Below are 72,089 nucleotides of genomic sequence, written 5' to 3'. Positions count from 1 at the left end.
TTTTCTTGTGTTTGAAAAATCAAACAACGTTACAGTTGAATGATTCTTAATTTTGATTGGGTTTGTTTGTTTTGGATGTGTTGTGCGCAGCGTTTCTCTTGAAGATGAGACGAGGAAACTACAGTGGTGTGAGTCCAGAACAAGTTTCAGAGAATGAGGAGGATAATAGCACAGGTACTGTTATAATAGCCTCCACGTTGCTGTTGAATTGATGGCACAACATGTTTAGCTGTTAATTATCGTGACATGTTATCTGTTTGCTAAGTATCTATCAATTTTGCTTGTTTTATATTGTTTAACATCTTTCACTTTCAGATATAGAACTTCCTTTTCATTTTGTTAAAATTATCCTTTTTCATGGTAGCTTGGGAATTGTGATTGCTCAATCTGCCAGATTTAGTTGCATGTATGAAATTTGGGAAGAAATTGGCAGATGTTATTCTATATTGTGAATCTGGAATTCTGTTTGTTGGTCATTGAATGTAGCTTTATGTGAATTCTCTTGAACTTTTGTTGTACTATTGTTTAGTTTTGTGACTGAATACATATTTGTTTTCAGGAAGTGAATATGGTAAGACAAAGCATCTCGGGAAGTCAAGTTCATCAAAATCTAAAGATTTCTCTTTTATGAAACCAACAGCAAGTCATTTGGCCAAGCAGAAGAGCTCTTCAGAATTTCAGACCCCTGCACCCTCAAGGTATCTATTTTTATTCTTTATAGTTTAATTTTGATACCCTGTGATCACAAAAAAATTCTACATTGTTAACAAAAAATTGGGACTAAGGGCAATAACTTATTGTACACATGACATAACAAGAAAAAAACACTTATAACCACGTGTAAAAAAAAATTGACGTTGCTAGTTTCAATTGGATACAAACAATCATATTGTGTCATTTTTAAAAATTAAGAGGCGAAATTGAACCTTTAATGATAGAGACTTAATTGAATTAATTAGATAAAATTGTTTTATCCATTTCACTCCTTTTGGGTTTGATTCTGAATATTACCTTCCTTTATTGTGCTCTCCTCTGTCATCTAAACATTGCAGGATTCAGAGACAGAATTCTTCTTCAACAGATGGCCAATTAACCAAAAGGCAGAAGGTTGAAGCTGGTTACTTGAGGAAGGTGTGCTAAAGTTATATAAGCTTTCATTCTAAAATTTTGAATTCTTAACTTTAATTAGCTTAATATAATTTTGCTATATTCATCACAGGTTGCTCGTTTGAAGCATCGCATTCATTTTTCACATAAAAAGTCTAAGGAGGTAGCCATCCTAATCTTTTTGTGGAATATTATTTGTTTGAGAATATAATTTCATACATGAGGAAATCATATCTAATATGACCCTTTGTACTTTGTTTGTGCATATAATATTTATTTTAAAAATTATTACATAAATAATATAACTTATTTTGAATTGTGATGCAGGCTGGTGGTACCGATGTCAATTTAGCATCTAAACAAAACGTTACCATTGCTAAAGAACCTAATTTGGTGACAGCACTCAGGGCACAAAGGCCAAAGTATATGAACTACTTAAGTTATAGTAGTTGCCATGGTTTTAATCCTTTTTCAATAACCATATCCAACATCATAAATTGTGTTTTGTGCATTTTTTTAATAGGTCTAGAACCAATGCTGAATCAGGTGGACCTACACAATCAAGTCCTCAGGTGCCTAAAGCACGATCCTTAAATAAAAAAGTAAGTACTTTTTTTCAGTTTGTACAATTGGAAGAAATTAATCAGTACTTAATCATACACCATGTAAATGCATAATTTTTATAATGTATAATTGATAAAGTTTTTGACGTGGCAGATTTTGGAGGGTCCGGCAAAAATCTTCTCTAAGATGAAAACACCACCACGACCAACAGAATGTCAAGTAATAATATTTAACTGTCACAACTAACAGAGTAACAAATTTTAATGTAATGGTGAATTACTTATTATGTTTTTTGACTCTTATTTTTCAGGTATTCCACTTGAGAACATCAGAGAGGGCAATGCAAAACACGTCTAATAACAATGTTAGTTACCTAAAATTTGATTTAGTTGTTGTATCTCAACCATTATTTGCTTCTCTACTAATTATAACTTAATAAAATTTTTGTTTTACTCTTAAAAATAATAATTTTTTAAATTTGTATTCAGACAAATTCATATTCATTTTTCACAATACTTCCTTTAGCGGCTGATATGTTTTCCATTGCAGGCTGGAAGTAGTTCGAATCGCAATTCTAATTCAAATAGAGAAACGCGGGATATCAAAATGTATGAAAATCTATATTCCTTTCGCTTATTTTCATTTTAATTCCTACAATTTTAAATTTTGGTCTTTTAAATTTTTTATTATAAATTTAATTTTTAATTTTTAAAATTAAACAATATTGATTCATTAGTAACATTTTTTTTTCTTTTCATGAATAATACTACTTATTAGTTAGTCATAAAAAAATAGTAATATTAAAACTTAAAAGTAAAATTGTTTTAATAAATTATAAATTTTAATTAAAATTAAAAAAAACAAAATATCTTTAATAAAAAAACAATATTCCTTGTATGAAAGTGAGTTTGACCAAGTAACCGTTAATTATTGTCACTCATAAACACATCAAAATATCTTATTTAATTTTTATGATATGTTAATAATGGACCAATGTTTAATTTTAAAATTTAAAAGAACTAAATTTACAATAAAAATTTGGAGACCAAAATTAAGTATTTACCAAATTATAAGTAGATTTAAGCTTATTTCTTTTAATAGAGATTTGATTTTCTTTATTTTTTTTACTTTTTTAAAAGTGGTTCTGGAATATGATTTTTAATTTTTTTTTTCCTACTGAGATACTTTTCTGCGGGTTTTTTTTTCTCAGAAAGTTTACATATTATAATTTTTTAAACATATCTTTTTAATTAAGAAATATTTTTTGTAATGAAAAACTCAAATTACATTCCTTATATAATTATATGATTTTATTAATCATCATCTTAAAATTAATCACAGGAAAATTAATAAATAGTTTTTATTAAATACCACATAAATGTACTTACAATACTAATAATGTCTTAATAAATATTTTTATTTTTTAATTGTTATCCCAAAGAAAATGGTTAACAAAAATGGTACAACGTGTACTATATCCTTTTCTTTTTAATGATTGCACAAATGATAAGTGTGATCATTACTAGTTTTTTTTGAGAAAAAATATATATATACATGTTGTCAAGGTTTGATTTTATATCATGTAAAAAAATTATTGGGACAATATATTATGGTAATCTCTTTTGGTCAAGAAAAATTAGTTTTTGATTACAAATAGGAGGATATTTTTAGTGGAAAAAAAATTAATTAATAGTGTTTGAGTGCTAAATAAGATTTTTTTTTTCTCTCTAATTTGGTTCGAGTGTTCTATTCCCCCACAGGAGAAATTCAAGTGTTGGCTCAAGGCAGGAGAAATGTAAAACGAATAACAAACTTCGAGGTAGCTCTAATGATAAGGTAAGCAATATTGATAAATGTTTTTTCTCTCTATTTTTATTAATAAAAAGGCATTGATTATATTATATTTGTCGTGCTTGCATAAGCAGCTCTCAAGTAAAAGAGAAAGAGTGGTCTTCCGAAATATCAAAGTATATCCATTGGTAAATATCAAAGTTAATCTACCATGTTCATGATTTGAACTTCCTTGTAATTGCATTTTAATTTTTTTATTTTCATTTATTCATAGGATCCAAACAACAAGGGAACTCTAAATGAACCACCCTCAGAGTTATTTAGCAAGGTACTAAGTGCATGCTTGATTTCTATTTGTATTGATGCAAATGGGTTCATTATCTTATGATCTTTCCTAATTTTTCAAGTAATTATTTCCAAGGTTGACATTTAATATATGTTTGCATGAATACACAATTAGTTCTTATTTATTTTTAAATTCTATTCTGCATTATTTAATCTTTGTCCTGATCAATTTGCAGCTCTCCCTGGCTTCTGATGTCAAACAAAGTAGAAAATCACCATCAAAGGAGCAGCAGCCAATTTCTAAGGTTTATTTCTCTTAGCATTCTCATGGCAAACTAAGATTCTTTTGTGTGCACAGCATCCCCACTAAAGCATGGATATTCCTATTATTCTATTGAAGGAATTGAAGGAGAATAGACCTAGATCCTTGCCTAAGGAGAATGAGGTATGTTAAAAGCATTATTTTATTTGGAATACACCAATTGTTAATAGTTTTTTACAATGTAAATCATTCTTAAATTGTCATATTATTTAAAATAGATGACTTTTATAATAATTATGTTGATTGATATATGAATTTCTATTTAAAATTAAGATTTATAATATTTAGATAATTAAGATCAAAATCAAATTATTCAAATCCAATTTGATTTTATTCTTCTTTATTCTAGAATATTTAGCTAAGATCAATATCAAGTTATTTAAATCTAACATGATTCGCTTTCATTTTTTACTTTTATTTCCTAATAAATATTATTAGGATTTCTTATAGCCATTTGTGGCTATATATCATGTAATTTTGATCATTCTCTTATTATTTTACTTCAATTTATTCTATAAATCTTAACTATAATATTATTTAATTAGTTGACACTTGACACTAAAAAAGTCTTATTTTTGACTCAACATTGAACTTGTAGAAAATGAAATTGATCAAAGAAAGGCTTCAAGGAGCATGTGGGAAGCAGTATCATTGTGTGAATGAAATGGGGTCCCTCGTATCAAAGCAGATCTGCATGCTGGCAAGTAGAACCAATTCCAAATACAATTTACTTCTGAGTTTCTTTATGATGTCATCATTCTGGGAACTTAACAACTACCTAAATTACACCAAACTCTTGTTTTTGACACAGGAAATTGGACATTAGCTGAAAATAGAGTGGTGGTTCATATTGGTGCTTGCTAGTCTAGATACATTTGCTTAAAATTCCACAAAAAAGTTCATCTCAATAAATGAAAGTTCAACCGTAAGATTCATTGGAAAAACCATCGCAAAGGGGCTTATGTGCTAATCTGTGGAAACAAAGGATCATACTAAAAATATTGTTTAGGGAGGAAGTTCTGAGTAAAGCCTAATGCATGTACTCTAGAACAAAGCATTAGACATTTTGGAATTTCTTGACTCTTTCCACTTACCAGTTAACTCTGTATAAAGAAACAACGTAATGTGGTACAATGAGGCTTAAAAATACTATACTTGTAAAATTGTTGCTTGTTTCCATTTAAGTTAGCTGGTATTTGTAACTACATAGCAACTTGAGAATTTTATTTTTTTTCTTAATCATTTTGTTTGACATGCTTCTACCATTAGGCATTCTAGTCTACCCTCTATCAGTACAAGCACTCTATTGATGACATACTAACTATATTTAATCATTAAATCAAAGTAAAATTGTTAGGCCACAATATTCTGTGAAATTTGGCATGTCCACAATCAATGGAAGAGTATCAGAGGATTTAACTAGTAGCTATTTTGGTTACACATCGGTTCAAGTCAAACGGGAATTGACTTTCCACGTCTAGGCAAAAAAAGCATTCTAGTTATAATCATTCGTGCTTTTTAATTCTTGTGTCAACATGCATTTTCTTTCTCAAGTAAATTTCAACAACTAGATATCACATTGATAACTAGACACATTTTAGTTGAGTTTTATTGAGAATTTGGCCAAGTTTTTTTAATGAAAAAAAACTAGATATTAGTTATTTCAAATAATTTATCTTGTCATATTTTAATTCTCAACATAGACATGTTTTATTCGTAAGATAACAGCGTCACGCTATTCGTAAGATAAACATTTAAAACATTACATTAAATCATATAACATCTATGCAATTTATTATGGACTCAAGTTGCAAAAGAGAGAGACTATTTAACCCTCACATTTATCTATCTCACTTGGACTCATTTTCCTGCAATTGAGATTTATCATCTATATGCTAGCATTTGTTACTGCCATACATTCCTCCATGCAATTTACTTAGGACCTTACCTTTCAACAGATACAAGATAATTAGGTCACAATGATAGGCCAACGAGGTAGCTATTTCTGTTGGTCCTTTTTGCTTTTAGAAATGAGCCCACTGACTCTCAGACTTTCTATTCTAGAAGATGACAAGATGTTATGGGTACCTTCATTATACTTCAATTCTTTTCCTCTATATTGTTTTCTTTAGGTTTCATACTAATAATAATAAAATAAATAAATAAATAACTTTTAATAGTTGTTATCCTGCACATAAAGTTCAGAATAAACTTAATATGATAAGAATTTTAGTAATCTAATTTAAGGTGGGAGAGCTCTACTTGACATGCTTCTCTTGATGTAGTAAAATTTAGGTGTATGCAATGTGCAGAAACCATTCCACTGACTATTACTACATACTACCTGCTTCTAAAGAGCAATGCCAGTACAGAATACAGTGGAAACTTTCTATGAACTCTATTCTCTTTACTTTTTACTATCAGTCTAGAAGACTTGGTCTCAAAAAGTGTAACAATCCAATGGTTCCAATGGAAAACTACCAATACTTTTGAATAAAATTGGAGTTCTTTCTCCACCCTCTTCACTCCAACCTTTGGCTTTGGTATGAATCATGGATACATGGAAAATGAAGCGCCTAGAGGCTGTTATTTGATACAACATCCTCAAAGCGAACAAACCATTGATCATTTGAGTACTTCTGCTGAGGTTGTGGCGTGTTCATTTGAGGGTGGTTTCCCTTTTGTATCATAAATTGTGCATAATCAATGGTCTTTGAAGGAGGGGCAAAGATGTTGGTGGGAGATGCTGGGAGTAGTGATGCCAAAACCCTGGCAACCTCATGCATGGTAGGCCTCTCAGAAGGATTTGTTTTTGTGCAAAGAAGAGCAAGCTGAAAGGTCTTCTTAACATGAGCCAGATCCATGCAGGTAATGGACACCTCAGGATCCACTGTCTCCATTATAGTGTTGTTATCTGCCTTGGACAATATCTGCAAGCCATGTTGCACACATAATCAGGAAAGGACTTCGTATCAGTCATGTGGAGGTTTATGCATTTGCATTAAGGCATAATAAATGTGTTTGTTTTAACTCATTTTGCTGAAATAATCATCTATTTTTACCAGCTTCATGAGTGAGATTCTGAAAAATAAGTGATTATTCCCTATATTTAAGTGTTAACAAACATGTACTAAGCCACTGAAACAAGAGTTACAACTGATCTGGCTCAATTATAGATCAAGTATATTACCAAGAAATAAAAAATCCAAAAAGTACTTACCAAGTAATGCAAGTTACAATCATTATCCACTGCTTTCTTCCCAGTTAGTAGCTCAAGTAGAACAATGCCAAAGCTATACACATCGGATTTTTCATTCAGCCTAGATGTCCGGGCGTACTCAGGGTCAATGTAGCCTATTGTTCCAAGAACAAAGGTTGATGCATGTGTTCTTGTAGTTGACAGACATTTGGCAATGCCAAAATCAGAGAGACGAGCCTCAAAGTTCTCATCTAGCAGAATATTTGATGACTTGATATCCCTATGAATGATTCGAGGATCGCAATCATGATGGAGGTAAGCAAGTCCTTCAGCAGCTCCCACAGCAATCCTCAAGCGTGTCTCCCAATCAAGTTTTACCTTTTTCAAGGGACCTGAGACAAGACAGTTATGTCATAAGAACAATCTTAAGCTACGTTTACTGATTTGCCTTGAAAAAAAGAAACGAGTATATTATCAAGTTTAAGATCAAGGGTTTGGTTGGATAAACTTCTTTAAAAATACTTCTAAAAGAGAAAAAAAAAATGAAATAAGCTTCATTATAAACTAAAACTAGTTTCTGCATAAGTTGAAAATTAAATTTTAAAAAAACTAATAGAAGAGCTTTAACCAATTAGCTTATGCATAAGCTAATTTTAGTTTATGGAGAAGCTCATTACATTTTTCCTTCTTATTTTTCTCTCCTAAAACTTTATCCAAACAAGCCCTAAGACATCATTAGTCTTAGGAAGATTCCAATAATGTCTATGCACCTCATACAAGATTTTATTAAAGATGATTTCAGATCAAGGTGAAAAATTCTAAGGAGTTGTTTCAAGGTTAAGTAAATATACCATGAAGAAGATCCCACAAAGAGCCATTCTCCATATAGTCATAGAAAAGAAGATTTCCATTAGGAGTTAGAGCATAACCATGCAAAGTGACAAGATTCCTGTGTCTGATACTGCCAATAGTTTCAAGTTCTGTCTCAAACTCCCTTGAGTTGTGAGCATGCTGGTTGTATAGTCGTTTAATAGCAATTGGCCGGGAATTCTTCAAAACACACTTGTATACAGTGCTTGAGGCACCATACCCTATGATATACTTCTCATTGAGATTTTCAGTCACTCTCATAATATCATCAAGGGTGTGAATGGCCAAACCCATATGAAGAACTACAAGCTTGGGCGGCCCTGAAGAGAATGAAGCAAAAAGACGAAACAGGTGAGAATTCAGGCTCGCATAATAACAATACTAGGCATAAACAGTGCATATGCAACATACCGCTGCCATTTCCACTAGATCCTTTAATCAATTGCATTGATTGGCTTGATCTGTAGATAGCAATAATTACCATGGCCAATAATGTGATGCTACCAACAACGAGACAAACAACTGCAGCCTTTGAAAAAACCACTGAACATAAAAGTAAAAAATAAGGCTCATTAATACATTACATTTAAATAAACATTTCCTCCAAAACAAATGCTATATCATTATCATAATTGTAGCTATTAAGTCATAAGTCATTTCAGATGGATGTCACACACCTCTGGATTTTGGCAGGTAAGGATCACATATTGATCCTAACCAATTCCCACATAATAATGGATTTCCAATGAAGCTGCAATATATCACATTAAAAAGTCATTGATAAATGAAAGTAAAAACCAAGAAATTCCTACGTTTTCTCACAATACCTGTCAGAAGAAAACCGTGAGAAGTTCTTCATAGGAGGAATGACACCAGATAAGTTATTGTACGAGACATTCCTAACACATGAAACAAAGCATTCAGACATGAGACACATTTCAGGCACAAGTCACAACACTGAATAAAATGATCAGAATGAAGGGTGGCTAGCTGTTAGGAAAACACACAGGGAGTTAAGACTTAAGCAGTTGGCAAGCTGATCTGGAATCTTCCCATGCAAATCATTGTTGTTCAAGATCCTATCATACGGTTCCAGCAACAGAAAGAAATCATGAATATGTTCTTCTGAATTTTGAGAAGTAGAGAAAACATCAAACAGGAGATGCATCATTGCTTAACTTACAGAGACACAAGATTCTGCAGCTGACCAATGTCTGGGGGTATGCTACCAGACAGATAGTTGAATGACATATCACTAGAGGCATAAACAAATTATTATGTATCCTTAACACTACAATGACACAGTTTAATAGGAGTCAAATGAAATTTAACTTATAAAAACCAACAAAACTCACATAGTCTGTATGCTTTTAAGGTTCCCAAATTCAGCAGGCAAGGGCCCCTGAAAACTATTATGGCTCAGGTTCCTGCATACAATGTGGAAATACCACATAAGTTCAGCAACAAGTGAAAATCAAAAGAATAAGGTAGTTCAAAATCAAATGAGGTTTAATAGCGGCTTTTATCTTACAAGGTCAGAAGATGCTCAAGATAACCAACAGATCCTGGAACATGCCCTGAAAAGTTATTGCTAGACAGATCCCTAAAACATAACAAAAAAAACCAATTCAGCATATGGAGCAATATAGATAAGTTGGATTAATTTTGATAAACTTACAGTGTATCAAGATTTATTATATGGCCCAATTCAGCAGGTATACTCCCTTTGAAGTTGTTTGCAGAAAGATTTCTGGTAGTCCAACAAAACTTTCTTATCAAATAAATAAATAAATAGGGAAGAAATCTAGTTCAAAAAGAATGAAACAAGTCTATATATAGTTAGATGAAACATACAAGAAAGTCAAGCTCTCAAGGCTGCGAAAGCTCAAAGGAATTGAACCACTTAAATGATTACCATGCACATTACTGCAAAAGTAAACAAATGATTGGACAATACTCCAAGCTAAAGTATTGAAAACTACAGAATGTTCAATAACATTCCACATACTCGGACTAGAGTTCAAAAATCTTACAACTTATTCAAGGCAGTACAGGAGCTAAGGTTAAGTGGAATAGATCCTTCAAGATGATTATTGGCAAGATTCCTGGACAACAGTAAGGGAAGCAACATGACACCACTGAAACTGAGAAATGCAATGACCACAAGATAGAATGACCAAACTCACAATTCAAACAAATTTTCAAGCTTCCCGAGTTCATCTGGAATTTTGCCAACTAACTGATTGTCATTCAATTGCCTGTAAAAACAAATTTGCTTAGAAACTTCATGAAGCAAACAGGAGATAATATGTACACTAAATTAGAGACCAACTCACAGGTAGCTTAGTCTTGACATATTACCAAGTTCCGGGGGTATTGGTCCAGTAATCATGTTTCCATGAAGGTACCTAAATGATAGAAAAATTAAGACAAGTAATGATTAAGAAGAGTTATTGTCGTTATGTGATATTACACTTACAGCTTGCCAGTAAAAGTCAAATTGCCTAGTATGGGAGGGATAGGTCCTACCAGCTCATTCTCACTCAAATCCCTGCCAATGTGATAATATAAATCATTTATGATTCATCAGTGATCTAAATTCCAAAATTCATTCCAGAAATGTAAATTCAAACAATGTGTTCATGGTTAGTATACTTACAAAATGGCAAGGGCTTGCATTAAACCAATGACTTCCGGAATTTTCCCTGTTAGTCTGTTTCCTTGAAGTGACCTAAACAGAAAAGCCATCGATTACTACATTATTGCATTCTATACAATTCAATGATTATTGAAGAAAAGCCAATGATTACAAGATGGAGATCACAAAAAGAAAATATCTACCAGATGGTGATAAAAGATTTAAAGATTATCTAATGCCAGCAGCAAAACATTATAGTAACGGGTTCACAGGCAAAAGTACTCACAAAGTAGCTACTTGGAGAAACCCAATATTATAGGGAATTTCCCCAGAAATCTGATTATATGATAGATCCCTGAAACTCATTCAAAATATACCGTTACAATTTGAACAAAAAACAACAATAATGCACCCAGTGTATGCACCAGCACCAGTGAAGTAACATACAAGATTTCAAAATTTGTACAGTTTCCAATGCTATCAGGTATGGTGCCAGTCAGATTATTGCCCCTCACATCACTGAGAAAGTCATGTAAAACAGAACAAAATATCAAATGTTAAAATTAGAGTATGATTAAAAGGAAATTTAAAGAGGTCTCATGGAAATGGTTGAAATACTCACAAATACCACAAACCGGTTAATTGACAGATATCAGGGGACAGAGTTCCACTCAACATGTTCCCTCGCAACCCACTATCACATGATTATTTAAGCAACATAAAAACAGGTAAGATTTCAACCAAATAATAATTAAAAAAAACAGTTGCATAATATAGCAAGATAAACATGTAATAAGCATAAATGTAAATGATGCAAACAAATGATTAAGGAACCTACAGGTACTGCAGAACTTCATTCCAATAGAGTAGTCTTGGAATCTCACCTGCGAGTCTATTTCGTGCAAGATCACTAAAAACATAAATATACAATTATTAGAACTTTGCAAAAAAACCCACACCCCTAGTAACAACTATGTGGCGTAGCAACCCACAAATCATCACATGACTTGCATTGGATAACTTGTTTTCTATACCGCATTAATGACAAAATGAGAACTTACAGAGTCTTCAAGTTTGGAAGTTGGGTTAAAATTGAGGGGATAGGACCAGTCAACTGATTACTTTTTAAATTCCTGCATTCACCAGCTCAACTCAGGACTTGTAGTAGCATGAAGAACAAAATAACACATTGAATGACACATTCCAATTTCCAACTTACAAAAACACAAGCTGCTTTAGCTTTGATATGGAGAAAGGTATATCACCGTATAGCTGATTATCAGACAAATCCCTTCCAAATCAAATGATGAAATGAAGAAACAAAATGTGATCAGCATTTGTAACACAAGAAAATTCACAAAAGTATGAATAGAACAACACACAAATAAGTAAACAGAAACAAGACCATAGCAAGATTCATACAGATGAACAAGAGCAGCACAGTTCCCAATTTCATCTGGAATTTGACCAGTTAGTTTATTACCCTGCAGGTCTCTATCATTGGCAAAAGTGCACAATTCAGATTAAAATGTAACGGTAAAAGGTAATAAGAGAAAGAGTATAATCAAATAAACTTAAGATAGTTATGTACATGGATTGCAAGTTTACTAAGTCACCGATGGCAGGCGATATCTCCCCACCAAGGTTCAAGCTGGACAAATTCCTATAGAAACAATGGAAGCATTATAACTTAATCTTAAAATAAAAAGTAGCTAATCAGAGAGATTGAAAACGTACAGAGAAAGCACTGTAAGGCTGACATTGCCACACAAGACTCCGTGCCAAGAACAGAAATCATCATTCTGCAAATCATCCCAATCATGCAGAACATCTGCTACATCGCTGAATGAAGCCTTAATCTTCATCAATGCTTGTCCTATATTTTTAAGTGCAAGAAAAGTCAAGCACTTCATAAACCTCATAGATGTACAAGATATATGAATTGTGTCATTTGATTATCAAAAATTCGACACCCTATATAACACAGTATACAATTATCGTTTTGAGAAATGCTAGCAATACTTCCCAACACATTCCTTCTTACACGCTACTTTTGTTATAAATCACAAAATAGTGCAAGTCTCACTCCTAATGATTCCCATTTATAGTTTTTGTAGATTTCAAACAATTTTAACAAATAGGAGAAATGTATTGGAAAAAGTGTGTTGCCAACGCTCCTTTTATCTTTATTTGTCATGTACTCTTTTTTTTTTATCATTATCATATATGTGCCTCTCGTTTCTCAAAAATACACCTCAAAATCAAAGGTACAACTTTTGGTTGTCCCACTATGATGTTAAAAAAAAATATATATATTTTCCTTAATCTGTATATATTCTATACATTATAAAATGACTTACCATCTACTCTTCATCAACATAATGTTCAAGTCTTATTTTGATTTATTCATTGGATAAAATTAATGAAATATATATATATATATATAACATTATCGTAATTTTTTTAAAGACAACGGTCGTTACCTTCATCTATGCAACTGGAAAATAAAAACGTGAAAGAGAACTCCATCTTTTTTGCAGTTCCGTTAAAGCTAAATAACAAGATAATATATATATATATATATATATATATATATATGTATGTATACATATATTTATGTGTGTAAGAGAAGAAATTAATATTTTAAAAACCAGTTCACGACCCTTAAATACAACAATCTAGATGCATAAAAATATACGCTTGTACTAGTTTATACACAATTTCTATAGATTTTAACCTCAAACTTAAAAAAAAATAAAAATAAAATAAAAACTCCTTTTGCTCAAAAGGCACGGCTTTAATATATGAAGGGGGGAAAAACATGGTTTTGACACATTTGATTAATTACAAAGCACATGGAGATTCAATCATAGATGAAATCACAAAAGGACGAATTAAAAGAAAAAATAACACTTACACTCATTACAAACAAAATATGCACCTGAAATGTTTCAACTTGCAACTTTCAACAAACAAAACAGGAGTTCAGCTTACCAATGAAACAGATGCCGTTCATAAAGCACAGTAAACACAAACAGTAGGGATAAAAAGGACAAAATCCGTCAAAGCAAATATTTTCTTTCAGCACCAAATGAAAAATAACGCCTTTAGTATGCCATTTTACAAAATATTAAAAAATTAAGGACTTCTTGACAATTACAAAAATGACATTTTTTTATGTTCCTCTCTTTCTTTTTTCTACATTTCGCAAAAGAAATACTAAAACCAAGATTTCATTTTTTTTTGCCGTTTCTGTCTTACAAACTCTTCAAAATACGAACCATGTTAAATAAAATAACAAAAATATATCTCAGCTCACTACACTCATTCCCTTTCTGTGGGAAACCCCATGAAGGCAAGCAAGCAAGCTTGCATTTTGAATCCTCCAACACAACCAAACGTGATCCTGAGACACACCCACATGCAGGAATCCAAGAGAAAGCACAATGAACAAAAAGGGGTGTCTCAAACTCAAAGTGAGAGTGCATACACACACACACACCTTCATCACTGAGAGGCAAAGCAAAAGAAGAGAGAAGCAGCAGGAGCTCCATTGGCAGAACAAGGAACAGAAAGAGGTTTCTCTGCACACCCTCTTCCATTGCGTAGAGAAGAACAAAAGTTGAAGAGACGATAACAAGTAGTAGTAAATAGGAAGAATGGTTTTTGAGTGAGTGAGTGAGAGAGTGCAGGCGTTTGGCGTGAAGTGAAGGGAAAAAAATAAATGGGGTGTTATGAAGAGAGAGAGAGAGAGAGAGAGAGAAGAAACATAAATGGTATGGTAGTAGCCGTCATTCTAGTCTATAGGACTATGCCATACACACAAACCAATGCCAATGCTAATGCGAATGTGTTTCTCGTATCAGGTAAGGTAGCTATGTCCCACGCGCTTCCATTACACGCTCTCAAACATGCCTTTTCCACACTTTATCATCAATTATTAGTTTCTATAAAAAAATTAATAATTATTTTTAGTAAAAGAAATTAATTTATTTTTTTTTTATACTCAAGAAAAATGAGTATATTACCACTTGGACATTTTGTTGCCTTTTCCGGAGTTTAAACCCCATTTGTGGGTGTTCATTTATTCATTGGTATTCATCTCTTGATTGTCACACTATAGTGCTAGATATGTAAAGATATTAATATTTCCTAAAATAGAATGTACTTTATATACTTAAAAATAATAATACTGGGAATAGAGGGAACTCAATTTTTTTTTCATCCTCGTTTTGTTTTACAATATTTATACAGGACGAAATACAAATAATTTTATCAGACTTAAATATAAGAAGAATCTTGTAAATGATAGATTAAAATATAATAAGTTTTAACTAACTTTCCTTAGTAAACTATTACATTTATCAATTAATTACTTATTATTTTTAATTTTATTTTAAAAATAAGAAGAGTGCTAATATACATGTTGACTTTTTTTTCTTAATATATATCCTCAAAATTACTTTTATATCTTTAAAGGATAGTACTTCAAAGAGAGTAGCTTATTTGGAGGTACTCTCTTTTTAAAAGTATTTTCTTTTTAAAGATATAAAAGTAATTTTGAGAATTATAATATATATATATATATTAAAAAATAAACATATATTTTGTTTTTGAAATTACAAACTTTTAAAATAAGCCGTTGAAATTGTAATTGATAACTATATTAGTTCAAAACTTAAAAACAAAGTGATGATATTGATATACATCCAAAAACTAAAGTGATAGTAAGAAGATTAATTTAATAAATCATTTGATAAAGGGCTTATTTGATATTTTTTTAGTTTTAGGAATTAATATAAAGGTATATTATAAATTTAGGGACAAAAGTGGGTGTTTAGTCTATTTTGAATTCTTAAAAAACGAGAAGTAAAAAAATTGTTGTTTTGAAACATGCGGATCTTAGTAATTGTGATTATGGATGACAAAATGTCCCTACACACTACATTTGTTGGTAAAAAAAATCCTGAATGAAGAAGGTAAAAATTTGCATAATAGAGATGGAGTGCATGACCATAATTCACCCACAAATATCTATATATGACGATATTAATATATAATATGTATTATATATATATATATATATATATATATATATAACAACACATATATTTATAATATTTATATTTAATATATATAATTGTTAATAATAAAATTAAAACAAAACTAATTAAATTTAAAATTTTAAAATTGTTATTATTATATGAGTGTAAAGCTAATGTTGCAAATTCACTGAACTTTTTACATTGATAAATTTATATTAGCTTGTATTTTGTATTTTCCAGTTATAGAGCTATAGTCATTTTAATTAGTAATTGAAAATTTTTAAATTTTTGTCTATATATTTTTGGTATTTATGATTTCTATTAGTAAATTTGAAAATTTAAATTTATAGATAAGACTAATATTTTTTAATATAATAGTTTTTTTTTAATATTGTTACCATTGGTCTTTATTTACAAACAAAAAATTAATTTAAACTATAATTTGGTTTGATGGGAAGAAGTTCGAGTAGTATATCAAAGATTTTAGGTTAGTGCAATCATTGTATGCAAGAAAAAAAAAACACACAATTCAAATGATGAATAAGGCTTTTTTACCTACTTAAACCTATAAATTTGTTTATAAGTCTTGTATAAAACAAGTTAGATAAATAGTCTTTTAAGTTAGACAAATTTTGAACAGGTTAAGTTAAATTAAAAAAAATCATAAATAAAATAAATAAATTAGATTCAGATGTGTCGAGATTTAACCTAATTTACCTTTTTTCACTCCTATTAATGATAATATTAAATGATTAGGATTTTATATTTCTAATTTTATTTGATTGTGACTTATATTTCAATGATTCAAATTTGAATAGTTTAGAAGTGAATTTTTAATTCATATTTTTTAATTAATTTTTCACTTAAGTGAAGTGTAGATAGGGAATGCGAATATAAATGAATATATAAGTATTCATTGATGGAATTTTTTACGTAAACAATATTTTTTTTTTAAAATTACAAAAGTAACATCTGTGCAACTTTATTTACTCAACTAGAACTAATCATTGTTCATGCTCAGAATTCGGTTCCCCTCAGAATTCGGTTCCCGGGGAACCGAATTCTGAGCTTCAATATTTTTTTTCCTTTTTTTTTTGTGCTCAGAATTCGGTTCCCCGGGAACCAAATTCTGAGTTGTTTTAATTTTTTTTTTTTTTTTGCGTTTGAGACCCAGTTTGGGCGAATATGGGAAGTGGAACGGGTCGTTCCGTAAGCAGAACGACCTGTTCTGCTTAAACACATAGAGTGTTATTTTTGAAATTGAAACGGGTGCAGAACGGGCCGTTTCAATTTCAAAAATAACACTCTATTTGTTTAAGCAGAACGGGTCGTTCTACTTTCGAAACGACCCGTTCCACTTCCCAGAAACGAAAAAAATTAAAAATAACTCAGAATTCGGTTCCCTGGAAACCGAATTCTGAGCACAAAAAAAATAAAATTTAAAGCTCAGAATTCGGTTCCCCGAGAACCGAATTCTGAGCATGAGCAGTGATTGGTTCTAGTTGAGTAAATAATGTTGTACAGATGTTACTTTTGTAATTTTTTTTAAAAAAAATATTATTTATGTAAAAAATTCTTCATTGATGATAATTTAAGTTATTTTCCGTGTGGATATAAAAGCGAATACAATTTTTGTTTTTTTCAAACACCATTACGAGATCGAGTTCTATAATACACACATGATACCCATCGTCATTCTTGTGATTGAATTCTTGGTTAAGTGGCTAACAAATTAAATTTTTTTTCATTTATTACAGGTAAATGATTAATTAATAAGATGGCTTGTGTCATTGAAACTTTAAAATGGAATATATATTTGGATGGGGTAATATTATCAATTGAAAGTGAAGATTTTAGCAGGACTACACTTAAAAAAGAAAGAAAGCAAAAAGGCCAAAATCCATTAATTATGAGTAAAAAAAAATGTAAGCAGAAAAGTTAGCATTTATACTGTTCCTCGACAAAAGGTCTATTCATATAATTAAATGAATGATAAGGCAAAAGCAAATGCAAAATGATTTCATTATAATTAGTGGCAAAAGATTTAATTATACTTCAATGACGGGAATGTCTCTACTTTCTAGCTAGGATAAAGGTTTTCCTTTTTTCACACAGCATTGCAAAATGATTGTAAAGTTATCTTTAGGAATTTATTTCTTTCATTAAAAATGAAAACTGTTTTTTAATATTGTAATATTTTTAATATCAAATGCAATTTCAAGAGGAATATTAATAATTTTTCCACACATTTTATCATTATACTAAAGTTAAGATTTAATAAATTATAAACTAAATTATAATTTTAGCCTTATTTTAATTTTTAGTTTCAGTTTAAGTCGTCTATATTATATAAGTTTTATTTATTATTTTATTATGATTCTCTTTAAAAAAAAATAATAATAAAAGTGTTTCAAATTATTATTAAGAGTGTAAGGTTGTCCGTTAGGTTAGATTTAAATAGATTGGTTACCAATTCGATTTAAATTTTTAACGGGTTGAATTGTGTCGAATTTGTGTAATTTTTTTTAAGTTCAATTCAACTTAATCATAAATAAGTTAAGTTGGATCGGGTCAAATAATTAAATTTATTTTATTTATTATAAAAATTTAAATATTTTAAAATAAATACAAATTATTTGATATATCATTGGAAATACAATATTATCAAATATCAACTTATAAAGTAAATAATGATATAAACTAAATTTTTAAATAAATTTGTTAATTTATCACATTATTATTGACTGAAAAAATCAAGATTAATTAATATAAAATAAAATTTAAAATAAATATATTATATTATTACAATGTTATCAACTTATAAACACAAAATTGTGTTAGCAAATAAAAATAATAATGAACATTGCCCTGAACAAATAATCATCCAAACATTATTATTATTATTATTATTATATATGACTAGGTCGAGTCACGAGTCGAGAACGCAAACCTTATTACCTAATTTATACAATGTCAAATTTTGATCGAATTTAATTGGATTTGACTCAAATATTGGAAAAAGAAATGATCCAAACTAATTGGATTAATTCGAGTTCGTGGTTTACCTATACACGCTTACACCTCTAGAAAAAAGTAGTAATGTAGTTAAATATTATCGTAATTATTTATTTTATTTGTTGAAAATTTCTAAATGTTAAATTTTTTTTTTCCTAATGTGACCCTACTTTTTTTCATAAAAGTCTTCCTCTTGTACAGCTTCCCCCCCCCCCCCCCCCCCCCTCCTCCTCTCTACTTGTACAGTAGCAATGCGTGAGTACAATGGTGAATCAATTTGTCAACCTCTTTTATCTCCACCCTTCTTCTACCACCAAATCAGCTTTTAGTAACTTGATAGTTTCTTGCACTTTACACCTTAACAATTTAGGCATAAAAAAAATATAAATCTAATTACCTAAGATTATCATGCACACATGCATATAATGATCCAAACTAAAAACATAAATACTAAGTTGTTGGTCAATTAACACTTATCTATAAATTATGTCAAAATAGACAAAACAACACCGTTATCATCAATTTGACTCTTAAAAGGTATGGCCCACCTTCCAACCTAATCATGTTAATATAATTATTGCAATCCAACAATACAAAAAATGCAAAGATAAACTAAAAAAAATAAGACAACAAATATAATATATATATATATATATATATATTTTTTTTTTCAACATCATTATATCAACACAAAGTATGGCTCAAAGTCCAACTTAACAATACATAAAACATAACAACTTAGCTTGCATCTCTACTAGACAACTTACTATTTAGCATATTAACAATTATAGAAATAATACAACAACCCATCATTCAACATAAACCCACCACTAACTAGGAGACTCGCAAGGCCTGGGTCGCCTCTTCCACTCAATCCAAACTCACTTCAGAGATTAAGGATGATGTCATTTTTATTGTTGCTATAGACTCCCTTTAGCTTATTTGAGGGAACACAATGAGATTAGACCCATAATTCAAATAAGGAGTAAAAGAAACTAAGTTAAAAAATGGTCTTAGAAGGCTTGAATGAGTAAGGCGAAGACTATACTGTTGGGATGCAAAGTAAAGTCTCACATCGTTCAAATAAGAGGATGAACATGAGTTTATATACATACAGTTATCTACATTGGTTGAGAAACCTTTTTGGGTTATGTCGAAAAACAAAACCGTTAGGATTGGACTCAAAGCAGATAATATTTCACCAATGTCGAAACATGTGTATATGTGTGATAACTCCCGGTACACAACATATACTATGGAGTTACACCAAACAAAACACATGACATGTAAACAACAAGTGCATGACAGGAAAAAGAAAAGAAAGAGTGTGTCACAACTTTCCTGACATCAATGTTTGGGAGGATAAGTTACACTTGAAGAGGGAAAACAAATCCTATATTTACATAAGAATATGGTCATTGAATATAAAGATGGACAATGACAAATGACTCTCACATAATAATTGAATAACAAAAATAATGTCCATAAAAGGAGAATGAAGTGAAAAAATACAAGATAAAAAAATAATTTAATATTATTGTATAAAATTATTTTAGAAATTTAAGTGATAAATTTTATCCTTCGTGTAAATATTCATAAATGTAATAATATTTATTAATCCTCCACCGGTAAACCACATGTTTAGTGATTTAACATAGGGAGACACTAAAAGGATACTTCCTATTATAAGTAACCAACAAATTTTTTGGGCAAATATTATGAATAACAAAATATTTTGCTTCAACGACGTAACAAATAAAAAATATTACGTAGTGATATTTATTAAGAAATAAGAAGTAGCATTTAATATGAATAATAAAGATAAGTTGGGAAACATGACATGGCGCGTGCTAGGATTCTGACAGCATTTATAAATGAGGGAGATAAGCTACCACTGAAAAAAAGGTGAGCACTAATAAATACGCAAGTTTCGATTAAGAAAAACAATTAGTCTTTTGATTAATTGAAAAATTATTTTAATAATTAAGCTCATGGAAATAAAATTAATTTAATACTTACCAATAATAACAAATAATTTACAATAATATATTTTATTTAAGTTACAAAAAATATGTTTTAATACTTAATTTATATTTATTCAAAGTTTTAATTAATTTGTTTGTTTAATATGGTCTTTTAATTTTTGGATTTTATATTATTTTTTGTAAACTTCGTGAATACACTTAATGAAAATATCTTTACGTAGAAAACATGTTAAGTGTGTTACATTATAAACTCCTCCAAAAATATTTATGGGAAAAAATAAGAAAAAAATAATTTTTCATAAATTAATTTCCAAAAGTATTTTAAATTTTTTATATAAAGTAGTTTTAATTATAAAAATTATTTAATTTTTTTATATTTTTTTTCTGTAAATAAATTTGGAAAAATCATTCAAATAAACCCTTGTTCATTATTTTCCTAAAAAGGAATAAAATAGTTGCTCTTTGTTCTTTCTCTTCTTCATCTTTTCTTTCTTCACGAAATCTCTATGAAAGCATTATAAAGAAGCATTGAAATAAGAGATAAAAATGCAGAATTAGAAAAGTCACTTTGGAAAGAGCCACCACTGGTGAAATAAGAGAAGGCATGAAATAACTCTGTCATTAACCTTTTTTCTACACAAGTCTCCAAACAAAATAGCTCAAAATCATCAGCAACTTTGAATTGAAATTTTAATATTACATATCTTTCCAAATTGTCTTTTACATGGAAGAGATACAGCATGAGTGCCTGACCCATATGCCATGATAAATGTAACTCCAGAAAACAAAATCATAACTTAAAGCAATTATATTATATAAAAAATTAAGATTGTAATTTATAAGTATAGTGGTTAGATAAAATACATTATAATAAAAGAAGTTTTCAAAGGAAATTTGAAACTTCTTCAGTAATATATTGCTCCACACTAAATGCAATAGATGAGGCAATATTTGTGTTGATGGTTGTGAATTACGTTACTCTTTTTGAATTCTATTTCTCTGATATTAAAATTAGTATAGTTGTTTGTGTGATGTATAAATTAATTTAAAATATATTTTATATAATAAAAATTATTTTTATTAGTTTCATATTTTAAAGTTTATTTATATTTTGAAATTATTGTTATATTTATTTTATAATAAAAAAAATTGATTATGTAGCATTTATTTTAAAAAAAATTATTAGTTCAAATAGTTTGGTACTTATTCTTCTTAAGTGATGATGAAAGTTTAATCTTAAGTCTTAACTTGGTATGAAATCGCAATTGGAGGTACCTCTTTATCCTTATAGGGAACGACCTCATAAAAAAGGTTATACATCCTTATAAAAAAAAAAACTTAACTATTAATTATGAGAATTTCTTTTAAATAGTTTTTGGTGACTGCAATTATGTGGTATGTGTTAGACATAAATTAATTTTTTTCTTCATAAACAAAAAAAAAACTATTAATTATGAGAATTTCTTTTAAATAGCTTTTGGTGACTGCAATTATGTGCTATGTGTTAGACATAAATTAAATTTTTTTCTTCATATTTTTCTTGCTTGAAGATGCGAATTGTGTTTTTGTTTCATTGTTGACTTAAAAATGTTAATAACTTACATCTATTGAAATTATCGGTTGATTGAGTTGGTTCATCTTTCCAAATTTATGATAATTAATTGTTAAGTCAAAAGACGATCCTTGATCCCTCAAGTTTTGGAATTTTAATGTTAACAAAAGAAAACATTTTTATCAGATAAAATGTAAGACGCATATCGTCTATAAGATGATGTGAATCAGACGAAACATACAGTCTGCACCATATATAGTAAATGTTCATTATTTATTGAGATTAACAACAAAATTCATTTGAATATTTTATTTCTTAACATATCAAATTAGAAAATCATCTTAGAGCTCACAAATGTATTAAAAAAATAAGACCATATTTTTCGTTAAAACCAAGGACGGAGATCATTGAAATCACAGAGAAAATATAAAGGCGTTATTATTGTTGCTCTACGCTAAAATTATTTCTACAAGTTTCGTTTGGCATGGAAAGATGATAAATAACTTTCTTGATCATGTAAGAAATATCATTTGATGAAATGTATTTAATATTTGTATTAAATGAGTCAATGGTTACCTCCCATCATAAGGAAATATGTTAAAGACAACGAAACAAACTTGTGAATTGGACTCAAACTGTTGCAACGGTCATCTTCTCCAAAGCTACTATGTAAGAATGATTTAAAGCTTAAGAAAAAAGAAAGACATGTGTACAAAGGTAAAGATATACATGAAGAAACACACTCTATAAATTATACTTGTGTATAAACTTCATTCTTTCTTGTAAAAAGTTGAATACACTATATTGGTTGTATAATGTCTAAGTGAGATGAAAACAACATATTTGTAACCTTCATAACTATTGTTATAAGGTTGAACCTGGAGAAGCTTGTCTAAAAAATAATACTTGATTGAGCTTGGAAAGACTTGTTTGAAAAAGAATACTTGGTTGTTAAGCCTAAAGTGGTTTGTTGTGGAAATAATAATTGGATAATTATTTGAAGAGACAAGTCAGAAAATACTTAGAGTTGAGATAAAGGTAACTTGTTGAAAGAATATTTGTATCTTTGTTGAAAAAAGTGGAACTCAATTTGGTTGAATTGAAAATTAGACGTAGTCTTTATGGTTGAGACAAACTGATAAAAAAAATATTCATGTTCTGTGTGACTTATTTCACACTTCATTTGACTAGCGTTAGAACTTTATTATAAAAAAGTGTGAGTTTTTGATACACACTACTCAACTCTCTTCTAGTGTTTATCATTTCTCTATATTAATTACACCAATTAATTAAGCTTTATAAATTTAGTATGCTTAAAATGAAGGAACTAAAAATACAAAATTGCATAATTTAACTATCACACTATTATGTAATCAATATCTATCATTTAACTGATAAAATATTTGATTGAGATTGTACACCATGAAAAATTTCAAAAATAACTTAAATTTTAGTACTTATAATGATACAACTAAATAACATTCAAGTAAATGTAATTATTGACTTGTAGCACTCCAAACATGGTATAAAATCCTTATTTTAAGTTATTTGATATGCAACATTTTTCTCATTCATGGGTTAGCCAATGATAAAATATATCAATTTGTTTGTTATTTCATCCACTACTTGAATAAGATTTTCAAACTTCAACATAATAATCTCATAAAAAATAAAAAGGCACGTGCTATTAAATGTATACAATGAAAAATCAATAATATGTTGGAATTTAACATATATTTTATAAAATTTATAATCAAATAAAAAGGATAATAATGAACGTAAAAAATCAAAATTTAAACTTTTCCTTGATACAAAGATCTATAATTTATGAATTCATGGGTTATACAATATATATTTCAAATATTTTGATCATATCATCTGCAATTTTTTTAGTTTTAATTACATAAACAACAACGATCTTCTAATGAAACATCATTCCCTTTAAATTATTGATGCATTCTTCATTATCTTCTAAAATATGATTGTGATTTTGACTCAGATTTTCTATTTGCAAAATATAATATGCATTTTGAAATTAAATACAAAATAAAAACAAAAAAAATTCCAGCATGCATTAGAAATTGGTGTCAAATGAAACAACAAATGACCACCAAACAAATAATGTACAAAACATATAATGTATCCATGACTTTCCAATATTAACACAAATAAAATGGAGTATATATATATATATATATATATATATATATAATGAAAAAGAAAGTGAAAAACACCAAAATACATTAGTTTTTTTTTTTCAAATGAAACACCAAATGAGAATGAAAAAAAATATATAATGGTGAAAATATGATGATTGAAAGTTGTTTATATAGGTTTAAATTATGTGATGAGAATAACTTCATGAGAATGAAATGTGTGTAATCATGATCTTTAGAAGTTATTCCTTAGTATTTAGTGATTTTAATAATAGTCATTGAATGATGTTTATTAGTAGAGTTTTTTTTTTACATGTATTTATTGGAGAAGTTGTTTATATATACATATATATATATACATATATATATACATATATATATATATATATATATATACGAGATAGAAAATTTGGAAGAAGTATCTTGGAGAATGTGAAATAACAATCCCTAAACTAGAAGAAGTAAGATAACTTTAGATAGAAGGTGAAATAACAATATCTATTAAAATAAGTAAAGTTTAAATATATCAAATGTATCTCACTAAAAAAAATACTAAATACATTGTTTAAAAATTTTCTCGACAATTAAAGGAGTATGATTTTATCGTGTTTAACATATATATTGCAATAAATTATTAAAATATGAAGTTTCTTGAAAATTGTAGTTATTTTTTAATTCATTCAAAAATTTGAGTTATAAATTGTAAATTAAATAGACTAAATACATTGTTTAAAATTTTCTCAACAAATCAAGGAATACATATTAAGATATATGATATAAAAAAAACTAGGAGAAGTATAAAAAAATTGTAAAAATGCGCTGTACGACACAATAGAAGTTCAAATAGTGAGAAATAACAATAATGAAGTTTAAATATATCAAATAATTTCACAAGAAAATATCAAATACATTATTTAAAATTTTTTCTATAATTAAAGGAGTATGACTCTACGGTGTATAACATATAGATTGTATTAAATTATTGAAATATGTGATTAGTATATATAATAGGGATATTTCCATTTGATTTTCATATTTTTTTTTTAGACTTATAAGCCTTTATTATATATTCTCTCAAATTCCTAAGTTTGTATTTATTAAAGAGGAAAGAAATAGAGAGAGAAAAAAGAGAAAAGAAATATATAAAAATGAAAGATTTTTTTTTTAAATTGAATTATATTTGATTAAATAAAAATTAATATTATAAATTAAATTACACGAATACTCTTTACTTTTACAAATACTTCCAATTAGTGAAAAAGTGTAAATTTGTAATTTACAACAACTTCTTCACAAATCTTCTCATCCTCTCATTTTAAAGAAGACCAAAACTAAGTTAAGTGCGTGTTTGGTTTTGATTCATGAACGTAAGTTTTCTTTCTCTCTCCATGTTTACAATCAAATTTACGTGGAAACTTGAATTTTTTGCTTTCTGTAAACGTGAATTTTCACGTCCAAAATCCGAAGCAAACACACGCTAAAACATACCAAAACGTTTCCACATTTCCACTCATTTCCACTCTACTAAACACATTTAAAGCCAATTTTCACTCACATTCACCATTTCTACTCCTCTTCAACTCCACCCACCAACCTCACCTTAAGTAGAACAACCTCTCCTCTAAACTTTCATATGAAGTTTATCACAGAAGAATTTTGGTATTTACTTCAACATGTATCATTTATTATTATTTATAAAAAAAACTCAACTTATTGAAGGAAAGAAAAAACCCAGTTGTTATCTATGTAATCGTTGTTGTATTTTTCAAATACAATGTTTGAAAACTGCGCAACAAGTTCAGTTAATGCAGCTTTCTGCACTTGGCCAATAAATAGGCTTTGCAACGTATAAAGCTGACTCGAACTCAATTACGTTCAGTCCTTTTCCCTCTTCAATTATAAACTCACATATCCCCAATTCTTTTTTTTTTTTTATTCGAAATATATTCATTCATTTTCCTTTCTTCGTGCTGAAAAGTTGTTTTCAATTTGCTTTGTCAACAACGTAATGACATATTCAAACACCACTTTGTACGTGAAGATTGTGACCCATTTCTACTGAATTCAAGAACCATATGAAGAAATAGGCAAATCTTTAAAAGGGAATGTTGATTTGTCTCTAACCAGACATTACCTCTATTAAAATTAATAACAAATCTTTGTTTTAAAATATGAGCATACATAAAGTAAATATTATTTTCTCAGCTTAATATATTTTATATTCAACATCAGAATTCAAATATTAAATATTTTAATTAAATGACATAAGTTGGTATCTCTTATATCCAGATATAGATAAAATAAGGGTTAATATTTAGGATTTCTATTTCTTAATATAGGTGATTTTGTTATAGGTTAATGGTTGGACCTTTGGTTTAATAATAATAAAAAATGTAAAGCTAGTAGATCTGGGGTAGTATAGTATCATGTATGAACCTTTTGCATATTATTATGGCGTGTGTGATCACGTGAATAGATGTGAGGAAGACAATAAATTATTATGTTACCTAAACCTGAGCGACGTGGTTAATACATGTGAGAAAGCCAATAACTCTTTTTTTTTTTTTATAATAAAAATGATTTTTTAATACTTTAGCTTATTTTATTTTTTAATGTTTATAATTTAAAATTAGTCTTTAATTTTTTTATTTTATAATTTAACATATAGATCTTTTAGTCATATTATTTATAATTTTATAATCCTATTAATTTCTATCATTTCTTTTTGTAATGTTATTTACTTTATGTTGATGTAATAAATTTCTTCAATTTTGTGAGAATAACAATAAGCATGGCAAGAAAGGTTTAAAAAGAAATACAAAATGTCAAAATACCTAATTTAGAGACTCTAATAAAATAAATTTGATATCAAATACACAAAAGTAAATTAATATTTTTATTACTTTAATACAAAAAAAAGATAATATTATAAAAAAAGTTTAAATCAAGAAAATATAATTTGAATAAATTTGACAAGAGAGTTAGCTGATTTTTATATCAATACAAATGCTTTTAGCTTTTAATATATAAATAATTAATAATAGAAATTTATCATAAATCTAAAATATAATTTATATATTCAAAATAATTTATTTATTATAAATTATAAATATATAAAATAAATATTTATTTTGTCCATCGTAGAACCTAAAATGGAAATATTATCTTGTTTAAAAATAATTGCTATTTTAAAAATTAAAAAATATTAATTTTTGTAACGACCCGCCGTGGCCGTGACATTACGAAACAACACTACACACTACTGGAATATATATACTAAAATAGCATATAAAAAAAATTACAACACAAGTTGCTAATCAAGCAACCAATAATAATCAATTATATACAACGAAGTATGCTACTATAAGGTAGCCTAAAAAAATATCCATTTCCAGGCACCTCTTGTGACCTCTAGCAGCTATCTCCTAGCCTATCCCTGCCCTGCTCCCATACAACGTATGATCATCGCAGTCCAAACCACATGGAAACATGCAAGGGTAAGCTAGAGACAATAAACAACTCATAAATATCAAATATGCAACATAGCAACTATATAATCATCTTCACATCCGACACAGAAGACAAACAACACATATATTACACATCTTTCAACAACACATGTTTAAAACAGCTTACAACATAACAACACTATCATCATCCTCAACAGGGTCAACATACAACACAATCACATCTTAACAACATAACAACATAGATACAACTCTTATCAACAACAAATCAACTCATCAACAACTTATGCGTCGTCACGCATTTCAACTCGAAGATCTCCAACAACTGAGGTTGAGCAGTCTAAGTGGTATAAACCCTACCAAATCTAGCGTTTGACCTATCTCAACCAGGTCAGGTATAGAACAGCGTTAAGAACTCCAAAGAGAACCAGGTATAGACAACAATAGGCAATTGCTCAGGTATGCCACTTAGACTCGGAGGTCCAGTACTACTGTCAAGACAGAAGGGTTTGGGTATGAGCCTACCACGACCTTGGCTAGCATCACCAATCCACATATGGAGTTAGCCCACCCACTGTCCTCCAAGTACCACACACCCTCCAGTACCTAGTCAAAGACTACATCTCTAACTAGATACCTTACTCAAATTGGTCATTCAACCATGACATGGATCGACTACTTCCATGTCGCCCACACAGTACTAAGGGATTCAACTTTAAAACAACTTTCAACTTATCTCCTGTAACGACCCGGCTGGTCACTACACACTACCCCACATCGCGCATACACACAGATAAGAGCAAGTATATAAATATATATACACAAGGTCTAATATGAGTTAAGCATCAGAGTATAAATACAGCCTAAAATAGCCAAAATAATGGTCCAAAACATCAAAACACCAACAAAATAATGCTCCATCTGCCAGCTATAGACCTGCCTCAACTCACCAACCTAACTCTGCTCTGCTCCCATACAACGTATGATCATTGCAATCCAAACACATGAAAACAACAAAGGGTAAGCTAGTGTAAAGAATCAGCATTTAAGTAATATGAGCAACTACAGGTATCAGCACATCATCATCATACATTTCATCAGTTATACAACAAACACGACAATACGCACACAATGCGTCGTCACGCATATCAGCTCGGAGATCTCCTACAACAGCTCAGCCTTACGGCCTACAACAGCTCAACCTTTCGGCCTACAACAGCTCAGCCTTACAGCCTACAACAGCTCAGCCTTACGGCCTACAACAGCTCAGCCTTACGGCCTACAACAGTTTATATCAGCATACAACACAACACAACTTATCAACATACAACACAACTCATCTTATCAGCATACAACACAACAATATTATAATTCAGCATCTTCAATATTCATCAATAACAGCTCAGCTCAGCATAAGCAACATGTATCAACATTTTACAACATCAAGCAGCATATAGATAACCATCACCTTCGCGCCCGACGCACTCCTGGTCGCGCTCGGCGTGGCACAACCAGAGAGCACTAGGGGCCAGCGCGCCCAGCGCAAGCATGCCCGCGCCCGGCGGGACCCAGTCAAAGAGCCCAAGGCTCACACGCGCCTGGCGCAATACCCATTGCGCCCAGCGCATCCCAAGCAGAGACTCTAAGCGTGCCAAACCCGCGCCCAGCACGGGGATGACATAGACCTCCCCAAGGTCTCGCGCCCAGCACAATTTAAATTGCGCCCAGCGCCCCCAAGGCAGAGACTCCCAAGGAGTCCCCACGCCCAGCGCGACAATGGTCGCGCCCAGCACGGAACCAGAACCCCAAAACATGTCACTTACTGATATCGTGCCCGGTGCGGTCCAAGTCACGCCTGGCGTGGGCCATCCAGAGACTCTCACTTTCAAGCTCACCCGGCGCATACACCACTGCGCCCGGCGGGCTTGCCCCAAATGGAGTCTTCTGATGGTTGCGCGCCCGATGCGAAGAACGGCGCTCAGCGCGAAGCTCACAGCAACTTCACCAAGTTCAAAAATTTCACCCAACCCTGTAAAAACAACCAGAAAACCAGCATGCAATCCATCCAAAAGCCCACATTTTCATCAAACATCAAGAAAACACCTCATTTTCAGCATGCAACCATTAAATCAAGAAAAACCCAAATTTCTTCAAGAAACCCCGAAACACCCGAAAACGACTTTCTTCAAATCTCAGCCAAGAATCAGTCATCCATAATTATCAAATGAGTTCTATGACTCATTTATAACCAAAGAACAATAGAATCTAGCTTCCCTTACCTCGGCACAAGAATTCCGAGCTCCGGGACGAAGAAGACAATGGAGAAGGAGAAGAAACTCAACGAGGAAGAAAGGAAATCCGTCCGGCACACTCACACAACTCTAATCAGCACCTAGAATCCAAGCAAAAGAGGAGAAGTGAGAGTTTGAGAGGGAAGAAAAGAGTGTATCAGCAAAAGTGAGTGAGAAGAGAGTGTGAGTGAGAAAAGAGTGTCGGGGAGAGAAAAGGAAAAGGAAAAAGGGGGTCTCACATCTCCTTAGTACTATGTATCTCAACATAGAACATATATCTTCATCATATGTCCCCAACTTTTCAACTTTACAACAATAGACACCATAACAACTTTACAACAATAAACATCTGGCCGCTTGTAATCGGTATAGCTCGACCTGGACCCTATGCCATGGTCGCTTTGTACATGTGTGCCTCGACCTTGCCCACACACGGGATCAACTAAGTCCTAGAGGAGAACAATACAACTTCCACTCCAAGGGACAACTTCTCAAGGAGGGTTTTTCAACAAATTGGGCTCTCAGAGCACCACAACTATCTCAATCCACACAATGGGATGAACAATTTCAAAAACATTTCCCCTAGTCCTAGTGATCAATAACTCATCATCACAGCTTAATCAGTTTAACAACTTAAACAACATATAACTTTTCAACTCATCATCTCAATGAACATTCAACTTGAACAACATAGTTTATCAGCACAACGACTCATCAACATTGTTTAACAACACATCTAAACAACTCAACAACTCATTTCAACTTTAAACAACACAATATTAGCTCAACTCATAATTTACAACTTAATCATCATAAGGTAATCTCTTTTCAACACATAGCACAACATACAACTTTATAGCAACATACAACTCTATACTCAACATACATCTTTTCATTTCACTTTCTACGCATCATACATCTCAATGTAATTATACAACTTCTTATTCAATTATACAACTATGCAACTTTAATAATTTTAACAACATACAAACAACTTAATTAAACAACTATAGTCATTACAATATCAACTTAATGCAACTTAACTTTATAAACAACTTCAGCAATATACAACATATTTAAAATTCATTTATCATGTAACGACCCGCCATGGTCTCTACACTTAATGGAATCGCACTACTAGTGAACTAAGATAAATAATAAAGTTGGATAGCTTATAAATACAAAAAACATGAATATATATATATATATATATATATATATATATATATGAATCATTAAATTTTTAAGTATTAGGTATTTATATAGTTATCCAAAAATACTATCTCCTAGTGTCGGTCAAGCACAAACGGCTGCCCAAGGTGATAACTCTAACACGAGGATCAAAACTCCCCGTCTCGCAACGATCACCTCAACTCCAAGCTAGCCCTAACCTGCTCCCATACAAGGTATGACCATCGCAGTCCATCCACATGGAAACAAGAGGGTAAGCTAGAGTTCAAAACCAATCATACAAGTACAGAATAAAACTATACTACACATTATCCAACTATCAATCATGAATCAAGACACCACACACTTCATCATATTAACAATCATGCAATAAATACATAACAATCATCATCACAAACGACCATGCAGTTTAACATAAAACCCAACTCGTTCATACAACTTAGAAGCAACTTTATTACAACAACAACAATATACAACCTAATATTTAATGCGTCGTCACACATATACAACTGGGAGATCTCCAACAACTGAGGTTGAGCAGTCTAGGTGGCGTAAACCCTACCGAATCCAGCGTTTGACCTATCTCCACCAGGTCAGGTATAGAACAGCTTTAGGAACTTCGAAGAGAACCAGGTATAGCCAACAATAGTTGATTTCTCAGGTGTGCCACTTAGACTCGGAGGTCCAGTACTACTGTCAGGACAGAAGGGTTTGGGTATGAGCCTACCACGACCTTGGCTAGCTTCACCAATCCACATGTAGAGTTAGCCCACCCACTGTCCTCCAAGTACCACGCACCCTCAAGTATCTAGTCAAAGACTGCATCTCTAACTAGATACCTTACTCAAATTGGTCATTCAACCATGACATGGATCGATTATTTCCATGTCGCCCACACAGTACTAAGGGATTCAACTTTAAAACAACTTTCAACTTTAAAACAACTTTCAACTTATCACCTTAGTACTATGTATCTCAACTTCTGGCCGCTTGTAATCAGTATAGCTCGGCCTGGCCCCTATACTGTGGTCGCTTTGTACACGTGTGCCTCGACCTTGCCCACACACGGGATCAACTAAGTCCTAGAGGAGAACAATACAACATCCACTCCAAGGGACAACTTCTCAAGGAGAGTTTTTCAACAAATTGGGCTCTCTGAGCACCGCAACTATCTCACTCCACACAATGGGATGAACAACTTCGAAAACATCTCCCCTAGTCTTAGTGATCAACAACTTATCATCACAGTTTAATCAGCTTATAAATCAACATATATCAGCTCAATAACTTAATAAGCATAACAACTTAAACAACATACAACTTTTCAGCAATATACATCACGTCAACTTTACAGCAATAGACGACTTACAACTTTATAGCAACTCACAACAATACAACTATAGACATCTTACAACAAGAGGCAACTTACAACAATAAGCATCTTTCAACAATAGGCAACTTATACAACTTTAAACAACTTTTACATCAATAAACTACTTCAACTTATACATCTCAACTTATTAATAATTCAACAATAAACAACATAAAAACAACTTAGTCATTCTACAATCTAGCTTCCCTCACCTGAAGATTGGCTCAGAATAGCCAACAACTATGACGAAATAGAATTCTCTTCCAAAGCTTAACCCGGAACTTCAATCCTCCCAAAGCAAGCTTTCTAATCTGAATTTCAGGAAAAGCCAGAAGGCATTAGTGGTCTAGAGGAGAAAAGGAGTCAAACAGAGAAATTTGAGAGAGAAAGGAGCTCACTAACCCAGAGACCTTCTCTCTAAAACTTCTCTCTAAAAACTCACATTTTTCTGAAGGCCCCCAACCCCTATTTATAGACTTTTCGGATTGGCCAGAATGGCCTGTACCGATACCGGAACGGCCCGTTCTGCACCCCTCAATCACGTTCAAAATTTCCATTCGGAACGGCCCGTTTTAAAATCAAAACGGCCCGTTCTGGGACTCATCCGGAACGGCCCGTTCTCCCTCCGAAACGGCCCGTTCTCCCCTCCAGAACGGCCCGTTCTCAACTACAATTTTTAGTTCAATTTAATAGCTTGGAACGGCCCGTTCCAGATTGGGAACGGTCCGTTCTGGGCTACTAAATCAGTCACATTTTTTTTTCTCTACGTTACATATCATGTCAACTTACACAATATAAACAACCTACATTCTAACTTCCCTCACCTGAAGATTGGCTCAAAATAGCCAAGAACTGAGAAGAAGCGAAATTCCCTTTTCGAAGCTCAACCCGGGACTTCAATCCACCCAAAGAAAGCTTCCTAATCCAGAGTCCTTCTCTTTAAAACTTCTCTCTAAAAACCTCCATTTTCCTCAACTGCCTACAACCTCTATTTATAGAAGTCTGAACTGGCCAGGACGGTCCGTTCCAAATCCGAAACGGCCCGTTCTAAAATCAAAATGGCCCGTTCTGGAGTGGAATTTAACTCACAATGACCATTTTGGAACAGCCCGTTCCAGTCCAAGATTCATAGGCCTATTCAGTAGCTTGGAATGGCCCATTCCAGTTTGGGAACGACCTGTTCTAGGCTACTAAATCACCATTGTTTTAGTAGTTTGGAACAACTTGTTCCAATCTAGGAACGCCTCATTCCAGTCTACTAACTACGGTATAAATTCTAACTTAGTTCCACTTTTATTATATATGTCTGCTGCATAAAATATAAAACAACATTAATAAAGTATAAAATTAATTTACTCAAATATAATTATATTTTCTTAAAACGGAAGACAGTTGATATTTCTCTTAATATATCAATATTCTTATATAAAATCTTAAACAAAAATTATTTTAAGTTAAAATATCTTCTTAATTCTCATAAAATAAGTAAATTTTGATTTTGATCATTTGTAAAATATTTTTTGTTTTTTTGTTTCTTATCTTTCTAAAATTAAGTTACATTGGTTCCCAATGATATTTTAACTTATATAAATAGTATTTATTTTAAGAATTTATAATTTTTTTTTAGTGATATCATATGGTGACATGATGATGTCACCAACAATTATAAATAACACTTAAAATAATTAATTAACTTTTCAATAAACATAATAATTAAAATGATCAAACAATAGTAGAAACTAGAAATAATAATTTCAAAGTTTAGAAAGATAAAAATAAAGATTTGTTTTCAAGAACCAAAACTCAAACTGTCATTTTAAAAAAATTAAGAACATATTTAAGTTGTGTGTAATGGTAGAAATCTGATATGAATGGAACAACCAATTCTTGTGTTGCAAAGTTTACAAATTTGTACAAAATGTTACGGACAATATGTATAGAATTTACAAGAAAATCAAGACAGCACTAATTCATACGAACCAATCAATCCTCCGGTCAAACCTGAAGCAAGAAGAAAGAAGAATTTAGAGTGAAGGGAATAAGAGAATCAGAAAGAGAGAAATCAGAGGAAGAACTAAATACCAGGAAAAAAAAAACCCTCTCCTATGCCACGAAATCCTTCAAATACACGTTCATTCTTCGATCACGTGAACTCCTTCTCACAACTTCCTCGCCCTCATTACTTGACTTATGGCCAACGTCTTATGCACCTTCCGAAATGCTTGACACGTGGTCAACTGTTTTAACTGATCCAGATGCCAATTTCTGACTGCTGCATGTTACAATACCCTTTCCTTTGAAAGAAACCTTGTCCTCAAGGTTAAAAAGAGGATAATTCTGACATAAATCTTGAACATCTTCCCAAGTAGCTTCATGAGGTTCAGTGACATTCCATTGAATCAAAGCCTGAGGAACAATTTGAGAGCCCCTTAAAACACTACGAGTATTAAGGACTTGAGATGGCTATAACACTGGACCAACATCTGTAGTGGTTAAAGGCAATGGAAAATATTGTTGAGGGCTACTTCCATGAAACTTCTTAAGCAATGAGATATGAAACACAGGATGAATTCGAGCAGTATCAGGTAACTTCAGTTTATAAGCAACAGAACCTATACGCTGAAGTACTTCAAATGGTCCAAAAAATCGCATGCTTGATTTCTTATTCTTTCTAAGAGCTACTGAATGTTGCCTATATGGTTGTAGCTTGACCAAAGCCAGTTCACCAACTTCCAAATGAAATTCCCTTCTTTTTTTATCTGCTTGCAACTTCATGTAATTTTGAGCCTTTGTCAAATTAGTTTTTAATTGTTGTAAAACCACATCTCTAGCTGTCAGTGACTCTTGTAATGTAACAGGGTCCCTTGCATCACATTCATACGGGTGGATTGAGGGGGGATCTTTGCCAAAAATGGCTTTGAAAGGTGTCATTCCAATGCTATGATGGAACGAAGTATTATACCAATATTGAGCCCAAGGTAGCAAAGTGTACCATGTTTTTGGATTGTCAAACACAAAACACCTTAAGTACATCTCTAATGTCTTGTTAACCACTTCCGTTTGACCATCACTTTGAGGGTGATAAGAGGAACTCATTGCCAATGTTGTGCCTTGAGCCTTGAATAATTGCTTCCAAAAAGAGCTGATGAAGACACGATCCCTATCCGAAACAATTGTCTTAGGAAACCCATGAACTTTAACCACTGAACTGATAAAAACTTCAGCCACAATCTTGCTTGAGAACCCAGCTCTCAAGGGTATAAAATGACTAAACTTTGATAACCTGTCCACAACAACCATTATATTTGAATAGCCATGAGAAATTGGTAAGTTGGTAACAAAATCCATAGAAATATCTTCCCATATGTGTTGAGGAATAGGAAGAGGCTGTAACAACCCGGTAGGCAAAGCTTGCTCCACCTTAGCTTGATGACACACACTACATTCTCTAATAAATTTCCTTATATCCTGCTGCATCTTAGGCCAACAAAACTGAGCAAAAATCATTGCCACTGTCTTAGTAACCCCAGCATGTCCCCTGATCTTAGAAGCATGAAATTCTAGCATTATTTGCTTTCAAAGCTCTCTATTATTAGGAATTTCCAATCTACCTTTCTAGAATATTAACCCATTTTTAACAGAATAAGAAACATCTTTGCAGGTACCTTGTAAACACTGTGCATATAGTTCAGCCAATTGTTGATCTATTTTAACTAATTCAGCCACCTGTTTTAACCATACACCCACAGGTTCTGACCATGCCATACACAAACTTCTGCTTAAGGAATCAGCTGGTATGTTGTCTCTGCCCGATTTGTATTGGATTGTAAAATCATATCCTAAGAACTTAGGCAACCACTACTGTTGTTCAGGAGTTTGTAAAGATTGATCCAGAAGTTCCTTTAAACTTTTTTGATCAGTTCTAATTATAAATTTATGTCCCAACAAATAATGTCTAAACTTAGCTAGAGATTCAATAATAGCATAAAATTCTCGAATATAAGCAGATTATTTTTGCATTCTTAAGGATAATTTCTTAGAAAAATAAGCAATAGGATGCAAACCTTGACTCAACACAGATCCTATCCCAGTGCCTGATGCATCCGTTTCCAAAATGAATATTTCCTTGAAATTAGGAAGTGCCAATACTGGTGCAGAAATCATAGCTTCCTTAAGTTTATCAAATGCCAAAGTGTCCTCCTCAGTCCATTTAAAAGCATCCTTTTTTAGTAAATCAATCAAAGGAGCAGCAAGCATAGCATAATTCTTGACAAATCTTCTATAGTATCCAGTAAGCCCCATGAATCCCCTTGATTGCTTAATGTTCTTAGGCTGAACCCAATTTTTAACTGCTGCCAATTTGGAATTATCCATAGCAACTCCATCACCTGATAATGTATGACCCAAATACTCCACTTCCTTCACTCCAAAAGCACATTTAGATAATTTTGCATACAGCTGATGCTGTTTCAAAATTCTTAAAACTATCTCCAAATGATACAAATGATCCTTCCAATTACAACTATATACCAGAATATCATCAAAGAACACCAGCACAAATCTACTCAATAGCCCTTTAAAAACCTCATTCATCAAACTCTGAAATGTAGCAGGGGCATTCGTTAATCCAAATGGCATCACTAGCCATTCATAATGTTCGTGATGTGTTCTAAAAGCAGTTTTAAATCTGTCTTCTGGATTTAACAAAATCTAATGGTAATCGGATCTTAAATCCAATTTAGAGAAGAAAGAAGCACCAAACAATTCATCTATTAACTCATCCACAGTAGGTATAGGAAAAGTGTCCTTGATAGTAATTGCATTGAGAGCCCTATAATCCGTACAAACCCTCCATGAACCATCTTTCTTTTTGACTAAAATAATAGGTGATGAGAAAGGACTCTTACTAGGTTGAATGATTCCTTCTGTTAACATATCCTCAACCAATCTTTCAATCTCCTCCTTTTGACTATGAGGATACCTATAAGGCTTAACTTTTACAGGCATAGATCCTTCAATCAAAGGAATAGAATGATCATGGGCTCTTGTAGGTGGTAATGAAGTAGGTGTATCAAAAACAGAACTATAAATTCGTAGCAATAAAGCTAACTCTGGTGCCATTGTCTCTGGTAATTTTAACAGAGTCTCGTGACTAGTATCAGATTCAACAACTTGTAAGCTAAAAATTTCTGCAATAGAATCGACATGTTCCATTCTCCTTATGTGATGCAAATGTGCCTGTATAGGTAATTTTTCAGTATCCCCTTGTAAGGTAGTAAACTGTCCTTGATATAAAAACTTCAACTGTAAGGCCTCATAATCTACTATATGTGGACCAATGGTCTTCAACCAACTGGCTCCTAAAATTAAATCTGCCCCTGACACAGGTAGGAGAAATACAAGAAGATGGAAAATACTCCCCTAGGTTGAAACAATCAAGTCTCTAATCATTCCCTCCGCTGTCATATAATTCCCATTACCTACCATAACTCTGAACAAAGGTGCTGGTTCCACTAGCAACTCCAAAAATTTAGCCACCCTGGGTTGTAAGAAATTATCTGAACTACCTCCATCAACTAGAACTTTGACTGGAAATCCATTAATACTGGCCATAAAATGAATAGTACCAACTCCCTGCCCCCCTTTTAAGGCATTTAAGGACAAATGATGATCCACTTGCAATACCTCAATATTTTCAGACATACCTTCATGTTGTCCTCCATTTTGCACATCATTACCATCAATAACATCCTCCTCCATTTGCAACAACAAATATTGCCTATTAGGGCACTTGTGGTTAAAAGTAAACTTGTCATCGCAAAAATAACAAAGACCTTTTTCTCTTCTCAACTGCATCTCAGCCGGTGTTATTTTCTTAACAACATTGTTTTTTGAAGGAGGCAATGCAGGAGTAGGAAGCAATGGAGGTAAATTTTTCTTAACAATTGATCTATTACTTGTATTTCCAGAAGTATTAGAATACACAGTAGAGTATCTATGGTTGTAACTTGTGTTTTTATGCCCATTATCTGGAACATATTTTTCCTCATACAACTTAGTGAGTGCTACTGCTCGAATCACAAATCCAGGACATAGAGCCACTACATCTCTCCGAATATCCTTGTTCAAACCACCAATGAAGCATTTTAAAAGTGCTTCAGGTGAAAGTCCTCCTGATCTGTTAGCTAATGCCATGAATTTCAGGTAATAATCAGAAACCGTACCTGTTTGCTATAACTTGAACAATTCATTCATTGGACATTCAAATGGAGATGGTCCAAACTGAGACTCCAATGCCCCAGTGAGTTCTTGCCAAGTATTAACACTATTCAATCTTTGTAACATTTGAAACCAAGGTATAACCTCTTTTTCGAAATGAATTGCAGCTATATCCACCCTATCCGCATCTGGAGTGTGATGATAATTGAAAAACTTCTCAGCTTTAAAAATCCATTCCAGAACTGGCGTATGTCCATCAAAGTGAGGAAACCCTAGAGAAATATCTTTGACATGGAATCTAGAAGTCGAAGATGTGACCAACACATTATCGTTATTGGAGTTCTGACCACCAAAAGACTGAGATCGATTTTGAATCAACAAATCTATAGCTCTCTGCATCTGATCCATACGTTCTTGAGTTGCATTCTGCATTTGGTTTGTTAATTCGCGTTGAGTTTGATCACGAAACTCTATCATCTCCATTAAACGCCGAAGTTCTTCACCATGATTTGCCACTTGTGTTTGTAAATCCCTCAATCGTGTACTCTCAGTCGTTGATGACAATGAAAACACCAATGTAACAATAGAAATCTGGTATGAATGGAACAACCAATTCTTGTATTGCAAAGTTTACAAATCTGTACAAAATGTTACGGACAATATGTAAAGAATTTACAAGAAAATCAAGATAGCACTAATTCATACGAACCGATCAATCCTGCAGTCAAACCTGAAGCAAGAAGAAAGAAGAATTTAGAGTGAAGGGAATAAGAGAATCAGAAAGAGAGAAATCAGAGGAAGAACTCAATACCAGAAAAAACCCCCTCTCCTATGCCACGAAATCCTTCAAATGCACGCTCGTTCTTCGATCACGTGAACTCCTTCTCACAACTTGCTCGCCCTCATTACTTGACTTATGGCCAACGTCTTCCGCACCTTCCAGAATGCTTGACACGTGGTCAACTGTTTTAACTGATCCAGATGCAAATTTCTGACTGCTGCATGTTACATTGTGATTTTATAACAAAATAAACAAATATTGGTCACTCATAGGGCCATTCAAACATGCCTTGTAAAACGTAATTCAACTTTCACAACACTGCTACAACATTTTACAATTACCGGCAATAGAGAAAAAGAGACTAAAATTGAAATAAAACAAGTGACATATAAAAATGAAAAAGAAAAAATAAGTAATAAAAAAGCATAATAAAAAAATGTTAAAATAAGAGAATTCAATCTAAAATGCAGTCAAGGCATTTGAAACAAAATAATGTGTTACAAATTTGTCCAACATCCACTATAATAATTGAAATAAGATGTGGGCATATTTAGAGAAGCAAAAGGAATGTGTGGTGGTTAGGACTTAGGACAAGAAGAAAAATAGAAGAGCATTGGTAGAGAAGCCGAACGTGTTCCGAATTCATCGTTCAAATTATTAAAATATTATTATTTTCTAATAAATATATTATAAAATAATTATTTAATTTAATATTTTATTATTTAAATTAATTTTTTAATATTTTGGAAGAAATTTCAGAAGATGCATCATTTTACAAAATAAAAAGCATGAAATGGGAAATAAGAGTTAATATGAATGAGAATCAGGAGGGGATTCTGCCGGCGCCATATTCGCCAGTAACCCGCCGTCAGCGCCGCACGTATGCCGCCGCTTCTTCCGTAATGGTGGCCCACTCTCAAACTATAAACTTTCTTACTTTTTCTTTTATCTGCCAAAAAAAAATAAAGCATGGTAGTAACATCTCATTCTCACTCCCCTTACATTTCTCACACTTTTTTTTTTACTCTAAAACAAATTTATGTCAATTCAGGCAACTTTAATATTAAATATAATTTAGTCCTAACAAAAAATACTCTTATTATTTTATTCGTTGAATACTCCACTCTCGCGTCCTGGGATACATTTAATTTTAACAGCTTAACTGTTAAATTATTATTTTTTTATTAAACAGATCACATTTACAAAATATAAAAACTATTTCACATTTTCTTACATATCAATTTAACCAATAACTTCAGTACATACAAGCTCATTATAATTGGTTTGAATTTATATAACTATGTTAATTATCTGTTAAATGTTACAAAAAAATTAGAAATTTAATTTATTTATTAAAATATTTTAATTAATCATTAAAATTCAATATATAATTATCAAACTGTGAATTGATACCATCACTATTCTAGTTTTCAAAACATATTTCAACACTTGGATGTACTTCAGCATCATATATTCATAGTACTGGTCACGAATCACAAAGCATAATTATTCATCGAGATCTTCATTACATGCTCCTTACGTGTTACAGAACAACCTTGAATCAAAAAAGTTACACCGTGAATTCTTTTCTAACTTCATCTTTAGCAACTTTATAGCAGCAATGATAGACAAACCAGCGTATGATGTGATAGGATTAGCGTAAGCAATAAGAATGGCCTACAATTTCCTATATACATTGCTCAACGAATACAAAAAAATCATATGCCTATATACACAAGATCTTCCATTAACTTTCAATGGAAGTGAATATGCTGACTGTTTCACGTGAAGTTCATCATGAAACTTGCAGCATGAACACGGTAAAGAAGTCCTGATTTCACTTGTCTCTAAAAGGTAGGTAATGGCCTCCAATATACTATTTGATTTGATGCTATGGAAATTTGAAAGACTCACTGCCACTGGTCACAACATTCTGTTTGCTTCATTCACCAAAGCTTTCCCCTGTTAAGAGCAAAAAGACAGGTCATGTGGTTTGTTACTTTGTTATACCAATCTATGATTGTTGCCATGAGGAATAAGGATATCCTTGGTTTTCCAATATTGCTGTAAAAATGGACCCAATGAAACTTAAATTAATAGGAAAAATTGTATCTATTTTTCTACATCACTTCATTTATTACATTTATTAAGGATGAAGAAAGTTAGACAAAAAAAAGTGATGTTGAAGTAGGTGGTTGTATAATTTTGCAGTGCATGTATCATTACTCAATGCATATTAGATGCAATATGCCAATATGTCATATTAGAGAATACCATGTAACCTAATTCTTGAAATGGAATGCATCTACTTAAAAGTGCGAAGAGAACAAAAACATAGTTGGAATATGCTAGTAGTTAGGACTTGGGATGAAGAATGTCAGTCCTTAAAGAGACTGAATAACAACTGACCTTCAGGAAAAAAAAAAACTGAAAATATTTACCTCTCAAAAAATGCAATTACACGAAGAAACAATGGCAGGAAATTTCTAGTAAAACATTATATCCCCTAATTAATTTACAGTAACTATGAAGTGGATGGTGAGGGATTTCCACCCTTTCAAGCTAGTGATGTGATTTGTGATTGATAAAATAAAATGTCACATTAAACTTGTAATGTTGACCCCACAAAAGCTTTATTTGATTTGCAATCATAACCCCGGTTACAAAAATGTGCAGCCTACTTTGAATGGTAGAATGATGATTCAATGAGATCAAAAGGTTGTACCACATTTCTAAGTAAGGTTTCCGAAGCACCATAGTTTTTTTTTTTTTTTTTAATATATATAACGGAAGCACCCTAGTTATTTGAGTTCAAGCAGTTCTCTGATCATAAAAAAGGGTATACAAAAGGGAGAAACAAAGAGAGACACCTCATTTTGCGGGCTACTTTCAGCGGGGAACCAGTGCATGAGAATACCCAGATTCATGACAGCAGGTATCAATTTAAACAAAAGTGGGGTCGTAACCTGTATTTAATCAATGATAAGGTTAAATAATTCAAAGGAAGGAAAGTATGGAGCAGTTAGATGAAAATGAATTAATGAAATTACCAGACTGAGAGCCGTTGTCCCTAGAAGAAGAAGATACATTTTCCCCTAAAATAAGTTGCAATCAATAGTCAGCAAGAGATAGATAAAGACAGAACAGGGGAAATTACATAAATCACTAAAGAATGGAAAAAGGCAAGGAATTTTCAGTGCAACCAATAATGAAAGCTATTGAGTAGCTTTCACTTATATATTCGGACCCATAAGAAAATATTTTTGTTAAAGGATTAAACAATTTATGTAAAGCACCAGAAATATAGTGATCTTTCCATTTCTTTGGAGGGTCTTTGCAGGTAAAAGGATCAACTCATTTCCACCATTTAATAGGCTTAATATATTCAATAAAAACTTTTTATTTAACTGCTGGATCGTTGATATATATATATACACAAGCTACAATTTGTGCTGTGTGTCAACACAGTCAAGCTTTTTACTCAAATTTCTTAATCTCAAGTTCAAGAAAAATATTGGATCATGCACCAAAAGTTGCCAAATGTCTCCATGGACCAATAAACTTGCTTGTCAGGACAGCCCATAACACCAGGGGGAACTCCTTTCATGTTCTTAACAAGGAACCATGTTTATGGATTAATGGTTAACCCCACATCTTAACTTGACCCAACCTTGAGGTATTATAGTTCTATGGGACATGCCACTTCTATGGTTCTCATGTAGGACGTTCATTTCCAAAGTGTGAGGCTTTTTAAATTGAATTCCAAACATTCTTAATTATTGTCATATCAGATTGCCAAGCCCATCCATCTTTATATATTGGCAAACCATATTAAAGTAAATGTTTTTTTCTAGATACGATACCATGCATGCAAAAATCACTTACTAAGAGCTATTTGGTTCAACTTTAAACAGCAGATGGCCATACAAAAACCAAAGGAAATTACAAAATTGGCGCAGCAGGAAACTCTTCAGACATTAATGTCAAACAATGCCACAAGGGAGAGAGAAAAAACCTCAACAAGGTGAAGATTTGAAGCTCGACTCAGGAGGACAAAAGCAAATTCTCCAATTTGAGCAAGTGAGATACCAACCTAAGTTGTCATGGAAACAGACAATCAGTGTTCAACATAATAGAGTATTATAGTTAAGCAATATATCAAGCAAATTGATTGCATTAACTTACAATAAATGCTGTCTTAAGGCTATAACCAAAGGCCTTCGTAACTATAACAGCAACAGCAGTTTTAACAACTACAACCAGAATAACAGATGCCAGCAAGATATCCACATGGTTCCAAAGGAAGTGCACATGTATAAGCATTCCAATACTTGAGAGAAAGAGAGCTGCAAATAGATTACGAATTGGTTCCACCTACAACAAACATGTCCTTTTAAGATAACTTTTTCTTGTGACCACTGAAACAGTTTATAGTTCATAATTCAAAAGCAGTAAATTACTAAATTATCCTAAACGCATCATTTGAATGTCTTTTCATAGGAAAAGGAAAATCAATAGAGAGAAATGGGAGGAATTACAACTAGGAGGATGATAAAGAATCTCAAAACAAGAAAATCTATACACGCAAAGGGGAAAAAAAGAAAGTACAAAAGCAATAAATCTGCCTAATCTGTCTGCATTTTGAAGATAGCAACTCCCTTAAAGCAAACATGAGCTGAATACAAGAGAATCCAAAAGAGAAGCTGAATCCCAAGAAGTTTGGGAGAAAAGAAAATCCCAAAACATAAGTAAAGCATGAGCAATTCCTATCTTCCAAAGTTTGGACAACACGCAGAGTAAGCCAATCAGAGTAACACAAGGTTATTTGCAAAAAGATAAAGATAATAAAACAATATCTCATAAATAGCATGACAAATATTGAACTAGATGTACACTGTAGTGCACCCCAAGTGATCCAAAGATAAATGTGTGACGATGTGAAGACAGTATAGAAAACTATTAAGGAAAGTACTTTACCTATGCAAAATAAGACAGAAGTTAGAAGTTATCAGTCATGAATGATACCTGGTCCAAAGTATGTTGAGCAAAGTCCGTTGTGGAAATCATAACACCAGCCATAAATGAACCCAGCTCAAGACTAAGGCCAAGCTTATCACTGCACTGGAAAGAGATTGTAAAAAGTTAGCGAAACACACAGCATCATTGCTAATCTTTTGACTCTAATAGACTGAATATAAGAGTGATGTTACATGAGGCTATTGGGTCTAAATCCCTTTTCTAAGAAGGAAGCATGGACCCCCACCCCCCCCCCCCCCCAATATCACCCAAAAAAGTTCTTTTCAAATAACGGAAATACTCCACAAAATAACGTGCATATGGCATTGTAGTGTAGCAGACAATGTTATTTGACAAGAATGCACAACTTCTTTATGAATAAAAGAAACTACAGAATGATAATGAGTCAGTAACTGCAATCAGCATTTGTATTTCTTACCCATGCAGATAACAAGCAAAAAGCAACAGCAGCTAGCTGGTAAAGTTCATTAGTCTGGAGAGAAGAAAAGAAGAAAGTTAATTCATGAGATGCTAATCGTGCTAAGAAAATGGTATCAAATTAAGTGGTTTAGCCTAACCTGAGATGACAGCCGCATCATCAGTTTAAGAAAGCGAGGAACAAACGACCAAGACAATATAGATGTAGCAGTGATATACAAGGACAGTATCAGCAACCTGAAGTTTGAAGTAGTTAGATGGTATCCTAATGACTACATGCGAAATTTAGGTTAAATCCCCCCTCCCCAAAAAAAAACCCTATATTTCAACAAAATTGCATTCTTGTGGTCATTCTCTTGCCCAAAAATCCAACATCAAGATTCATGATTCATCATTTGTTCCAGTACTCTGTTTTCTCGAGTTACACACAGAATAATGTCACAGTTCAACCACAAATTATGGTCTCCCACTGATACATTTTATCTGGTTTAGAAGACAAATCTCATATACCTTGGTAAGGTTCATGTATTTTAAGCTCAAAAATATCACATGCTGTGTTTCTAAATTGTAAGATCTTAGAGCTTGTATAATAAAGTTAATTTGGAGAAAAACTTCAGGGAGGTAAAGTGTATACGCTTAAATTCAGGTTCAACATAGATTAAAGCAGAAAGTTGTATGAATAGCAACATTATACAGTTCAATTGGCTTGCATTGAGTGAACAAGTTGTTAATGATCAGTAAGCAAAAGAGAGTCTCTGAAATAATACAATGAAATCAAAGAAAGAAAGTGCAGATGGACAGACTTACAGTTTTCCCATTGACATTATTCCTTGTAAAAGACCGCTGTTACCACCCAAAACTGGGAGCAAAGCAAATAGTAAACCCACAGCACAATCCTGATATAACAAGTGGTAAAGGAAATATTGATATGCAATATAAATCTAACTTTAGAGCATATTACTTTATGAAAAGCTAGTGAGTTCAAAATTTAAAACTCAACAAGATACCTGAAAAATAAGAGTTCCAATTGTAATCTGAACATGAAGAGCATTACTACTATTCCGCTCCACCAAAAACTTTACCACCTGGTAAAAGGTAAAAGTAAATAATCACCGTGCTTAGAATCTATTAAAAACCAAAATAACAATATACACAGTAATGGTGTAAAAACATACTACTGCTGTTGATGACATCGACAGAAAGGAACCAACAAAAACACCCTCAGACAAATTCGCTCCAAATATCTGCATACCAAATGAACAATAACGTGTAGTGTCCATTAAAACACTATTGTAACTCCTTAATTCTATTGATGACCGTATAAGACAAGTCAGCACCATACCATGGAAAGAATACCACACATGAACATAAAAATGACAATTTGAAGTAGTCCTCCAAGAACAGCAACAGGCCCTACAGCTTTTAACTGCATGCATATAAAATCTAAAATTAGAAAATGGAACACAAAGAAAAGTTTTACTAATCTACAAGCACAAACCCAAATCAAAAAGCCTTAGACATGGATAATACATATAAAATCAAAAAGCCTTAGACATGAATATAAAATCTAAAATTAGAAAATGGAACACAAAGAAAAGTTTTACTAATCTACAAGCACAAACCCAAATCAAAAAGCCTTAGATATGGGTAATACATATATTTCCTGACAATCTTAAAATATGATTTGAGCTTTAGCTTGAATTGAGCTTATAGCATGAAAATAGGTGAAACTGTGAAAGAAGTTTTTGCAAGACATGAATAACAAACCTTTGCCAGGGAAAACTCAAGCCCCAAAGCAAAGAGAAGAAACACTACACCAAATTGTGCAACAGTCTCAACCTGCATATAAGTGACAAGGAAAATAAGGTTATCCAGCAAAATGACCGAGTAACAACATAAGAACAATTAACAGCTTAAATTTAAGTTTAAAGTTAAAAAATGCAAATAGAAATATCATTCTTTTCAATGTTTCAACCATGGAGGAAGTAGGTAGTCACGAACCATCAAAAGTTACTTTATATGCCGTATAGGTCATATTAAATTATTAATATGTTAAGCTGATAGAACAGTTTAGCTTCGATGTTAAAGGCATCTTAGAAATTTTCAAAAGATTGTTTATTCTTTTTTTGCATTTGCACCTCAACAGGCTTACATCATGCACATGAGGTCAGTATTTAAGATTTCATCCTAGTACAGATCAAAAATTGTTTTCAAAAAGTTAGTTATATTAAACAAGTGCTTTAAAATGACAGAAATTTTTATTCTAAAAAATTAGATTGTGAAAATTTTCTTATTGGATTACACGATTCAATTTCTTCCAAAGAATGCTTAAAGTACTCAGACTATAGATTACCTTTGTTTGGGCCTAAATCAGGCCAGCAGATAATTGAACCACGAAATCTATTTCTAGTTCTGTGCATACTACCCAACAGCCACCAATCAAGCCCTCAATGATCATCTAATTGTAGTATTGTGATTGACCAATTGATAAAAGTAACAAGGGATAATATCAAACACTGAAATCACACACAATACAACAATACACTTGTTATCCCAGAGACAAAGTGTCACCTATTACAGAAATACAGCAGTACACTGGTTATCCCGGAGACAAAAGTCTCCTCCAGAGAGTATTCTCTGTCCGCAAACTGACAATGATTTCACACTCCTAATTACACAACCTACAATCGAATATATACTTCTAATACATAACTACCAACAGTTATTTTCTACACATAACTGCCAACCTAGAGATTCTAATAAATAACTAACTACCAATAGTTATTTACTTATTTTCTATGCATAACTGTCACAGTGTCACCCTGGAGTTTTTAATATAGATCTGATTTCTAAAGCAGATATTTTCTACACACAAATGCCCCTAACTCTCAGCTTCCAAATTACCCATCCAACCATTAGAAAAACATAAATAAATCCAAATTCCTAACTTTGAAACATCTTACTTGGGGGGTTTCAACTTTCAAGGTGAATATTGTAACCATGAATGTTATTGCTTGATAAATTCATAAATATATATAGTTAGAAATTAACATGCTTGGGAATCATTTGTGGGGTGAGAAGGGAAATTAATACCATATTCCAAGGTAACTTCCAAAATTCCCAAGAGAATGCAACATTCTCACCCAGAATAAAATCAAATAAAAATATAGGCACTTTCCTGGGAATCAACCAGACCCAAGAATATTTTTTCAGAGCTTGTACCAAAGGCAAGCATAGGAATGTCACATTCCCAAGTTCACTTTCCCAGGAATAACTTGCCAAGCCTTGAAACAAATACAACCTTAAGGGTTAAAATCCCAGCCTTAACCCTCACACACAATAATTCCTTCACTGTCCTATGTTAATTGTCACTACCATCCCTAATCCTGCTTGAGAGCAGCCATCCATACCTTAAGCAAAGCTCTGATAGGTCAATAAGAAAAGATCAATTTCTATAAGATTTTGAGAATTAATGGATAGAGAACCATTTAAAGGCAGTGGAAACTTCTGATGATCATGATGTGCACATATGGAGGAATCTAGATCTCAAGATTGTAAAAATGTGATCTTTAACCATTACAATAACTAATAAGTGAGGCCACGAATTTATAGAGAAGACAGATAAGAATAGAAACTCAAAAATTCGATCACAAGTTTTGTCCAAGAATGATGGTGATGGGTGAGTCACTCAGAACAACCTACCTGCACCATTTCACTGATGAATTTCAAACCGCCAGGTCCAATAAGGGAGCCTGCAAGAAGATAGCCCACAATAACCTACACATTTAAAAAAAAAAAATGTAGATGAAATCCACAACATTCTTGATAGATTACTTATTTCAAAGTATTGGAGTATAGTTTTCCTCCTTATTTTCTCATATGGGCAGTAATAATACAGGGCCTTATAATTCTAGTTTTATTAGTTTCTGTTGTATTACTAAGTCTGTTTGTGCTATTAGTATCCTCGTAGTGAAACAGGTTCTGTTTTTTCCACTCAAATATAAACTGCATGTACGCCCTCTATTCAGTGAGTTGAATATACAATTCTTACATTTCAGAAATACTATCTCTCTTATTTTCTCTCTCTTTAAACTCTATAAAAAGAAGTCCACTCAAATATATTACTTAGGAGGCGTTTAGTATACAGAAAATTATTTCATGCCTTGGAATCATGATTCATGAGAATCATAAATTCTGAAAATTACGATTCCTAAGAATGATTAAAATCTATTTAATTGGCCATAAATATTTTTGGAAATATTTATAAATGTTATTTGGGAAAAGATTTTTACTGCATTAAATAAACAATATAGGTAATGTAATATTTAAACTTTCCTTTTAACTTGGGAATGTTAGTTTTTCACCTTTCCCAAGGAAATAATTTCGTGGGAAACCTCTATAAAAGCATTCATGAGAAACAATTAGGGATGAGAATAGGTCAGACTTTAAAATAGGGGCTTATGGTTTGACCTTTTTAAAGTTTGACCTATTTAATAAAAAGGTCAAGTTTAGGTTTTTAAAAAAACCTATTTATATAAAAACAGACAGACTTAGGCTTATAGAAAACCTGTTAGGCCAGATAGATCAACCTAATTTTCTTATATAATACAATATAATAAAAAATTAATATATATATATATATAAATATTATTAAAAAATACAAATAAACAAATAAATTTATAAAACAAAAATAAAATCAATATTTAAAATACTTTTTTATACATTTTTTTTTCATTATAGGTTTATAAGCTTACAACTTGTGCATAATTGTACATCAACATACATGGTTACACATGAATTGTTCCTTCAATAGAAAATAATTCAATTTTTCTTTTATATTTCTTTTTAAATTTAAATTTTAATAATATTGAGTAAATTGTATTTTAAAAATAATTTTGTTGATTTTTAAAAATTAAGTTTATTGGTCTAATTAACATTAATAATTTAAATAGACTTTTAAATAGACTAATAGACTAGATCAGGCTTAAAAAAGGTTAGGCCAAGCCTATAAAAAAAAAGGCCTATGATAGATAATAGGCCAGATTTAGGTTTTAATTTTATAGAACAGACTCAACTTATATATTCAAAGCATGACCTGGCTTGACTTATTCTCATCCCTAAAAATAATGTTTCCTGAGAATGTTATCTTTTAAATGGCAAATCAAACATAAGAAACTAACATTCCTAAATTCAAGTTACTGGGAGAGTAAAAACTTTTTGTGTACCAAATGCTTCCTTAGTGTTAGATTTTATCTTAAAACCAAATGACATGAAGTTGTCCAACAAATATATAAGTTACACTCCGAGAATTGAAACATGCCATGTGGGAGATCCCAACACTTAATATCACTAAAATATAATTTAAATATGAAAATATTCTACTGCATAAAGAACATCAAATGTCACAATGAGAAATAGTAACAATTACAGACCGGTTGCCCCAAACAGGAAAAGACAATTCCACCAATGGCTGCTGAAACTATGGCAACCACCAAATCTGATATTAACCTGCATAAATGTGCAATTATTCAAAGGATGATCAAATCTCGTGTTAGAAAAAAAAAATAGAACAAACTGCCGAAACCGAAACAAATTTCTAGGAAAAAATACAAAGGCATCACCATCTAATATTATCATAAAATAAATTTATAATTATAATTTTGGAAAACAGAAAATGATACTTGTTGGAGAGCAAGCTATCCTTTGAGATCTAAAAGTCATTGATATCTGGCCTCTCTATTTGGAGCACACAAAAACAATTTTAACTAAAGAATTTGGTAAAACCTCCAAGAGCAAGTAAAGAAAAATCCAAACCCATTTATTTTTTCACATGAAAAAGAGAAAATCACAAAAAGATGGAAACAGGATGGTTTGTCATTTTCACAAATATATCTTCTAAAACTACTTGATTTCTAACTCTGACACATCATTAAAATAGCACATTCCATGATCCAGCATCAATACGGATTCATGAACAACAGAAATCAGCCCAGAAACACGTCACTTTGTCCAAATTTAAACCCATTTCTTAACACAAACAATATCCTTCAATTATTCAACCAAGCTGATAAAAAATTCCCCGAGTAATAATTACAAGATACAAGTCATAAAGGTGTCAACCTCAAATCCACTTGAAGCACAGGATATTTGGATTTCTTGTTTGACATCACAAAAACATTGTCCTGCCATGCAATAGCATAAACAAGTAATCAGGTTGAAACATTAATAGAAGTAGTTTAATATCACATTGAACAACAACCCAGAGGCTTCAGGTCTTTTAGCGCACCTTTTTGTCAATCAAAGTTGTCACGTCATCAGAATCTTCATTTTCCAGAGAGAAAACATCTTGAAACTGAAATGATCTTGTGCCACTGAGAAAAAAAATATTAAAAAAGAATAAAAAGGTTATTTAGTATATGTAAATAAAGTGACATCCAATAATCCATTATAAGACGCAATATGAGAAACTACATCGGGCAACATATGACCATACTTTCCCTCATGTGTATCATTTCTCTTTGCTTTCTCATGAGTAATTTTAGCTACAGTCTCCAATACAGCCTGCAAAAGGAGACCAGATGGTCAAAACTCATCTTTAAATTTACAAAAAAACAAGTGAGAATAATCATTTTATCCTTAGTCACTCAACTTGTTTTTTTTTTTGGTGGGGGGGTAGGAGGTATGAATAGTATTAGAATATATAATAAATTCATAATATACTCGGTATATTTTTCCAGACAGTTTCTTGGAGTTAAAAGAGAAGTGCTGGCAACACTATCTCTTATTGGTTAAATTCATTGAAAACAACAAAATCATGAGATTCATTAAATAGGGTGTGGGACCTACCAAATTTGTGATTTCCAATGAATTTCAATTAGCATTTTTCTATTTAAAATATACCATGGAATCAATTAGTCTTCTAATTGAGGAAGTAATCTTAGGAATTGTTTCCTATTTTCATTTTGTTTCCCTATTTTAATAAGAACTAGTAGTCTTGTCTTATCATATAAGTTTTATTAGTACATTCGGGTTAACTAGTGGTACTACACTTGTTTTGGACCTAATTATTAGTGTAAACAGGACCATTTGGTTAGCATTTTGAAATTTTGAATAACATCATTATATAACATATAATATAATTTTATTATTCTTGGTATTGTTTTTCTCTCTCTTGGTCTCCTACCAAAACAATATATTTCAACATCCAAACCAAGAAGTAGTAATTATTAGCACAATATGAAAATGGCTGAGGGCTACATCGAAACAAAAATAGTTCAAATATCAACATCAGAGTTATGTTATGCATACATGACTAGGAAGATAAAATAGAAAGAAAAGCTCTTATTTAACACAATAGATAGTAATAAAACAATAAGCAGACACTTTTCCATGCAAGTGATGGAGACTTCTAAACTGATAGATGGAGATTTGAGGAGAAAAAAAACATATCCCAGAAATAGACTCATGTCACTTCTCATGTAATATTCAAGACCGAAATCAACATGCATTTAGTCCAGGCAGCATGTTATACAAAATGAAATATCAGCTTGTTTTCATCTGAACCATGAAATAATTCAATTCAACACAACAATTGAAACTTATCAGATCTACCTGCTGATCAGCTACACTGCTATTGAAGCTGCTTTTATCGGCTTCTGTTAAAGATGGAAAAGAACAGTGAGAATAGCAGAAAACCTACTTAAAACAAATCTATGAGCTTCATAATTCAATTTTTGATTTGTGACAGCTGAATATATTTCATCTCACAAGCAAACCCTGAAAAATAAACCGAGTAATAAAATAATTGAATGTAAGAGAGTATCATTTAGACTATAATACTCACATATCATCCATGGCAACATCCATATTCAAAACACAAAAAGACAGTTAAAATGATACACTGCAGCAACTAGTATAGCGAGTAAAAGCTTATAAGGTTAAATGCAGATTGTTCCAATGCAGTATCAGTAATTAACTAATAATACATCCATGAAAAATCCATTTTAAAATACTTAAAACTATCTGTATATTTTTAAAAATAAAGTTTTAGCTTCAAGAACTCTGTATGACAAGATATGAAGCAATGGAGTGAACGCAAATATTTTTACATCTCCCAACAAGAATTTAACCCTGATCATATCTCTCAACAAATACAGTTCATCCCCCTACCATGGTTTCTTGCTAATCTCACAAACATAGAACAATGTTATTCTCCTTCAAAGTTCAAACCTTACCACAGATCCAGCATATCTAGATGCTATTAGCACTCAACGTGCTACAAAATAATTATAACATGCCAGCACTCCACCATTAATGCACAACAAAGAACAATAGGAAAAGCGAACCAGTTGATCCACAGTTTTGCCCCTCCTACTTATCATCTTACAACAAAAAGAAGAACGTGCTTGACCTGGGAAAGCCAAAGTGATGAAGTGAGACTAGAAAAGGAGGTGAATTGTCTGATTAAATCCACCCACACGCCAATCTCCACTGCACATGCTCCCTCACCTTGTCCATTAGAAATTCCAACTCTAGAACTCCTTCAACCTTAAAAACCACCTAGAAGGTTCTCTTGCTCCACACTTTCTCCTATCCAAACAAACCCTCTACACCAAAAACTTCAAATGCATCATTTTCCATAACATATTCAATCCAACGCAGCAACCACTTCAGTATACAATCTCCACTGTGTGTAAAAACTCGTCAGGTCAGTAGTAGTCACAGTACTCCGAAATTAATCTCCGGCCCAATAGCAGGCAGGGGAATATACCCGTGGCAAGACCTAAAACAAAAGCTTCTCACACTTAATTAAAGCACAATATACACGAAGAGAGACACCATAAATGGGCATGATCCCTCCTTGATCACGCATAGTAGCACTAACTGGGATTTCTCGAGCTCGCAATAGGCTTCAAGACTCTCCATTTAGTGTCTCCTCTTTGGTGAACACTAACCCATCAAGTTATTTTATTTTTTTTCCAAAACCAACCAACCAATAAATAAAAATAAAAATAAAAAGAGAACTATAATAAACCACAACGCAAAATTATATTTTTTTAATATAAACACAAAATTGGGAAAGAAAGAAAACCTTCGGGTTGGTCATTATCGGAAAACTCCTTCTCGAGAACGCGATCGAACATCTTGGCGAAGGTGTTGTTGGATTCGGGCGAGGAGGAGTTGAGCATGTTGCCGTAGAACCTCTCGCGCGTCTCCTGGTCGGATCTGGCCGCGCCGCAAACCCTAGCGCAGATCGCGAGGCACAAAACGCAGCAGCAGAGCCAAAACGCGCGCCGTTTCTTGGGAATCGCCGTGGCCATGGTTGCGGTGGCCAAGTGAGTTTGGGTTTACTTAGTTTGGGGAATTGGAAAAGTGGGAAGAGACGGAAATGGAAGGGAAAGGAAAGGAAAGGAAATGCAATGCAGAGAGGGAAAACGGTTTTTCCGATTTCAGAAGCTCGCAGCACTTCTGGTTAGTTGCATTTCCATTGTTGACGTTGTTGTCGCCAATATCAATTTCAAGGATACGTTTTTTCCTTTCACACTCAGTTTTTCTGAAAAGCTCAGGGTCTTTTCTGTAATTTCATTACATTTATATATAAAAATAAAATACTATATTCACTCAAAACTTCATTCCCATATTGGGATATTCAACTTCCATTATCATTGATTAAGAAACAACATATATATGAAATTAATTGAGTTAACAACATTAACTATTTTGTCTTATTATAATATTTTCACCTGGATTTTTCTTTCCATTTATATACATTTTTACTAAACTTGAATTTCAAACTTTACTCTATAAATCTCATTAATAACATATTTATTTTTGTAATCATTTAATCTTTATTATTGTCATTGTAATAAATTTATTGATAAAATAATTATGATCCTCAAATCATAAATTACTACACACAAGTTTAATGAATATATATTATCATTGTAAAACTAATTATAAATCAATTTTAAAGTATTTTTAAATAATTATTATTAATGTCAACAAATTTATAATACATGATAATTTGTGTTTCAATGTAATATATATTATAAATTTGTTAATTTTTGCAATAGTTGTTTTAAAAGTCATATTTGTTAATGTAGAACTATTTTGTATATAATATTTAAAATATATTTATTTAAAAAGTTAATAATCTTATTATATATATATATACATATATTAATTTATGATGGAATTTGGATATAAAAAGTCTCTAAATTATTAATGAGATTTCTTATTTTGAACTACTTACCTTAAAAATATTATATGATTTTTATTTTGATACTTTTGCTTTTACTTTTTTGATTTTAAAGTTAGTTAGTTAGAAGGGAGGAAAGTTTACGTTTTGATTTTATAATATTAGGGTGGTGGTTGTGTCTCTTTCTTTCTTACTTTTGGACATTTTTCAATTTATATGGCATTCATTATTTGGTGGTGGTACCACTATTCTGGTGGGTGGTCTTTTCCTTTTCGAAGAAAATTCGAATTTATTATGCTTACATGTGCTGGATTATTTTTTTAACTCCAGATTCTGAATTCTTACACGATATTCAAGGTGAACCAATATTAATCTCAGAAGAATGTGCCAATAATTTTGACATGGTTCTCGTGAGAGAAAAAAAGAAAGAACATATGTAACTGAGTTTAATAGGACTGTTTCTTGTTAAGTTCTGATGATTTTCATAGGAAGGTTTGTAGAAACCTAAATGACAAGAAAACTTCAAAGTCAATAACATTGCATTGCATGGTGAGCCGTTGTGGTGTTATTTTTGTTGACAAATTCATGTTGCATTGCATTATATTGACACAGACAATTAATTAAGTATTATTTTTTATTTATAAAATCATAATGACAAAAATAGGGTTTAAATTTAGGACTTTTGTATATCGATCGATCCTAGTGATTTTTAATTAGTACTGTAAAACATAACATGAGACAAGATTTAGAATAAACACTCAAATTATTATCTAATTTAGGAATTAGGAAGTATTGTCATATTAATTCCTATAATTAAGAAATTATTAAATACTGAAAATGCAAACTTACAATTATATTAATCAAAAACTCAAAAAAGAATGTATAATTAAAGTGATAATATTAATATAGGGAGAGAAAGAGAAGAGGCTTACTTACTCTACTTAATAACTCACTTGTTCTATAATAAATTCTAATTATTTAATCGTTGAATTAAAAGTTTTTAATATATAAATAAAGTCAACAAAATTTAAAAAATAAAAAATAAAAAATATTTAATATTTCATTATATAATTTTAATCAACATATAAAATACTTCTATAATTATCTGTTAATTTTAATTAACGAAATAAAATATCATATAATTTTTAACTTTATTTTTTTTAATTTGTAAATTTGATCATTGAAAATCAATATAAAGTACAAGTTATTAAGTGAAGTAGGTTTTCCAAAACTTACTCTCAGGGTAAGTTGATCCCTTTCACACACATATAGATATAACTTTTACCAATTATTACACTATTTAATAATGTTTAATTAAATAATTATTTTCAAAACTCATCATTAAATTAAAAGTTCTTTATTCCCAAATTATATATACAAAATTTTATATTAATCTAAAATGATTTGATATCTCATTCACATACATTTCAAAATATACTAAAAGATGAATAATTTGACCACTTTCAAATTATTGGTTAATTTCAACAAAATTTGACATAAACAATATGAAAATATAATTCAATGGTTGAATCGACAAAATTTATGTTTAATATAAAGTTATTGAATGGTATAATAGTTAGTAAAAATTATATGTTTTGATCCCTTTATATATATATACACACCAAAATATGAATAAATAGTTAAATTTAAAAATTTATTTCATATTATAGAAACTTATTTGACAATGTTTTAATTTTGGAAACCAATATAACATGAGGAAGGTTATAATAACATTAATGTAATTTTTACTAAATATTACACCGCTTAATAACTTTATATTAAATGTAAATTTTGTAAATCTAACTGTTAAATTGAAAGTTCATATCACTTTATATATTTATATCAAATTTTGTTAAAATTGAACAACAACTTGAAAATAATCAAAATATTCATATTTTAATATATTTTAAAATATACATATTATATCAATTTTATTTTATAAAAATGAATTATCAAGTAATCTTAAATTAATATAAAATTATATATATATAATTAAAAATAAAAAACTTTGAATATAAAAATTAAATTTACAAAATTTATATCTAATATAAAATTATTAAATACTGTAATACTTAATAAAAATTATACTAATATTATTATAACGAGTCTCAATTCTGGCACATGGCTGCTTACTCGCCAAATTTACATCCTTACGGTGTGAAGTGAAGCATTAAATTCACGATTTCTTCTTGATTACGAGTTTTGCAGAGTTTTGGTAATTTAAAACTCACACTTTTTCTGTTCCTCTACAAATGTCATATTGCAGTTGAGTGGTCACCTACTCATTCATGATTCTTTTCACCAGAAAAAAAAAATAAAATAAAAAATAAAAAAAATAAAAAAGTAACGACATGTAGCTATTTGTGTCCATTCAAAGTGCCTATGTGTACAAGAAAAAAGAAGTGTGGCATCCACAAGTTCAGGAACACGTGTCACTACATTCAATCTCATCCTCTCTTACATAGCCTTTTGAATGATAGTTGTCAAACCAAAGAAGAAGAAAGACACACTCAGAGACCCTTCCGAATGGAGAGTGTTCTAAGCCAAATTGGTGCAGGTTTCTGCAATGGCATGACCCCATCAAAGGGTTTGGCTGAGATCAAAAGGGGTGTTCTAGGTGCCCCTTTGAAGGGTTGTTCCTTTGGTGGGAGAGCAAGGCGCGTAGTGTTGGTGAAAGCTGAGGCTGTGAGCATAAACCCTGATATCAGGAAGAGTGAAGAGAAGGTGGTGGATTCTGTGGTGGTCACTGAACTCTCCAAGCCACTTACTGCTTATTGCAGGTAAGGTTCTGTTTGTGAAGCTCTTACTTTCTTGTTAATTGTGTCATTATGAGTTATGATGTGTTTTTCTATAACATTATGTGTTTGGTTAAGGAGAAATAGATTATGATGCACTTCTTTTGTTTGAGGAAAAAATAAAAGAGAAGAAGAGATTCCCTCTTTTTCCCCCATATATTCTCTCCATACATACAAATTGAGGACAAACATTTGGCAACTCTTGTTCCCCCCTATAATGAAATAGTGTGACGCAGGAGGACTGAATTTTTTATTTTTTTTATTTTCTAATTTCTATGATGTTTCTAGTGAAACTAACATGTTTGTTGGTTGAAAATTATGCTCTATCGTGAAAATTGTAAAATGGGGATGGTTCCACTTTAATTGTAAACCCTAAACCCTAAAACTCAAATTGTTTTCAATTTTGGTTCAGGGAAATAGATTTTTTTTTTATTTTATAACACGTCCTATTTGATTGTGATAAATTAATGTTATTTGTCCTATAATTATCTTTGGGAACCAAATGGATAAAAGGGGAGGGGGGAATAAAACTGTAGTTGCATTATGACAGGTTTTGTCATGTGCTCAATTTTCATCCAGAATAGTGTATAGTGGATGCACCATCTCATTGATTTTGATGTGTTAACTAGTCCAATTTATAAAGATAAAATATCAACAGTTGGAGGATCAATAGCCTGCTTGGTATCGTTCATAGTCGAATTCAGAGTGTGAAGCTCTAGTTTGTTGTTTAAAACAAGTTCCAAAATATTAAGCTGAATGATTCTGGTTCTTTCATGCTTCACTGCAAGGAATATACATTTCATATTAAAGTATAATTAATGTCTTCTGGTATCAAATGTCCTTCACAAAAGATAATGCTCAACAGAATATCATGTTAATAATGAGATTACCGTTTGTATGTTACATCAGATGCCTTTTATGTTTCTGCGCCATTTTTATGCTTCAGGTACACCATAGTTTCTGAATGTTATTGTCATCTTTCTTGTTCAAGAAAACCGCATTAAGTCAATAATGCATGTCCAAGCTAGATCCAAGTCACCATCTGTCATTTAATAGATTTTTTTTTCCAATAAATTTGATCTATTATATCTTTGGATGGTTAGGTATGATTTGCTAAAATAGTAATTGCAACCTATTATATCTTTTGGATATCGATAATATTGTTTAGTTAGATTGTCCAATGTTCACTAGTATTACATTTAATATTAATCCTCCTGGGAGAGGAACTTTATAACTGCCACTCTATAGATGTCATTCTTGTCATAAATGAAAGAGAATATCATGCAAAGGGCAACACATGAGACCGCAGCTTAAGAAAGATCTGTTTGCTAATTGTGGCTTCATTTTGTGAAATTTGATCTACTACTGAATTATTAATTATTGTTGTATTATCAACCATCCTTAAATTTAAAAGAACATATTTACATTCAAACTCACATGTGTAGAAACAATTCCGTCTTGGAAACTTGTTAGTTTTACTAGTTTCAAGTCCCAGTTACAAGGTACTGACAAAAAAACTGGTTTGATGTGGTCTGTAAGCTAAGGGTTGAAAAACAGCTAAGGGTTGAAAAACAAAGCTTTCCTTAGAAATCTTGTTGGAAAGTCTTGAATTTTACTTATATAGTACGTGTTTGATGTAGTTTGAACTTTGGAAATTGTATAATGTTTAAATTCCAAAAATCTTTATCTTTCTGAGTGGTTGGGTGCAGGTGCTGGAGATCAGGGACTTTTCCGCTTTGTGATGGAAGCCATGTAAAGCACAACAAAGCCACTGGAGATAATGTTGGGCCTCTTCTTTTGAAAAAGTAAAATTATGATGATCATGGGATGTTTTTATAAGAGAATTGTATTAAATTTTTTATGGCAGTTTATTGTGGATCAGACTTGCATTTGAATGTTTAGAAATAAAACGTGGCTTATGCTGTGAATGTGATTCCTTTTTCTTGTCTATTTTGACCTATATTTATGGATGAATTTTATTGTGCTCAACTGCTAGTGGCAATGCCCATCTGAAAGTAATTTGAGACTAATGCTTCGCTTTGGATATTTTCTTCCATGCTTTTGACTATAACAGACTTCTTGAAAAGAATTGCATTTATCCAAAAATACAATTGTAAAGTTCATCATTAAGATCTAAGGATAGCGTTTCCTGTGTTTTTAGAAATGGTCCAAATGGATTTCCTGTATTCATGAAATGAATTTATTAGGTAAAGACCAAACATTTCACCTTTGGAATATATATTTCAAGTTAGATTTATCAAGATAAAGTATGAGTCGTTTAATCTTCATCCCACAATTTTAATTAACTAAAATGGAAGAATGTTGGGCCGGGGGTAGGGGATGGTCAGCAATAACACAATATCATCAAATATGAGCCCATTAACCTTCAATTGAAAGTAGCCACTCAGTACATACTGTTACAGAAAATTCTGGTTATTGAATCTTCAAAATTGTACAAAACGCAAACAGGCAGCAAACGGACAATCTACACTTAACTATGATCATAATGAAATGTGCTTCATAAAAATATCAGCATGTGCCCAAAACAGCACCTAATGTCCTCATCCATGTCACCTAAATTCGTCGTTTCTTTGGGAGCCTGCAACCGTTATGGGGTTTTCGAGTGGTATCTTCGACGAATACAATTGGACTTCTATCCCCTCGAGAATCGGCAGTAAGTCCTTCCCTCCAGCTCAATATTGCTTGTCTTTTTCTCCTAAAATGAGTAAATCCGTTCACTTTCATAACAACAGATTTCAACCCCAAAGCCCTAGCCCTCCGGCCAACAACTTCGGCAGTTGCCTCTTCAGCATACCTAGAAAACTTTTGCCCCCCTGATTTAATGTCTTTCAAGCAACCAGCAGAGCCACTGAGTTTTACATTTCCTTTAGAATCCGTTACAGTAACAAAGGTATTATTACGCAACATCTTTATATGAACAATATCAGCAACCGTCTCATATAGATGCATAGATGTAGCACCCCTCATAAAATTATCTTCATCTATAATTCCTCTTACAAAGTCCATAGGCCTAGAGTTCGAGCCAGTCTCAGCATTATCCTCGCTTCTGAACTCTTTATCTTGCATAAAATCTGGAAGAGCATCTGCATTTGCATTCACATTCTGACCCATATTATTCAAGTTTCTGGGGTTGATGTTCTCCCTATTCTGAATAAAGTTTGGATAAGCATTCAGATCCTGGTTCATTTTATTCAACATTCTGGAGTTATTATTATCTTCTATATCCTGCATAAAACGACGATCATTCATGTTCTTGCTCATATTAATCCTCCTCCAATTAAAATTCGAGCTTGAAAATCCTCTAACATGCCCTGATGTTTCAAAAGATTGAATAAGATCCCTGATAAACACTGCTGAGATGAGCTGGAAAAAAAATAAATAAACCACTACTTGCAATATTAAATGATTATCCAATGAGTCCATTACTACTGCCACAACTCATTTCCTGTTTTTCACGATTTCAACAATTTATGATTCAGAATTGGATGATAACATATATAAATACTGAACGTTACATAAATTCATCTCAAACAATTCAGCTCAGAACTTAAAAAACCACAATTCTGAAACACCCAAATAAACAAAGTAACCACTCACTACTGCACCAATATTTCTAATCAAATAAAAGGAAATCGGTAATAAAATTAATTGAAAAGCAAACCCTAAGACTCCTGAAATGCAGGCATCCAAAAATCATTATGTCAAGAAAAATGCAGACTATCTGACGTTATTGAACATGAAGAATATGAATTCATCACAATCTATGCTAATAGCTAGAAGGCCCCCAAAATCTTCCAAAAGATGGACACAATCATTTTCCCACAACAGAATGGAAGTCCTCCCTCTATAGTTATAGACACATAATTTCACTCCTCCAGAGAAGACTAAAAACGAGTTTACATGAATTCAAATTGCCATTACAATCATTTCATCCGATTTGTTGACATCTCTTTCTTTATACATTGAAAAAAAAAAATTCACTCCTCAAGAAACAACAAAAATGAAATTCTACAAACAACTATGGAAAAAAATGACCAAATCCAAATACAAGTTCAGCATCAGCACAAGGTTTTTTAATTGAGCAGTTTCATCGCAATCCTTAATATTACGAGAAATTATCGACAAAAACCTTGACATTGTGATCAAAACCACAATCCCCGACCTCTTTTGAAACCTTGATTCAGCACATTACAGGAAACAGCAAGCACAGCGCTCATGCAAAAAACCAACATCATATCACATACTATTATTACACACAACACTAAAATTTGAACCTTAAAAACGATTAACTTGTCAGCATGGTTAACAACTTCAGTGCGTAGAGAGAGCCGGTTAACAAATAAACAACTTCAGGAACCAATTCACACAAACGAAACAACACAAGTAAGGGACAAAAATTGAACATTCACTTTGCCATAATTTCCTCTCTCTCTCTCTCTCTTTTTTTTTTTTTTTTCGCTTTGAAAATAGTAAACTGTATCTCTAATCCGTATACATCCATACATCGAAACGACGCCGTCAAAACTACAAACATAACAACACCTACGATTTTCCATTTCCTCAGTTTCGAGCAACGAAATAAAAAGCCGATTCGTTTCTCCATTTCAAAAACGGCGAAATTGAAATCAGAGAGATTCGAAAGGTACCTTCGATTTGAGGCAAACGGTGAAGGGGCAGAGCAGCGTTGAATTGAAGCGATGGTTTCGGTGCGAAAAGAGATATGAGAGAAGATCCACGGCCATGGCGAATAGAAGAGAAAAAACGATACATAGTTTCTGAATGTTAGGGTTTGAAGAACTCAGATTCCGACACTGTTTTCAGTTCAATGACACCACGCTTGTGTTTACATGGTTTTTTTTTTCCATCATTGTTGGGTTGGGCTCTGGCCCAACACCTATCTCATTTTTTTTCTTTATGTTAAAAAACTCATAAAATATTTAATTTAATACAAATCATTTTTTAGCTATTTATTTGAAATAACTTATATCTTATTCAAACAACTTGTTTAGCAAAACGTAAAGTATTTAATTCCCATCTTATATCTCTAATTCATATTTTTCTAAATGTTAAATGGTGTAATTTTTTTTATAAGAATGTATAATTTTTTTATTGGATTGGTCTTTATATATAAAGATAAAGTATTAATATCAAATTAAACTTTGATCTTTAATTATGGGACACAAATGTTTTTTTTTTTGTGAAATGGGGGCGTTAAAGCCCAAATATATTATTTAAAACCACGAGGAAAAAGTACAGCAGACTTGTCTGCAAACAAAGGAAAATAAGCCTAAATAGGAGAGACATGAAAGATTTTAATATCAAAGGGAATAGAAGACCCTTCCTTAGCAAACATATCTGCTACTTGGTTTGTTTCTCGAAGAACATGATTGCACTCTAGCTTATGAAAGTCAGCTGATGTCCTTACTATTAGGTTCACTAGGGAGTAACATGGATGATTACGAGAGCATCCTTCATTCAAGAATTTCACCGCTTCTACAGAATCCGATTCAATAAAAATATAAGCATGTAGAAAACGTTCTTTAATAATGCAGAGGCCATGATATATTGCCCATAATTCAGCTTGCACTACCAAGCAAGACCCAACCATTCCAGCAAACCCATAATAAAAGGATTCATTACTATCACGTAGGACACATCCGCAAGAGGCCAAATTAATGTTAGAAACAACCCCATCATAGTTCAACTTAAAGGCCCCCGTACTAGGAGGCATCCAACCTAATTGAGAAATTTGGTAGGCCTGGTGGGGTGATGATAAACTTTTAACGTAAGAGGTGTTGGCTAAAAATTGTATTCGAATAAACAATAATGAAAAGCTTATTGACAAAGCATTTAACATGTAAGAATTTATAAAGTGTAAGTTGTTCATGTAATTGAAAAAAAAAAAAAAAAAAAAACAAGCGTAAGTAACTTTTGTGTGAGTTGTTTTCATAATTTATCTTGAAGAAGTTATTCAAATATTTTAAATAAAACTCATAGATATATTATAAATTTTTTACACAATAATTAATAATAATAAATATTATTATATTTAACATATATATATATATATATATATATATAATTTTATTCTTATAACTACCCTCCTTTTATATATTTTATTTTACTTTCGTTTTCTTTTTCTTTTTATTTATTTTAGTGTGAACCTCACGCTATAAAATAAATTTCTCTTTTTTTTTTAAAGTAATTACTTATTTTTTATTTTTTATTTTTACTTACATTAAAATACATATAGACCTAGACCTACTATTTTTCATGGTAATAATGGGGGTTTCATGTATTAAAAATAAAGAATAATAATAGTTTACATTTTAACATTCTAGGGTTGCATTCATTTTTCAACTATGGCTACATTAGTAGAGTAGGTGCTGAAACGGCTGAAAATATTAATATTATTATGACTAGAGTTGTTGACTTGTGGGCCTCTTAATAAATTGAGTGTACAGCAAAAAATTTAGTTCGGAGTCATTTTAGTTCAGTCTAGTCTGATATAAATTTTTACCGGTTCAAAATATACTGATTTGTCGCCCAAGTATAGATATTTAAAGTTAATATTCATGAATATTAAGTTTTTTTTTTTGTTTTTTTAACATTTATGTATTGTCATTGTAATATCATCTATCCTACATATAATTATAATCATAATAATAGAATATTTTGACAAAAATTAAGCTCATACATAAATAATCAATTAAATAACTTCAACTATGAAAGAGAATATCACATAACAATTAAATCTATCACCTGCTCCAACAAGAATATATAATGAAAACATTAAAAAATAAGTTTAACATCATGTCCTAAATATGACTAAACAACATAAAGTAATATTTAAATACGTCTCAATGTTACATTCTATTAGAGCACATCCAACAAAGATTAAGGTTGTAACGACCCGACTGGTCACTACACACTACCCAACATCACGACAAACACACAGATAAGAGCAAGTATATAAATATATACACAGGGTCCAATCTGAGCTAAACATCAAAGTATAGATACAACCCAAAGTAGCCAAAATAATGGCCCAAAACATCAAAACAGCAACAAAATAAAACTCCTCTATCTGCCAGCTGCAGACATGCCACTATCACCAACCTAACCCTGCTCTGCTCCCATACAACGTATGATCATCGCAGTCCAAACACATGGAAACAACAAAGGGTAAGCTAGTGAAAAGAATCAGCATATAAAGCATATATAAGCAATATGAACAGCTACAGCTATCAGCACATCATCGGTATAAATCTCATCAACTATACAACACAAACAGCAATAAGCACACAATGCGTCGTCACGCATATCAGCTCGGAGATCTCCTACAACAGCTCAGCCTTACGGCCTGTAACGACCCGCCATGGTCTCTACACTTACTGGAATCGCACTACTACTAGTGAACTAAGAAAAATATTAAATTGGATAACTCATACATACAGGTATAGATAAGAATAAAAATAACCAAATTCTTTAAATACAAAATAAAATGCCATATATGTACAGTCATCCCAAAAATAATATTCCCTAGTGCCGGTCAAACAGACAAAAATCGCTACCCAAAATGGTAACCCTAACACGAGGATCAAACTCCCCGTCTCGCAGCGGTCACCTCGACTCCAAGCTAGCCCTGATCTGCTCCCATACCAAGTATGATCATCGCAGTTCCACCACATGGAAACATAAGGGTAAGCTAGAATTCATAAAATGAATCATAATAATCTATACTACACAATCGTATTCATAGAGTCACACCATACACTCTATCCAATACTACTCATGCATAAAATACAATCCACCAATCATGAAGTCAAACACCACACTTCATCATATTAATAATCATGCAATAAATGCATCTTATGACAGATATCAATGCATATCAATCATCTAATGCGTCGTCACGCATACACCTAGGAGATCTCCACAATAATAGAGCTGTATAAGTGACATTCCATCCTACCGAAACCACCCCAACCGTTTTCACGCCCAATGCGCCCGCTCGGTCACAGCTAAACAGGATATATAATCCTCCCTCGGGTTTACTCGGATGATGTCACTTACACAATTGGAAGTCCAGATCCACCGTCAGGTATAGCACAGCTGGGTACGGGCTTACCACGACCTTGGCATGCATTAACCAAGTCAATTGTGGAGTTCGCCCACCGACTATCCGCAAGGATCCACGCACCTTCCCGAGTACTTGGTTAAGGGAAAAACCCTCGACCTCATACCCCGCTCCAACACTAGCTAAGGACTTAGAGGAGACTCACCCAACCCAGTGGCCTATCTGAGCACCACTCTCCCAAATCCAGTGGCCTCCCAGAGCACCACTCTCATATATCAGTGGCCTATCCAAGCACCACTCTCAAGAGACTCTATGTGAGCTCTTCCAGTTCGAAAATATTTTTCCTCTCCTCAAGTCCTAGGCTAGACTCATGCCATAGGCATCACATGCAATCATGCATCATACATCATAATGGTCTGCCCACCATCATGATCAACAATCATACACATGTCATAAGACATCACATGCAATAATGCATCATACATCATAATGGTCTGCCCACCATTATGATCAACAGTCATACTCATATGAACATATACGCATGTCATATCATATTCAAACATTCATACGTATCATCACAAAGCATACATATGAATCACACCTCACCATACATCATATATCATACATACATAATCTAAAACTTTAACTTTAAACATGCATAAGCATCAATTCATTCATAAACTTATTCACACTCGGCGTAGCCTGAGCTCGCCCAGCCTAATCCCAGCCTGAGAGTCCCAAGACTCATCCACGCCTAGCGCATTCAACCTGCGCCTGGCCTAAATTCCAATAACAGAGTTCACAAACTCTCATCCACACCAACAAATCCAGCCACATGCAAACACAAAATACAATGCATAGACTTCATACAACTTAAATAAACCTAGAATCAACATGCACCCATCTGATGCATCAAATTCACCAGAACCCCCATTTTTTCCAAGACTTTGAACAATTAGCGAATTCTCTGATCCAGCCATGGATCCTCAACTTCCATGCATCAATCGAGTTTCTAAACTCACATGCAACTTAAATAACAAACATTCTAGCTTCCCTTACCTGAAGATTGGCTCAGATAGCCAAAGATTGAACAAAAGTAGAATTTCCCCTCGAGGCTCAACTCGGAACTTCAGTCCTCCCAAAACAAGCTTTCTAATCTGAATTTCAAGAAAAGTCAGAAGGAGTTAGTGATCTAGAGGAGAAAAGGAGTCAAACAGAGAAATTTGGGAGAGAAAGGAGCTCACTGACCCAGAGACCTTCTCTCTAAAACTTCTCTCTAAAAACTCCAAAACTCCTGAAGGCCCCCAACCCCCTATTTATAGACTTTCGGATTGGCCCAGAACGGCCCGTACCGAGTTCGGAACGGCCCGTTCCGAACTCCCAAATCACGCACAAAATTAACGCCCAGAACGGCCGGTTCTGAAATCAGAACGGCCCGTTCCGGGACTCATCCGGAACGGCCCGTTCTCCCTCCAGAACGTCCCGTTCTCCCTCCAGAACGGCCCGTTCTCCCTCCAGAACGGCCCGTTCTCCCTCCAGAACGGCCCGTTCTCCTTCCCAGAACGGCCCGTTCTCAACTACAATATGTAGTTCAATTCAGTAGCTTGGAACGGCCCGTTCCAGTTTGGGAACGGCCCGTTCTGGGCTACTGAATCAGCCTTTTTTTTTTTTTTTTTTTTTAACAATGTTACACGGCCTACAACAGCTCAGCCTTACGGCCTACAACAGCTCAGCCTTACGGCCTACAACAGCTCAGCTTTACGGCCTACAACAGTTTATATCAGCATATAGCACAACACAGCTTAACAGCATACAACACAACAATATTATAATTCAGCATCATCAATATTCATCAATAACAGCTCAGCTCAGCATAAACAACATGTATCAGCATTTTACAACATCAAACAACATATAGATAATAATCACCTTCGCGCCCGGCGCACTCCTGGTCGCGCCCGGCGTGGCACAACTAGAGAGCACCAGGGGGCTAGCGCGCCCGGCGCAAGCGTGCCCGCGCCCGGCGTGACCCAACCAGAGAGCTCAAGGCTCAAAATGTGCCTGGCGCAATACAAATTGCGCCCCGCGCAACCCAGGCAGAGACTCTAAGGGTTCTCACGCGCCCGGCGTGCCCAAACCCACGCCCAGCGCGGGGAAGGCAGAGACCTCCCAAGGTCTCGTGCCCAGCGCAATTTAAATTACGCCCAGCGCCCCCATGGCAGAGACTCCCAAGGAGTCCCCACGCCCAACGCGACAATGGTCGTGCCCGGCGCAGCACCAGAGTACCCAAGCTCGCCTGGCGCACACACCTTTGCGCTCGACGGGCTTGCCTAAATGGAGTCCTCTGATGGTCACGCGCCCGGCGCGACGAACTGCACCCGGCGTGATACCCAGCAGCAACTTCACCAAGTTCGAAAGCTTGCTTAAAACCTGCAAAAATCAACAGAAACTCCACATACAACCCATCCAAGGTACCACATTTCCATCAAACGTCTCAAAAATACAATCTTTTTTGACATGCATCCATTAAAATCAAAAACACAAATTTCACCCAAAAACCCTGAAAACCCCGAAAACAAGTTTTCTTCCATCTCAGCCAAAATCACCACGACATCAACAACAATGAGCTTCCAGAACTCATTTTCAGCCAACAATCTGCAAGAACCTAGCTTCCCTTACCTCGGTAGAAGAATCTGAGCTCCGGGAAGAAGAAACGGGAGAGAAGAAGCTTGAAAGAGATCAACGAAGAAGAGAAAAGATTTTCGGCTTCCAGCTAGCTTTCAATCACGAAAATCAGCACCTACACACCTAAGAGTCCAGAGAATTTGAGACCAAGGCAAGCAAAAGGAAGAAGAGAGTGTGAGTGAAGGGAAATGAGAGTGAGTGAGAAAAGAGAGTCGGGGAGAGAAAAGGAAAAGGAAAAATGGGGTCTCACAAAGGCCCTATCATCAATATCATCAACATCATGATAAGTCTCACATGTAGTAACATACATACCAAAAACAATACAAAAAAACAAGGAGTGGGAAACATCTCATCCTGTCTCATAATGCAAAATGAAGCTGGATAAGTAAACACACAACTAGGGATGTCAAAAAAGAATTCGTACCCACAGATATTTGCAAATAAAATTCACTATGGGTAGAAAATGGATATTATAAATGAGTACTCCCCACATGTTAACGAGACTGAGACGAGTACTATAGTATTTGTACTCGTAAGTACCCACTAATATTTAATTTTGAAATTAAATTTATTTAAATTTATGAGAATAAAGTATTTTAATAATCAAATTTAGTTTTTAAATTGAGGAATTTTGATAAATAAAATTATATATAATATTTGAATAAATTAAATTTGGACTTTTAAACTGTCATTTTTAAAGAAGTTATTATAATCGGTAGAAATTATTATTAAAATATTTTTTAAAAAATTAATTATTTTTTAAAATAAATATCCATGGATGTTTGTAAATACGCGCAGATATTGAAAAAGTACACATATACATGCTTAACAAGTACTACACAAATATGGGGACTTTTGACGGGACGAGTAACAAGGGGCTATTATCCATACATGCCCTGTCTTGTTGAAATCCCCTACACACGACAACAAATATAGCATCACACACACACACACACACACACATATATATATATATATATATATATATATATATATATATATATATATATATATATATATATATATATATATATATATATATGTGTGTGTGTGTGTGTGTGTGTGTGTGTGTGTATATATATTATTGATTTGTTGATTTGTCAAATATGCATATGATTCGTGTCGCACGAGACTCTGCAATATCATGTTATCATGATGTATATTTACAATGATTTACCAACACTAATATCGATTCATGTCATGCACAACATTCATTCATTACAATATTATAAAATCATATTCGAACCATCACACTTAATCATATACATCCAATAACATGAGAGTCATCCAAATCAATAACTATTAATTACAAACATGAATAGGTACTAGGTACAGGATAACGCTAGCGACAACCATCCCATGTCCGGTGTGGTGCACCTAGAGAGCATCTGTTGTAACAGCCTAATTTTCACTAGGCCAAGAGCCCAATTAAGGTGGTTTAGTAGGCCGGAACGGGCCATTCCAAAATTGGAACGGGCTGTTCCGAGTTACTAAATAGACCTACTTTTGGTAGCCCGGAACAGGCCGTTTCAGAATTGGAACGGGCCATTCCAAAATACAAAAATTATCTACAAATTTTAGCTGGGAACAGGGCGTTCCCAAATTGGAACGGGGCGTTCCCAAATTGAGAACGGGCCGTTCCAAAATATGATCGTTGTGAGTATTAAATGCACCCCAGAACGGGCCGTTCTGGTTTGAAAACGAGTCGTTCTGGATGTGATTTTTAATCGTGAGTTAAGGGTCCAGAACGGGCCGTTCCGGATTTGGAACGGGTCATTTTGGCGAAGCCTAATGCCTATAAATAGAGCACTCTGCCACTCCCAAAAAGCATACCTCTCATTTTCTGAGTTCTTTTCTTCTATTCTCTCTTCTCTTCTTCTGCACTCTCTGAAGACCGAGGGGAACCCAGCAGAGGAGATCAACCAGATCCTTAGTTTCAGCCACTGTTTATCCAGGTACGAGGGAAAAGGAGATTATTTATATGTAGAGTTACATGAGAGAATTGGGTAGATGAAGAGTCCTTAGGATTAGGAGTAATTTTATAATTATTTCTGTTTGGAGAATTATTGATTTTATATGATTTTGTATGTGTTAAGGATTATGAATATATGATTAGTTTGTACAAATGATGATCTGGGAGAGAGAACGAAATTGTAGAAAAGTGTCTGTGAGTTAGGTTTTGAAAAAATTGGGGGTTTATTGTTTGGGTTAAGATTATATTAAATTGGCGATTTAATCTGGTTTTATATTAATTTATAAATATTATTATTACATGATTTGGTAAAATTGATTATAAATATTATTATTACATGATTTGGTAAAATGGATGATCTAGATGAGGATGAGGATTCATGGTGAATTCCTTGAGGGGTATGTGAACCACTATTTTGTGTGGATTGTGTGTGTATTGTGGAATTCAGATATGGATGTGGATGTGGATGTATTGTGGAATTGAGATGTGGATGTATTGTGGAATTGAGATGTGAATGTGATTGTGGTTCCTCACACTTGTGACCAGGGGTGGCACGACCTTAGACAAGAGATGCTACAAGCGTGACCTTAGCATAGTATAGGATGGGTGATTCTTCATGCTTATGTCGGGGGTGGCACGACCTCGAGCAAGAGATGTTGCAGGCGTGACCTTGGCACAATGTAGGATGTGTGATTTCTCATGCTTATGTCGGGGGTGGCATGACCTTGGGCAAGAGATGCTACAGGCGTGACCTTGGCATAGGGTGGGATGTGTGAGGCAATTAATGCTTATGTCGGGGTGGCACGACCTCTAGCAAGAGATGCTACAGGCGTGACCTTGACATAGGGTTAATCGCAAGATTTGTGATTGATTGGTGTGATTGTGAATTGTGATGTGAAGATGTTGCGTGATTGATAGAATTAGGATAGATAGAAATGCTTGTAAATACTTTAATAAGTAACGAGTTATGATGAGACGATATTGTGGATTTTTCTTGTGTGCTTTTCATATAGATGTTTTCTTTTCTCACCGTA

At 32.6% G+C, this 72,089-nt stretch overlaps 5 protein-coding genes across 6 annotated transcripts in view; 2 read left to right on the top strand and 3 right to left on the bottom strand.

Annotated features, from left to right (window-relative positions):
- The window catches only part of LOC109804298 (uncharacterized), a 5,992-nt gene extending 671 nt beyond the window's left edge, over positions 1–5,321 (top strand). Inside the window, exons 2-17 of one of the 2 annotated variants that reach the window (XM_020366108.3) lie at positions 91–174; positions 560–698; positions 1,053–1,131; positions 1,220–1,270; positions 1,435–1,529; positions 1,631–1,709; positions 1,825–1,890; positions 1,982–2,035; positions 2,221–2,279; positions 3,432–3,507; positions 3,597–3,650; positions 3,737–3,790; positions 3,984–4,052; positions 4,148–4,192; positions 4,668–4,769; positions 4,881–5,321. In XM_020366108.3, the coding sequence (XP_020221697.1) occupies positions 91–174; positions 560–698; positions 1,053–1,131; positions 1,220–1,270; positions 1,435–1,529; positions 1,631–1,709; positions 1,825–1,890; positions 1,982–2,035; positions 2,221–2,279; positions 3,432–3,507; positions 3,597–3,650; positions 3,737–3,790; positions 3,984–4,052; positions 4,148–4,192; positions 4,668–4,769; positions 4,881–4,895 (1,121 nt within the window). In that variant the 3' untranslated portion in view covers positions 4,896–5,321. Of the gene's footprint in view, positions 1–90; positions 175–559; positions 699–1,052; positions 1,132–1,219; positions 1,271–1,434; positions 1,530–1,630; positions 1,710–1,824; positions 1,891–1,981; positions 2,036–2,220; positions 2,280–3,431; positions 3,508–3,596; positions 3,651–3,736; positions 3,791–3,983; positions 4,053–4,147; positions 4,193–4,667; positions 4,774–4,880 lie in introns of both variants that reach the window. The other variant, XM_083073517.1, reaches the window with a different exon arrangement.
- Positions 5,322–6,331: 1,010 nt separating this feature from the next.
- LOC109803978 (uncharacterized) lies at positions 6,332–14,587 on the bottom strand. Its single transcript, XM_020365696.3, has 27 exons — positions 14,279–14,587; positions 12,514–12,652; positions 12,368–12,439; positions 12,199–12,270; positions 11,996–12,067; positions 11,838–11,909; positions 11,615–11,686; positions 11,399–11,470; positions 11,224–11,295; positions 11,063–11,131; positions 10,798–10,869; positions 10,618–10,689; positions 10,475–10,546; positions 10,325–10,396; positions 10,172–10,243; positions 9,993–10,064; positions 9,817–9,888; positions 9,670–9,741; positions 9,494–9,565; positions 9,322–9,393; positions 9,146–9,217; positions 8,966–9,037; positions 8,816–8,889; positions 8,550–8,681; positions 8,120–8,458; positions 7,290–7,660; positions 6,332–6,999 (listed from the first exon to the last, which is right to left on the bottom strand). The coding sequence occupies exons 1-27, from the start codon at positions 14,376–14,378 to the stop codon at positions 6,646–6,648; spliced, it is 2,946 nt and encodes a 981-aa protein (XP_020221285.1). The 5' UTR covers positions 14,379–14,587; the 3' UTR covers positions 6,332–6,645.
- Positions 14,588–41,306: 26,719 nt separating this feature from the next.
- On the bottom strand, positions 41,307–54,624 carry KEA5 (K+ efflux antiporter 5). The gene is made up of 20 exons (XM_020365017.3): positions 54,396–54,624; positions 52,916–52,959; positions 51,798–51,865; positions 51,591–51,675; positions 51,425–51,486; positions 50,737–50,812; positions 49,007–49,081; positions 47,072–47,143; positions 46,647–46,730; positions 46,480–46,548; positions 46,312–46,389; positions 46,112–46,200; positions 45,445–45,541; positions 45,306–45,359; positions 44,876–44,971; positions 44,036–44,224; positions 43,866–43,943; positions 42,901–42,945; positions 42,721–42,816; positions 41,307–41,812 (listed from the first exon to the last, which is right to left on the bottom strand). Exons 1-20 carry the CDS (start codon positions 54,622–54,624, stop codon positions 41,774–41,776), a joined length of 1,725 nt encoding a protein of 574 aa, XP_020220606.1. The 3' UTR covers positions 41,307–41,773.
- A 15-nt stretch (positions 54,625–54,639) lies between these two features.
- NEET (2 iron, 2 sulfur cluster binding protein) lies at positions 54,640–60,225 on the top strand. The gene is made up of 3 exons (XM_020365788.3): positions 54,640–54,775; positions 57,983–58,282; positions 60,007–60,225. The coding sequence occupies exons 1-3, from the start codon at positions 54,693–54,695 to the stop codon at positions 60,104–60,106; spliced, it is 483 nt and encodes a 160-aa protein (XP_020221377.2). The 5' UTR covers positions 54,640–54,692; the 3' UTR covers positions 60,107–60,225.
- A 433-nt stretch (positions 60,226–60,658) lies between these two features.
- NFD3 (Ribosomal L18p/L5e family protein) lies at positions 60,659–63,150 on the bottom strand. The gene is made up of 2 exons (XM_020364616.2): positions 62,965–63,150; positions 60,659–61,629 (listed from the first exon to the last, which is right to left on the bottom strand). Exons 1-2 carry the CDS (start codon positions 63,086–63,088, stop codon positions 60,872–60,874), a joined length of 882 nt encoding a protein of 293 aa, XP_020220205.1. The 5' UTR covers positions 63,089–63,150; the 3' UTR covers positions 60,659–60,871.
- Between the last annotated feature and the right edge of the window lie 8,939 nt (positions 63,151–72,089).

This window comes from Cajanus cajan, chromosome 1, assembly GCF_000230855.2.
Source record: "Cajanus cajan strain Asha chromosome 1, NIPB_CcT2T_4, whole genome shotgun sequence".
Classification (NCBI taxonomy): Eukaryota; Viridiplantae; Streptophyta; class Magnoliopsida; order Fabales; family Fabaceae; genus Cajanus; species Cajanus cajan.
Note: the sequence above shows the minus strand (reverse complement) of the source record. Positions and strands in the feature narration are given on the sequence as shown.

Excerpts from the sequence above, each read along its gene's own strand:
- LOC109803978 (XM_020365696.3), bottom strand. The coding sequence starts at position 14,378 with ATGGAAGAGGGTGTGCAGAGAAACCTCTTTCTGTTCCTTGTTCTGCCA. Across the intron at positions 12,271-12,367 it reads TTAGTAAACTTGCAATCCAT|AGACCTGCAGGGTAATAAAC; the intron begins GTACATAACTAT and ends TGCCAATGATAG. Across the intron at positions 11,471-11,614 it reads AATGAAGTTCTGCAGTACCT|TGGGTTGCGAGGGAACATGT; the intron begins GTAGGTTCCTTA and ends ATCATGTGATAG.
- KEA5 (XM_020365017.3), bottom strand. The coding sequence starts at position 54,624 with ATGGCCACGGCGATTCCCAAGAAACGGCGCGCGTTTTGGCTCTGCTGC. Across the intron at positions 47,144-49,006 it reads TCATCAGTGAAATGGTGCAG|GTTGAGACTGTTGCACAATT; the intron begins GTAGGTTGTTCT and ends ACTTATATGCAG. Across the intron at positions 43,944-44,035 it reads GCCTTAAGACAGCATTTATT|GTTGGTATCTCACTTGCTCA; the intron begins GTAAGTTAATGC and ends ATGACAACTTAG.
- NEET (XM_020365788.3), top strand. The coding sequence starts at position 54,693 with ATGGAAGGGAAAGGAAAGGAAAGGAAATGCAATGCAGAGAGGGAAAAC. Across the intron at positions 54,776-57,982 it reads AGAAGCTCGCAGCACTTCTG|TTGTCAAACCAAAGAAGAAG; the intron begins GTTAGTTGCATT and ends TTTGAATGATAG. Across the intron at positions 58,283-60,006 it reads CCACTTACTGCTTATTGCAG|GTGCTGGAGATCAGGGACTT; the intron begins GTAAGGTTCTGT and ends GGTTGGGTGCAG.
- NFD3 (XM_020364616.2), bottom strand. The coding sequence starts at position 63,088 with ATGTATCGTTTTTTCTCTTCTATTCGCCATGGCCGTGGATCTTCTCTC. Across the intron at positions 61,630-62,964 it reads CCGTTTGCCTCAAATCGAAG|GGCATGTTAGAGGATTTTCA; the intron begins GTACCTTTCGAA and ends TTGAAACATCAG.